Source organism: Glycine max, chromosome 15, assembly GCF_000004515.6.
Source record: "Glycine max cultivar Williams 82 chromosome 15, Glycine_max_v4.0, whole genome shotgun sequence".
Lineage (NCBI taxonomy): Eukaryota > Viridiplantae > Streptophyta > Magnoliopsida > Fabales > Fabaceae > Glycine > Glycine max.
The window spans coordinates 8,097,085-8,153,967 of record NC_038251.2 but is presented as its reverse complement, the minus strand read 5'-3'; the positions used below and the strand labels follow the sequence as shown (position 1 = coordinate 8,153,967).

Genomic DNA, 56,883 nt, shown 5'->3' with positions numbered 1-56,883 from the left:
TTTGGATTTTTTTATTTGATTTCTTGTATTTTTTTAACTGATAAAAAAGTACTATTTTTTTTAAAAAAAAAGTTATTTTCTCAAATTAAATAATTCACTTCTTAGCTCGGGTCACATGTTAAGGACGATGAGAGCTGCAATATTGAAAATACGAACACAATAATGATGGATTAGGTTTTTATCGTCTTTATAATTGAGAGTTAGGACACGAATAGGAATTGGAAGAAATATCCCATAAAACAAAACACAAACTAGTAAGTGTATAAAGAAAAAAATGAAGAAAATTGGATCGTGTGAGTAGATTAGGTGACTCGAATTAAAAATTTATTAAATTACTCAACCCAATACCTAAACCACTAATGTGAAGAAAAAAAAAACATTAATCAAAAGTCAAATTCATGTAGATTTCATTAGAAAGAAACTTTATCACGGAGTAACCTGATTATTGGAATCAAAAGTTGGTTTTTTTTTATCAAATCGGTGTAATTTTTTTTACTCATTTTTTATATGAAAATTGATTTTAAATTATTATCGAAAATGAGATAAATTATAAGAGGTATTATTATTTTTAAATTAGAAATCGTAACATCTATTACAACTTATCTCATTTTTTATAATAATTCAAAATCGACCTTTTTTCATGTGAAAAATTTACATCCATTTAATAAAAAAACCAACTTTTGCTCTGTTCTCAAAATTCAAGAATAACCCCTAAATCAGTGACAATTTTACCTAAATTAATAAAACGAATATTTTAATAATAAAGGCTTTGACAATTGTCATTCTGTGGCACTGTCATGTTTGATTACTTAGTATCTTTGGTTTGCAATTTGTAAGTAAATGTGATTTTTTTTTCTGAAGAATATAAAAATGTAATTATATCATATGTTACAAATTTGAATTCAAGATTACTTATTAAATATAATCATTTTGTATCAATTGAACCATACAAATAATAATAAATGTGAAAAATTAAAATTAAAAAGATAAAAATTATATATAAATAAAAATATAATTAAACTAATATTAAAAAGAGAACAATCTTAATTTAAAATCATCTTTCATTTATAATATTTTGAGGGCTTATATGACTTTTTGTTTCCTATAAAACAAAAAAGTTTTTTTTTTCTTGTAAATGTTTTAATTTTTAAAGTTTTTTGGTGTAACAACACAATAGTTATCAATGTCGTTTTTAAGTTATCATCAATTAACTTATTAATTGATAATATTGACTAAAAATTAGAAAAAAAAACTTTAATAAACTAGAGTAAAAAAAATACCTATTTTATAAGGATAAGAAGTTATTCAAGCATTTTACAGTGTGGTGCATGTTTTTTATTGTTAGAAATATTATCACACACGATTCAATTCAAATCCTAATATGTTAATAAAAATATGTTTACTTCAAACATTATTTTACATCTGATTGGCTGATTCTCAAATATGTTGGTAACGGTAGAAGTTCGTCCCTTGAATACATGGTAGTTTCAGATAAGAAGGGTCCAAGTGAAACTCTTGGGGTTTCTGTCAGGTCAATACCAAGGACCCACTAAAAGCAAGAAAAAGCACAACAGCATCACTGCACAAAACATGAACACTGCTGTGTCTTCAATGATTAACTTGATTGTCTCTCACGTACATCCACATACACCTACACTCTTTTGCCTTTTACCCTCAATTTGATGCCTAATTTTGGCTTCGATGCAGCATACCAAAAAGCTACAGGTTCAAACCAAATATTTTTGCAAGTTAAGATGAAGAAAAAAAACTGCTTCTAAAGTCGACAAACGTTTTTCTTGACTTTTCCTATACATGTTATTTATTACTAAGTGGGAAAAGTATATTTTTATTAAAAAATTAAATATTCATAATTACTGTATACGTTTTAAATTTGGTTCTTTTAATGTGAATGAATAAATAAAATACTAATTAGAGTATATTTATTTTAATTTAAAGATAATTATAATTATAAATATTTTAATTTAAGTCAACAATATATAGGCTCTTACTTTTGTATTTTATTTACTTTTTTACTCCAAAAGAAATAATTTAGTGTGTTTTACATTTCTTCTATTTAGTCCTCTATAATAATTAAAATATTCAACTTAGAGAGTGAACTCAATCACTCTAACAATTAAACACTCTCGAAACTTTCTCTTCTCCTTTTAGGAAATACATTGCACATGCTACTCCTTCAATTAATACAAAAACAAAAGTTATCTCAAACTAATGTCGGTCTATCTTTAATTATTAATATTTAAAAAATAATTCGTACCATAAATTAAATTATTTATTATATTTCTAAAATATAATTTATATATTTAAAACTATTTAATTATTATAAATTCTAATTATATAAAAATGATATTTATCAGGTATAACAGACACTGCAATACTTATACACTAACATTACTTTATTTAAGTATTGTGGATGCAAAATAATATAATTAAAAGACTCATCAAAAGTAACTAGTTAAATTTTTCAACAAATATTACTATTAAAAAAATCAATAAAATATAATTAAAATGAAAGAATCATCAAAACTAATTAGTCAAATCTTCTGATAAATATTATTAACAACAAATATAATAGATATTTTACATTTACAACATAAAAAAAATTAAAATGCGTTACTCACCTAAAACAATCAAAACAACATTGAAAGTACACAATGTATGTAGTTGAAGTCCACACAAAATTTCGGCATAATATAATAAGAAAAATTGACATATTTAAAGAAAAAATATTGCTTAAGATATCTTTTATATATAATATGTATCTTTTATTGAAGACAGTTCTTTTCGAGTCATTATTATAGATAATAAAATTATCCCTTTAAATATTTAACATAATTATATATTTAAAACTTGAAGTCAATCTTACTTAAAATATTGGTTATTAATAAATTAATAAATAAAACATATTAAAAAGTTATAATTAAAAATATTACCAATACTTTTTAATATCTTTCAAATTAACGTTTAGCTTTAGCTTTATGTTAAGGGAAAATATTTTCCTAGAGTGATTTTTATGAGTGAGAAAGAGAAAATTCGTTGTTGGGTTTATGTATCTTTAGGCCTCTTGCCTTGTATGCTTCCAAACATTGTCCTGCTGCACCTCTTTATATAAACAAAAAATCTCTATATACTCAGAAATTAGTGGTGTTATTACTACTAACTAAAAATTATTTAATATTTTATTTTTCTTACAAAATTGTTAATGATTTAATCTTGTAAATAATGTTATGGGTCAACTTATAATGACAGTCCCAATATTATACCAATAATGAGTATCAGGATTCAGTAAGAAAAAAAAGTTGTATATACATCAATTTTAAAAAAAATATATAATTACAAACATTAGGTCCTGGTAACAAACTTTTGAATTGGCATAGTGAAGAATTATTCTGGGTGTGTAAGGAATAATGAGATCAGATTGGCAACGGGCTTCCACAGTCAATCCATGTGAATATCTATATATTCTTACCTTAGTGCCCCATTTGCACCGTGGTTATCGAGAGGATTCAATTAGCTGCAAAAAACATTGGTTTGTGGATGCTGTAACTAAATAAATTTAATTAAACTGGATGGAGCACGTAATACAGTGTGATCAGTATTTTTTTAAATAAATAAATTCATTACCCCTGACACAGGAATTTGGGGTTATAGTGTGACGGTGATGATGTATGGTGCCCCACCCACACCCTTATCACAAAAAGCCTATGTAAACCCACTGTTTTTTGTTGATGCTGGGTCCATCCCTCAAAATGCCAACTGCAGTGTGCACCCCACCACGCAAACATTCATGATTAGGGACAGTGTCAAATATTATAAGGGTCGAAAAGGAACACAAAGCATTCTTTAATGGACATGATGTTACTGTGCGTGCCAGAACTAAATGATAAAGAATGGCAAAAGATTGATTGTCAAGAAAAATTTAAGACTCCGGAGGAAAAAAGAGTGAGATAGGCGCTTTTTTTTTGTTCACCCCATTCTCTTTGTTTTTTCATTTTTGCTTCTGAAAATTTATTTCTGTTTGCAACATATAAACACATATAAACATCTCACATGGAGGAAGCCCACCACCATAACCACATCCCCCCGATACATGATCTCATATAGTTCCCAAGATCATAAATATTATAAAAATCTATAAAATTACTCCCCTATGGTGACCTGAAGCTCTAGTTTAACTTAGGGAGAAAAAAAAAAGAGACAAAGAAAAATTGAAGAAAACCAAACTAAAATTAAAAACTCATTTCCATTGTATAATATTGCATCATCAGATTAGAAAAGGCTTGCAACCACCATCACCACCCATTACTCTTCACATAACACTGCAGCTGGAAGTATTCTCATCACTGAAATAGTTGGAATATGGTTCATGAGGAGGAGGAGGGTAGCTATAAGGAGGAGGGTACATGTAATTGACAGCCATAGGAGGCCTAGCATACATCATTGGCTGGAATCTATCATTCCCCATTGCCCTTTGCTGGTTCATCATTGCAGCCATGTATTGTTGTTGTTGGTAAGAGTTGCCGCCAGGCATCATATCTGGACCACCACCACCACCTTGGAAGTATCCACCGCCGGCGGCACCACCGTTCATCGCGGCAGCAGCTGGTAGGCCTTGAACTGCTGGGATGTTGCCCATTTGGGTCATGGGCATGTTGCCCATAGGGATGCTCATGTTATTCATGGGGCCCATATTAGCCCCAACCATACTAGGATTATGACCACCCATGTTTGGGAACATGTTCATAGCTTGAACACCTTCACCCATTCCATTATTACCCTTTTTACCTCCATTCCCATTGTTATTTGGAATTCCACCACCACCATTATTTTTGCTGTTTCCATTCTTACCCTCTGGCATCCCACCTCCATTTTTGCCACCGTTGTTTTTGTTACCTCCACCCTGATTCTGATTATTTCCGCCGCCACCTTTCTTTCCTCCATTTCCATTTTTACCCTCATTTCCACCACCCATGTTATGCACTTGAACAGGCACAGGTCCTCCACCACCACCACCTCCTCCTTTCTTCCCATTACCACCACCACCATTGCCACCTTTCTGAGCATTCATCATACTATTCAACATCATCGAAGCCCCATTACCCATAGGGACATTACCCACAGGAGGCTTACCACCCATAGGGGGCTTCATCATCATCATCTTATTCAGAGGATGCTGAGGATCATCCATTTCATCGTCATCGAACTCGTCGTCGAACTCATCATCAAACTCGTCTAATTCATCATCAGACAAATCATCCTCCTCAGGCAAACTGAATTTAACCGCTTTCGGGTTCGGGTTCGGGTTCGGGTTGGGCAGTTTCATGTCCTTGAATTGAGGCAGCTTCAGATCTTGGAACCCTTTCATATGCTGAAGCTGTTGCAGATGCTGCTGAAGCTGCTGTTGGGGGTTCTGCCCTTGTTGATTATTACCCTTTGGCTGGTTATTCCCACCACCACCCTTTTGACCCTTGTTGTTTCCCCCACCTTTGCCATTATTGTCAATCTGCATGTTCTTAAACTGGTTCGCCATGTTGTTCTGGATGTTGTTGTTTCCTTTGGGGGCACCCCAGAGTTCAGCATGTTTCCCTGATTTCGCAAGCTTCTTGATGAGAACGTTGGGGTCCACATTCCCTGAAACCGTCACCTTCCCTTGTTCTGCATCTATCTCGGTGGTAAACACCCCTGTGAAAATGAAAAAATGGACTCAAATAAATAACCAAACACACTATTTATCTCAAAGATATGGCTATAGAGATATGAGATTTTGTTTTTTTCTTCAAGGAACAAAAAAAATAATAATAAAGCTTTCAAGAGTGAAATGAGATATAACATGAGATTTTTCTGATAGATGCTTAACATACCATCAATCTTCTGCAAGATTTTCTTAACTTTGTTCTTGCACCCGTCACAGTGTATGTTCACTTTGAGAACACATTTCTGCATGTACAAGCAATCCCAAGAGGCAACACAGAATAAAGAGAAATTTCGTTGTAAATAAGAGGAATTATTGAAATGGGGGGATAAAAGTAAAACAAAACATGAAACTTTATCAGAAATGACACACACGCAAGACAAAAAAAAAAAAAAAAAGGAAAACCAAACTCAGGAGCAAGTAAAAGCATGAAAATGAGAAAAAGATGGGAGTTTTAGGAAAGAGATGAAAGAGCATACCTGTATCTTCAAAAACTCTTCTTTACTCATGGTCTTACAACGCAATGGACCAAAAGATTGAAACAAAAACGGGAATGCAGAAAGGGGTGGTAGTAGATCTGAGCAACTGGGACAGGGAAAAAAAACAGAGAATAGGCTAGAGAGGGTCTTTCAATCTTTGGCTTATCGTGTAGAGCTTTTGGAAGCAAACACAGAGAGCCAATGACAGAAAAGATAAGTGTCTCAGTCTCTGAGTGAGCAGAGAAAGCGAGTCTGAAGAACGAGGCTCAGACTCGGAGAGAGAGAAAGAGAGAGGTTCAAAAATGGAGGGTAGTCATTAAAACCTCTGAATCCTGTTTTTCAGGGTGAATGAGAGAGAGAAAGTGGGTGAGGCACAAGCGAAAGGAAAAAGAAGCTCTAGCTGAGAGAGAATAATGGAGGAAAAAAAATACTAGTATTTTAAAGAGTGTAATAAAAGAATTTTGTATTTTTTTTATTGTATTTATTACAAGTATATTTTAGCAGTCATAGATGGTGTTCGGTAATTTCTAGTTTCTATGCTGTTGTAAGTTGTACTGTAAATTGTAACTCCCAACAATTTTAACCGTGGCCATGTGGAGCGTTTTGCTTGGCTAAGATTCTACTTTTAACTCTCTTCTCTTTGGCTTGGCTTAAAGAAATGTGAGATTCGATCACACACATTGTCAAGTACTACTGTGTACTAGAGAGTAGAGACATCAGTGATGTTATTGTTTAATTAAAATTAATGTTTTATTTTTAATAACATTCACAATAACAATAAATGTTAATTATTCAAATGAGGAAAAGTATGAAAAATTAAAATTATAATTAGAGAAAAATAAGAAGAGAAAATTTCAAATTTTTAAGCTCAACTTTTATCTCTTTAATTGAATAAGAAAAATGTTTAAATATTTTATCTCTATCCAAACATAAAGTAAAAATAAATGCAAATTTTAATTAAGAAATAATACGCCAAGTATTTGTAATGCAGAAACTAAGTTTTTCCAAAATCTTATTATTTTATTGAAAACATCTTTATTTTATTTATTTAGGTTAGAAAAATAAAATATTAATGTTTTTATATTATTATTTTTAAAAACTAATTTACTCATAATATTTATATATCAAATAAAGTGAAAAATTCTAATCTTACATACAATAATAGTAATTCTTAAGAGAGTCTTATTAAAACGTAACGTAAGGGTACTATTTAAGAAACATTAAATATTTTGTTTGACTAAGAAAGGGTGAGTATTAAATTAATTTTGCCTTTATGATATAATATCTATTTTTTTTTTTACTGTCCATCCTTATTTCCTTAACTCACGTACAATAGTATATGTATTTTTTTTATATACAGTAGTAACTTTTAATAGAGTTAAAGTAACTTAAGGATACTAATTAAGAAACACTGAATATATCTCATTATATATTTTTGTTTGACTAAAAAAAAGTAGAGTATTATATGAATTTTGCATTTGTGATGTAATATGTATTTTTTTGGTTAAAAAAGTCCAAGCTTTTTCCTTAACTTACGTAAAATATTATAAGTCCATTTTTAATACGGGAATTATAAAAGATAAATTTTCAATTTTAATTAATCAATAAACTAAAAACATTTACAATATTACACATAAACAAGCTATAGGAAATTTACTGGCAAACTGAATTTATAATTCTGAATCATTGACATTTTAATCCATTATATCAAATAAAGAATAGTTAACAAGACAATGTTGTAATATTTCTTTTCATTGTAAATCAACATGCTAAACAAAAATTCAGCAAGGAGATTGTGTGAGAGAAAGAAGAAGCTTTTTCTTTCGTTTTTTATTTTTTTATTTTTTAAATTACGTTAAATCGTAGTGTTAGTCTTGATGTTGAGGGCTTCATGTAAGTATTTAATTAAATACTTGTTATTAAAGTGTCTTAATTATTAAAACTAATATATGAAATATCTTTATTTTGATTAGTAATTTGTTTTTTTATGAAATTACATCAGTATAATTTTGATAATTATTATATTATTCTATAATTTTTAATTAAATAATATTTTTTAAATTGGATTGAAAGTTTTTTTCATATATATCAAATATAGGAGTGTTCGTGGACTAATTTAGACCAGTTTGAGTCAAATTTAAGACCTAATCCAATCAAACTTCAATGTTTTGGTTCGATTTGATTTTTATAATTTTTTTTGAAACTCAACCTATTTATTAACAGTTTATTTCGATCCGAGTCAACGGATTATCCATTTAAATTTGATATTTTTTCTTCTTTTTAGAATTGCTATTTTATATCATAATTCATCCATATATCCATTATAACTAACACAATACTATCAAATGTCTAAAGTAGTAAAATTGATTCATTTAATATCATCAACATAATATTCTAAAATAAACTAATACAAATTAAGACAAAATATTCTTCAATAAAATTTACTATAATAATCTGAATCACAACTGTTTTCTACAAATTAATTTCTTGTAATAAGCTTTATTGTAGCAAGATTTGCTACAACCATATTTGTTACAACTAGATTTGCTGAAATAAATAAACAAAATATGATCCGTTGACAACAAAAATAAATATGAAAAAATGAGGTGAAACAAATAACAATGTATTTGAAAACAATAGCTTAAGAAATTTCAACACTATTAGTCCAAGAGTCTCAATATTAATAGTATTTAAAGTCAAATCAAATAATTTTAAAACTTTTAATCAATTCAGTTCGATTTTGATCGAATTTATATATCTAAACTCATGATCAAACTCGTATTTGAACGGTTTGAATCAATTCGATTTAATTTTAATTCAAATACGTAAATAACTCAACCCAAACAATTTGAATCGATTTGGGTTATTCGAGTTTGTGAGTGATTCTAATCAAATATGCAAAATTTGATATTAATATAAAATTATTTGTTACTTCATCCATGTAAATTAAAATCAATTTAATGCAAATATTTTATAATATATTAAAATATAAATCATTTGTTTATTTTCTTATTCTTACTTAATTTAGATAAAATTTGATATAAATAATCTTAATCATATAGACATAATTTAATAGTTAAATAAGTAAAATCATATTCTGTATTAAATTATAAAAAAAATAATAATTATAAAGTTACAGTGTTATAATTTCATCGTTCTCTATTTCTTGTTAATCTTTTGATAATAAGCATCAGCAGATGTGAATGAACTCTGTCAGATTTTATCTTCCAAAATTGGGTGATACAATTTAATACTGCCATTTATTATAGCCAATGGCTAAGTTGTAAATTTCCCTTTTAGAACTGATTTTTGGTACATTTGCACCCGTGCCTCTCAAGTGGGCTTCCACTCGAAAATCACACTCCTGATCCACACACCTCCATGATCACAACAATAAATTTTAGCCGATTCCTGCAATCTTAGACTTACACGTAAAAACAGGTCATTCTATGTTATTTATTTTCCTGGGACCAAACTCATCATATCGAAATTCAACTAAATAATTAAAACAATTGTAACTTCTTCAATGCAAAAGCAATATATATAGAGAGAGAGACTGAGATTCACAGCAGTTGTTTTGCAAATTGCATGAATCTTAGTCCTTGAAATATTAAATTTGTTTTTAAAAAATAATCATAAATAATTATGCGGTATTAACAGAGGTCATTACATCAAAATAAATATGTATACTAATATAGGTATCGGAAGTACGAAGAAAAAACAAATAAAAGTCTTGGTTATGAAGCATATTAACCAGCATAGAGGTTAAAATATAGTGAATAACCAAGGATGAGGAAAACAATATATATCCCTCACAAAGATCCCACCAACCATACAAAATAGAGCTCTTAAATGCCTCGCCCTGCACCCTGGTCAATTGTTATCAGGCCCTCGTATAAGCATTGAAGGCCACCATTCCCAACCTCAAGCTAGCCTCGACCCAACGTAAATATAACATTACACATACATGAATTGTAGTTTTGTAGCAATCCACAACATGCTTTGCATGATCGGATATCACCACCACCTTTGCCCATGTTACCTCAACAATTTTAAGCAACACAATGGATTCTCCACTTAGCTGAAATCCAAGACCAAGCTTTGAACTTGATGATCTCAACCACAACATTGAAATCGAAAACACTCCCATCAAAAACCATTTTGTTTCGAGAACACCAAAGGGACCAACCACACCACCTTCCAAGCCTTGGACAATCCTCTACACAACCAGAAGCAATTATGGTGTAGCAAGCTTTACTTTTAAGTGGATCATTGTGCATCACCCAATCCACTCCAAGCCACCTATAGCAATTATATCAGACATCTGAGGCAACTTTGCATGAAAACAGCAAATGCACCAAATCCTCATCCATACCATGACAAAAAGAGCATAGATAATCCAAGCCAGGGAGTGAAACATGTTTGTTTCTCAAGTTGATCCTGGATGGAAGCCTATCCATAAATAAGCGCCACAGAAAAATGCCAATAGTATTTGGGATTTTGATATCCCAAATGCATTTCAGTGGGGAATCTTCACTTTCCATCTCTCGTGATAACACATGGTCGGCATCTTTTACTAAGTTATTACTAGAGGCCGTTCCTCTCCAAAGAATTTTATCCTCTTCTTTTGGATGCAAAGAGGCTAGATTAATAGCAAACATAAACTCGTCCAACAGAGGGATCTCCCACAGCAACCACGATCTCCTCCACACAAAACTCCAATACCACACCCCATCCTCCCAAAAACCCACTTCACCAACAACAAACTCTTTTTTGGATTGAACTAGAGTAAATTCTAGGAAACTTTGTCGCTAGATTTTCACCCCCCAACCACATATCATGCCATAATTTGATCGATCGCCCATTTCTCATCTTCCATGATAGATTATTATCAAATCAAGAGTATTCATTCCCTTCCCCACACACTACCACCAAGTCCCTCCACTAAAAAGAATCGTTATTAGATGATCTTTTCACCCAAAACGAATGTTATGCCCCGTATCTAGACTTCAATACCTTGTACCAAAGACACTCTTGGTTCGGAATCAGTCTCCATCTCCATTTACCCAGTAATGCATAATTAAACTTCACTATATTCTTTATACCAAGACCTCCCATATATTTTGCTTTACAAACCTCCTCCCACCTTACCCACGCGATCTTCTCCTTATCCTCCAAGCATCCCCATAAGAAATTTCTTTGAATACGAATAATATTATGTAATTTTGGATTGGAGGGGATCCACTAGAGTGAAGAGGAATCAAATTATATTATGTAATTTATATTAATTATGACACTTGAGTGGAGACCTTAGGCTTATGGATCTTGATAATAGTTTCTACTTAGTCAAGATCAACATTCCAGAAGACAATGAAAAAACTATCTCTAAAGGTCTATGGATGATATTGCGATCACTATCTTGCAGTCATTGAGTAGCACTTGAATTTTTCTTTACAATGAACCATATTTCTTTATAATGTGATTTGACATTTGAAGGTAGATCAATTTAAAACTGGATAAGCTCTTATTATTAGTACTGTTAAAAAGAAGAATATTATCTTAGTTTTATAAGTACTGTTTTGACCATATTTGTAATCAATGCTTAACATTCCGCTTGAAGAAAAATTAATTACATCTGATCGATGGCTAATATTTTCTTAACACAAAATTTGAAACCCGCCGCCTGCGGAATTCACTTGGAGTGGCAGAAGTTACCGGGTCTTCTTGTTTAAGTGTTTGGTGCCAAACTTGTGTGAAATGAAAACTGACTTGTCTCTGGTCGCATTTTTATGTTCCTTAAAAAGGTAAGTATATATCAAGATAAGTCGTGTTTGAAACCAATAATAGAACTCTGATTCAATAATGCATACCCTACTTTAACTGCAATTAGGTGAAAAGGAGAAAAAGCAACCAGAAAACTGGGAATGGATAGTTTTCACATGATCATATCATCTGAAAATTGTGTCTATTTTTCTCTTCTTAAATGTACGCAAATTTTAATATAGACTCACCAGTTTAATTTTCACAATATATGGTCATGTGAAAATTCAACACAAGAAAATTCATTCCCTAGAAGACTAGCTAACCCTTTGCATACACCACGTTCCAGGTTTCTTGTTTTCTCTTCAATTGCTGCACTTTTTTTTCTCAAGCAAATTACTGTTAATATTTCCTTTTCAAAAGCCTAAACTGTGATCTTACCCTTCTGGCTCTGTACCTCTCTGGTTTTACCCTTTATCTCTTTTAACATGCCACTTTACCTATTTGTAAGGTTGACACAAGCCATAACAACTTAATCTTTGAGACAATAAATAGGCTATAATTGTAATGTAAGTCAATTGAGTATAGTTCAGTAAGTCAGTAGTATTTAATATTATTAGGCTAAAATTGACACCAAGCTAGATGAAAGTGAACCAAGCATACATGTGTATTGTCTATCTACTTGTCCTGTGCTCCGAAGCCCAATTTGTACACACACACACAAAAAAAAGATGCATACCCCTCTGCGTGACGGGAATTGGTGGATCCCAGACTAAAAAAATACCACCAAAATCTACAAATAATAATAATTAATACTACTCACATGATGGTGACAGGCACAGCTATGATAGCATGGACTTAAGTGGAATGAGTGGTGGGTAATTCTTATTTTAGATTAATAGGTCCATCTATATTTGGGGATATGATTTTACAGATTTTGTCACTAAGGTTCCATTGGGGAATGACCTGGGCAACCATTCAAGGCCATTGCTATTTGCGTTGAAGACTTGGCATAAGCAACCACATGGTCTTAATTTGGACAGTGATTGAAGACTGAGAATAAGATTTTGCACATTGAGAGATCGAAGGGAGCTATTTATTGAGGCTCACCTAGAAGAGTACACTTGCAGTTGCACCTCACACATGGCCTGTTCTTTATGTCACTAGATTTTAGCATGCTATGGGAAATTAATAATGGAATGCAGGTGTAGTGAAGCTTTTACCACTAGGGAAAAGTTTTGATTCTTGTACTATTCCCAATCCTTTAATTTTGTTCTATTCTATATATACTTGGGAAATTGCAAGTGATCAACCGCATGCTTTAATTATTACCATTATTCCAAACACAATGACATTTATAAATAGGCAAATGCTAAAGCCAGTCACCAATTTAAGGACAGGTGAATTATCTGTATGCCCCCCTTTTTTCTTTAGTCAGAATATTCATGCAATTTCTGAGGCTTTGGACTTCGTTACCTTCTTTATTTGCCAAAAATTGCACAAGATACCAAAATGTATCAAGTAACTGGCGTGAAAATAGTAGAGAGTTGAGATGAACTTGGGATAGTTTGGTACCTTACCCTGATTCTTGGTTTTGAACTTTTTCTCTTTTGCAAGACTAAAAGACAATCACGTCAAGTTTTTATATGTTGGCAAATGGAACACCGGCTTTGGCTCCAATAAGATCTAATAGCTTGTACTTGGTATTTCGTGTTCCGAAAGCATATGCATGTGTATATTTTCCACCGAATAGGCACTTAAAGTATGTGTGTTTTGGCACAAAAAATGGTTTATTTTGTGATGTGATCCTTGGTTGACTTGATCTGCTTCTCACGTTGTTCACATCTATCAAGAGTGTGAAGTTTGCTTAATGATGAATGCAAATATGAATAATAGCTAGAGACCATCCAGGTTTCATTATTAACCATAATTATATCATGTATGGTCTGAGCAACAATTTAATAATTAGAGGCACACTTGTAGTGACTTATAAACCAGCTTAAGGCTGAGTGGGAAATTGCTAGATAAGCCATACACTAAACAATGAAGAGAATTACGCGTGTGGAATTTGATGGCCGTAAGATAAGATGTTGGAATTTTTTATTATAATAATGGAGTTAATATTTTAAGACAATTATATTAATTATTTATTATTAGTGAGTTTTATTTTATGTTATCAAATTAAGTGAGTAGACTAGATGATATGTACTTAAATAAATAAATGTCATTATTGACCTATTAGGAGATAATGAGAATCTTATTAGGTTAATACGTTACAAGAAACATATGGTTTCCAATATACTAAGCTATGACACATATTTTCTCTTCTCCCATATGAGTAGTTACGAATGTCCTATTGAGGAATAAAGAAGTTTCGATTGAGGAAGAACCATGACACCAATGCTGTTAGTCAATTATCCGTTGTCTCTGCAACATTCCCTAACAGATCCTAAAAAGAGCATATAGATTAAAAATCACCTACTAATTTAGATTCTGTTACGTTTATTTGATCAATCATTATAGATCTAAGTATTCTTAAAACTCTTTTTATATATGTTCCCGTCGATTATTAGTATTTTATAAGGATTTTTTAAAATTTCATCATGTAAGAACCCCTTACTTTACTTGAGGCCTTGGCTGTTACCATTTCCCAAACCGAGTGTTACATGGTTACATGCGTGGGGATTTTGAAAACCAAATACATTTCATTAGAAACTTTCTTTCCAGCCCATTCTGATCAGCATCATCTTTTGTTGGTCCTATACTTGCGTGGATGAATAAATTTTATAGTAAATATACGTATCAATAGTGTAAGAGATTTCTACAGTATTATTTAACCATAATTTAATTACTAATAATAGTTTTAAAAATTATGTAAAAAATATTTTTTATTGGACAATGGAGTAAATTTTTTTACATTAAACTCGTGTTTAAGCATGTGATTCTTTTGGTAAGAATTAAGAGTCCAATTTCCTTGTAAGAGATTTTCTTTTTCCATCTAGTGACTTGTATTGAAAAGACCCGAAGCTAAAGTCGAAGGCAATACAAATTGGGTAAAAATCCCAATAAGGAGCAATACCGAGGGGTTTCTATTGGCCCCAATCTCGTTGCTAATGACTCCTATCTATATGGGTTATTTTTTTTCAAAAATGTTTTTCCCATGGGATCATAGTTATGTTGTAGTATACAAGGGTGTGAATAATATATAAAATGAAAACATGTTTCTATATTAGATTTTGCACGAGAAAACATGTTTTTATGGTATATTTTGTATGCACTCCCTATATTACAAAAAAAGACGTTTTTGTTGTAGATTTTATACAAAACTCTCATTAAAACAAAATTATATTTATGTTGTATACAAACTGCATACAAAATACACAATAAAATCACGATCTACATGCAAAATCTAAAACATGATTCCATTTTAAATTTTGTACACAGAATTGTGATTCTGTTAAATATTTTTTAGCTTAAAAAAGCAAAATGGAATCCCGATTTTGTGTGTTTCCAACACAATATGCCATTACAACCGAAAGCTGGGGAGGTACAGGGAAAATTAGAGAGAGGTAAAAATGTCTTTTCATACCATTTTCAAGAAGTGGTAGGAATCATTAGCAATTGGTTAGGGACCAATATCAATTTCCCAATACGAAGCGTGACAAAAGACTAGTTACCGGCCCCATAAAAAGCTGAAAATGCATAGCCGGGCCCAGTTCATCTTAAGTCTGTGGTTAAACTTAACAGTTTGAATGTACTCATATTTATACTTTTGCTATTTACACCATCCACTTTGATATTAATACCATATGTTTTTCATCAATCTAATGCTGTGCATATTCCATCAACCCTATACATGATATCATACATTGCAAGATACTGTGCGATACATTTTCGTTAATAAGTCACTGATGCAATTACTTTATCTAAAGGTAGGCCACGACGTTACTTTTGTTTGTCAAATACCTATTATGTTACTCTTCCTTTAACTTTTCTTCGATGGTACTTATTTTCTTTCTTTTTTTCCAACAAGTTATTCGTTTCTCTTTCTTTGATCATTTATGTTTTAAAAGATGAACAACACTAAAAACACACTTTTTAATAGACTCTTTTTTATTGGATTAAATTTATTGAAAATTATAAAAATGAAAGAAGGATTCATTGTAAGACGTAAAACCCACAAAGTTTTATAATTATCAATAAATTTTAATTAATAATAACTTATGCTCAAAATCTAGATAAACTTTTTAAAGTTGAACATTTAAAAAACAATAATTGTGTTCCAGAATAGGTTTTCAAGTTTACCGGAAGTGTGATAAAAAAAAATGTTTTTCTAACATTTCTCATAGAAGTTAGTTTTCCAAGTCTATTTTTTTTTTAAATGTTTTGAAAACTAGATTCCAAAACATGAAACTTTATTCTGGAACTGGAACACAATTATTTCTTTTTAAGTGTTGTTTATAATTTAGTTTTCAAAACACATACATGATTCCAGAATTTAGTTTCTAGAACTATGATTTTATGTTCAAGAAACAAAAATTCGAAACAGTAATTATAACGCATCAACAATGCTGAAGTGTGGATTCATACAGGATTCAATAAAATCATTGTTGTAGTGCTGCAGTCATAGTGTAGTGTACGACTCTTGCAGAGTTCAATATGAAGTGTTGGAGTCACAAACTCACAACAATGTGTGAAACCCTGAAAATTAAGATGCTTTAGTTTGAAGTGTTGCAATCACGGTGTACTATCCTTGAAGGGGGCAATTTGAAAATGAACCAATTTAACTAGGCAGATGGCAGTGTGACAGTGTTACAATGCAAGACAATTTGATGAAAGTCTACTGCGTCGGAACGCTCAAACGACTGAACCAGTTTTGCCGTGTTCTGATAACAATGCTTCAATGCCAAGCTTCCAGTCATATCTTTATGATAAAAGAGACTATAGTATTTAACTCCTATAAATATATGGAGTCATTTTCTTATATTAAATATTAACAAAAACAAATAATCCATTCATCCGAAAAGCTTTTCCCATATCAAGCACTAATCTCTTTTTAACGTACAACTAGATGGGAGTAATCATTTAAATAAAAGACAAATGAAAGCTCATTGTTTTTTTTTTCCTATTATAATTGGAGCCACCAAGCTCCATCCCTTTTTTAATAAAACCCAACTGAATTTTTTTAATAAATTAACATAAAATTATAGGATACATTTTATTCGTTAAAATTATGACATTCAACAGAACAAGAAGAACAAAACATGACAAAAATGCAAGTTACAGAAAAAAAATTTATCCTGACATCGTTTGATGAATAATAAATAATATAAGTAAAATAATATAAAATTTATTAAAATACCTAATATTAATTATCAAATTTGATGAGTTTAAAGAGAGATATAAATAAAATATATATCTTTTTAATACTTTATAGCTAAAACAAAGAATTGTTCTATAAAAAAATATATAAATTTTGTCATATCATTATATGTTTGATTTGTGTTGCTCCTTAATCCGTTTCAAATCAAACATGAAATATAAATATTTGTTATCATAATTTTTAACGAATCAAACAGATCCATAATATGCTTGATAAGATAAATAGAGAAAATGATTTAATAAAAGATAAGGTAGAAATGAGAATGAAATTTGAAAAGTAGGACTATCAAGATTATTTTGTATAGTGTTCAAAAAGAAGGTTTTTTTATTTTTTTTATTTTATAGAATGGTATTTTGAACATTAAAAAAAATACAACAAAAAAAAATGGAAGGAGAGTATAGTTAACGATTGCCATCAAATTTCACTCATTTACTTTTTACGCTCTTGTTATCAATTTTCTCTTTCGACAAGTCGTTCAAAAGTTTTATTTTTTACACAGAAAAAGTACTACTCCATTATCCACTCATTACCCCTTATAAAATTCATTTACAAAGACATGAAGTGTGCTCCGAAAGATTAGACATGAAACGTTCTTCTGAAATTCAAATTCAAGCGAAAATTAGTTATATTGAGACCTCCGAGTGGATCTCAAAAAACAAAAGACCTGCAAAGGAGAACGAGACGAAAAAAATACATTTAGATGGATTCTTTTTTCTTCCATTCGTACCTCCTTCGTCCTTCCAACCAAACAGTACCTTGTAACAGATAATAGCTCACAAAAATACCACTATGGCTTACTGTGTTTGGGTTATCATTCGGTTGAACGTAACCACTATCAGTGTTTTTTTCTTCAGCAGCTTTGTTGCTTCTCCGCTGGGTGCCTGGGAAAGCTTGAAATGCCATTTGGAGCCTTTGAAATGGGAAATCAAACACACTATATCGTGGTTTATGTTTGGGAAAATAATGAGAAATGGGATGGGTGGAAGAACAACTCTGGATTAATTTACATCACATTAATCAATATGTTACATCACACTAATTAGAACACCCAACACCTAGAATTTGTTTCAAACATCTATTATATATGATAAAATATGAGATAACTTTCAAACACAATTCATTATGCATCAAACCATCAAGACAAAAACTATGGAAAAACGATCACCTGTACAATAGATGATACGGGAGGAAAAACATTTGATCACTAATGATCTAATTTTCCCTCAAACACATCACACAAAAACTATAAACAGATTATTGACTACAATTTACAAAAAAAAAAAAATTGCTATATAATACCTGACTGCAGACATGTATAAAGGGGGTGAATTTTCTTAGAAGGAATTTATTGGGACTGTCATGCAACTTAGCATCAGAAGAAAAAAATCTCATTGATCACCATTGTTCACCTTGATCTCTATAAGTTCCTCAATAGGCTGCCGGCATATAGGGCATTTATTGGATTGTTGTCGAAGAGCATTTGCACACTCACTGCACATACACTGGAAAAATACAACAGATGTAATATGAGAATAATCAAATTAGAAAATGAAAATAGAGTTAATTTCGATAAATTTCTTAACAAGTACCCATGGAAGAAGAGAATAAAATAATTTAAAGTGGTAAAGTGAATTAATCTTCTTGCATAAATTAAAATTAACTTGTACACCTTAACTTCTTCAAAAGTCTTAACTTTGGCTGAATTTGACATTCTTACCTTGCAACAGTAGGGTTTTACAATTGAAAAAGCTCCCATAAGTTAGAAGTTAATTCAAACTGAGCCTTTGTAAAATAATATACACAAACATTATATGACATTGCTACTACCTGTAAGGATCTTACTACCGAGCAATTAGTATATTTGTTGCTACGGGTCAGGAAGAAACAAAACCACTAGGTATTCATTTCACCCACAGAATAAATGTAAGTGCTGATATTGTGATCTATGATTTTAAAGAATGTATGTGTGATCAGATGACACACCACAAGCTCACAACCTTGAAAACAAATTAAGAGGGGAAGGCAGGAGAGGAAGAAAAGAAAAATTAAGGTAATATAAGAATCACAAAACACCCATTTTACCTTTTAGAAAACCTAACAATGAGCTCAGTTTTCCATAGGCAATCTTGTGCAAATACAAACTGATGTATCCTTATGAACCATAACTGCTATTATCCGCATGAACCAATACTTGTCCTATTATCTTAATTTCTTCCTTTAAACTGGTTATCTATTCTATATATAGGTAGATTTGAGATGAAATCTTACCATATGTCGACAAGGTAAGACAGCAGTATCCTTTGGTTCAGTCATGCATATGACACACTCCTTCCCAGGATCATTGTCATCAAAATCATCTGTGGATGAGTTTCCTATTCCATATAACTCTCTCAACTCATAACGAACACCATCAATCCACAAAATCTGCTTAACTACTTTTATTAGGAATGGACCAGCACCATTACTTTTCTCTAAGATACCTTGAGTTATTTGCATGTGAGGGGATGCATCTAGCAAGGAATCACCAGGAGTTTCATCTTCTGAGGTAGTTTTCAAACTTGTTTCAGCACATATTACAAGAGGAAAGACATCTTCTCCGGGTGAGGGCTTTGAAAGATCATCCAACTCAAAGAAGCCTAGGTCAATTCCTGTTCCAGAAGGCTGAGCAAATTTCTGGCCAACTCCTTTCTGAAAGGGGATTCTGACCGGCTGAAATGCATCAGGATATAATGGAACAAACCTACATTTTTCTTCTTCCTTGGCAAAGTATAAGATAGTAATGCTGCCAATGACAAATATAAGGGGTGGAGAATTTAGAAAAGCTAAAATATTTCATAAAATATGCAATATTCACTCAATCTTCAAATATTCTCATCTTACAACAATAATTTCATACAATTAGTCAATCAAAGTAACAAACTAATCACAAATTCAACCCATAACCTGTGGTTTCTCATTGGTATTTCATTGGCACTTGACATTGTATGCTTGCTTTTAATACTTGCACAGAACTGTTCATAATCAGAATGTAGGCAAAAATAAAGGTTCAGAACACAAACAGCTGTAATAATAAATATTGCTGTATTGGTTTTTTCTGCCATATCGCTACATGGTAGTGAATGTTGGACTTTAAAGAGATAACGAAAGAAAAAGGTGGGAGTAGCAAAAATGAGAATGTTAGATGGATGTGTGACCACACAAGAAAGGACAGGATGCAAAATACTTGGGAAAAAATGAAGTTAAATTCATTGGTGTCTTTAGAAAATTCAAATTCAAGTTGTGAACAGAATCTCAGTCATATTCATAATTGTTGACAACAGCTGATACTTGCAGGTTGCTGGATCATCATATCAGTGGAGGAGAGAAGTCCTTGCCACTAACTAAGTACTTTAATTCAAGTTGAGAGTCAAAATTGATCGGTCCCCTGTCTTAACTCTTTAAGAGTTATAAATTTCAGAGTCCAAAAGAATCTAAATGATTCTACAGATTGCTAGACATGATAAATTGGTACTACTGAGCACCTTAGACATAAATCCAATTCATTGGTGTTACTTAGACGAAAAAATGTGAGGGAGAGGCTGATGTCAGTTGTTCAAACCCTATCTGATCTCAAAGGAGAGCAAAATGACTAAAAAAAGGGAGGGAAAGGTCAAACAATAGGTGCATTTCAGGGTTTCTCACGCAGAGTGAGATAGCAGCCACTAGAACCACAAAATGGGACACCATTGGCCTTGCCCAGAATCCAGATAAACACTCCCCTACAGCTCCTCTATCACACCCAGGCACAGCAACACCGAAATAGTGCCACTACTGTCTGGTATGGATAACTATGCATAATGGGAAATCTAACAATTTTGTTTTAAAAATGTACGAGTATTAAAGAAAAAGTCATTGAATAAACCAAGAATTTGATCCTTCTAAGTATTACTCTCACCCCTAAATAGTCCCTCACTCAGGTATTGAATACATCGGTTCAGCACTTAAGAGTTAATATACTAAAATTCAGGGATCAATTTGAGGGGTTTCTCAATTGGGAGTTTATTCTATAGCTATTCAATCAGTATCCTGAGTTTGCGTGTTATCTGAATTCATGAATCGTAAATCCATCCATCAACACAACGAAGCACTAAATCAAAAGGCAATACAATTCAGAGGGAACAGAATAAACAAAAACAGTTACCTGCCATCGTAGACAGCATCGAAAACGAAGGAAAGAAGATGGTGATCGGGGTTGTGGTCGTCGACCTCGAGGCGCAGGGTGTCTTTGTGGACATTGACATAGTTCCTTATCTTCTTGGCGGTCTGGTGGTCGACGTAGGGCGGAGGAGTGGTGGAGGCGGGACGAGGGGCGGGACACGCGGAGGGATGGGGCTGGTAGTAATGCTGGTAGTGAAATCGAGGGGCGAGAGTGGGAGTGCCGTAGGAATTGGGGTTGGAGTTGTAATAGAACGAAATTGAGTGGCTTTGGGGAGGACCTGGTGGTGGAGGCAAGGGAGGGGGAGGGGCGTAGGGGGTTGTTGAAGGGAGAAAGTAGCCTTGAGACTGCGGTGGTGGTGGTGGCGGTGGCGGAGGAGGAGGGTGGGATTCAGGAGGGTAGTAGTAAGAAGGGGGTGGTGGTCGGTTTTGGAGGTAATTGTTTCTTCTTCTGCTGTTGCCACTCCACGAGATACCCATCAGAATCAGAATCAGAAAGAAAGAAGATGAAACAGAGATTGCTCCGAATCGGATGCGTGTTGTGTGGGAAATTGAGTTGAGCCAAGCCTCAACACCTTTCAACGCCTTCTCTATTCTCTTTCTTTCTTTTTTATAGCAAATTATCTATTTGTCCAAATCAAAAATCAAACCTCTCGCCTTAATTAATTAAATAACCTAAATATTTAACTTTTTCCTTACAATTTTTGGTCAATTCTATTTGTTTTGTTTTTACTTTACCACTATTCTTCATTCTCGATAATCTAACAATCCCTCAACTCATGTGGCCCTCTATACTCCTTACACTATTGTCTTCAATAGAAAATAGTATATTACATTGTTTTTGAAATTTTATTCAACTAGTAAATAACATTGTGTTTCGTGGTCAAACAAAGACAATATTTTATCAACAAATTTAATGATTATTTACCGTTAGCATAAAATTTATACACGGTCAATTAAAAAAATATTTTGATTATAATTTTAATTTCCTTAAAAAATTATATAATTTAAAATACAACATATTTATCATATATAATCATTTATATTGTTAGATCATAGTTTGAAAATAAGTGTTTATTTTCTCTGATTCCCAAAATACCATGAAAATAAAAATGGATTAAAGCTACATGCAGACGTAAAGTTATTCCACTAGACGACGCGTTTTACTTTTCTTAACCAACTAGGCTACCAGGCGTCTAGAATGTTCGAGAGAAAAGGAAATCTAAAATATATTTAAACAAGTAATAATAACATATTAAAGTTGATTATTTGGAAAATGATCAATACAACAAAATATAGATTATAACATCAACTCTAAACTGAGAATATATTATGTAATAATTTCTTAAAATACCTTTTTATAGCATTATATTTTCTATTTTATTTTATCACATCCTTTTATTTAATTTAATGATAAAGACTTATTTTCTTCTTGTAAAAAAAAAAGACTTGTTTTCTTTGTTTAGGATAGAATTTGTCAAACCGTGCCTAACATGCAATTGCTACTTGCTAACACTCATAAATCGTAATTAAAGCGTATATTACGATTTATGAGTGTAAGAAAAAAAAAAGTCTGAAAAATATGTTTGTTAAAAAAAGAAAGAGACGTATCTGGTATATATTGTTGGATTTAAATTAAACAATTAATACTATGTTAAATATTAAATGAATGTCTAATGTACGCCTATTATTATAGGACGGAAATATTGGTTTAGTATTTTTTATTTATTTATTTTACTTTTATCCTTAAGTTCTTTAGTTCTCTTCTCATGCGAGAAACAACTTTGAGAAGCGAAATCGCCCACTCTTGATCCCTTTCGACCGTCATCGGATCTTTCTGCGGCCACCGTCTATCGCACTTCGTTGCCGTCATCGGCGCCGGTAAACATATTCAACCACCACTCTTCTTCTTCCTTCCTCAATTTCCGGATCTGTTTCAACTGAATTGATTCTATCGGCGGTGGTTCCGATGGACTGTCATTTTTACAGTTTTGCATCTCTCTCTCAAGTTTTTGAAAATTCGAGTCTTATATGTATGGTAACTTAATCGTGCATGTAGGTGTATATGAATGAAGTGACAAGAGCCTAAGATCTAATGAAGCGTCATTGATAAGCATCGAATTAGAAACTTGTGATCGGGAAATTACTTAATTGAAAATTAAGAATAAGAATAAAACACTCGTTTAGTTGTAATGTTGTTCAATCAGGTTTGTGCATTGCCGAATTGAATATTGGAATTTTTCTTATGAGTTTAATTTTTATGAACGGTAAGAGAATTATTTTTTTACTATAATTGTTGCTATAATTATGAAAGTCAATAAACTTTCCTTAGGTTATAGTTTGTGATTGAATGACAATGTAAAAAATCATTACGCAATTTTTTTTATGTAACACTTGAAAATGGAAAGGGGGAATATCTGATTAGAGTCGTGCTTGTTCGAGGCATCTTACAAACTTTGCTTATGCAGGAATTCTGAATCTTAATGAAGTTGTGAAGTGATGATGAGTGGAAGAGCTATCCAATAACATGACATGAATTCCAAAATTTTCTATACTTGAAAATTAAGCCAGCTTAAACAATACAAGGATGTTTTCGTTGTTTTATGGACTATGGAAGTACTTGTTCAGCAAGATGGAGCTTCATGTACTCATTCTGGGTATTGACAAGGCTGGCAAAACGGTAATACATCTTGTAAGTGCCATATTTTAAACAAATTACTGAAGTTTGTTGTGTTGCTCTGAATTTCTGTTTAATGCGTAATTGTTAGACTTTGCTGGAGAAGATGAAGTCGGTGTACTCAAATATAGAAGGCATTCCTCCTGATCGAATTATTCCAACAGTGGGATTGAACATTGGTCGCATTGAAGTGGCAAATAGTAAACTTGTGTTCTGGGACCTAGGAGGTCAGGTATGAAAAAAGAAAATAGTCAAATATTATCTATTTAAGCCCTATAAATATGTTACTTGGATGAATTGTTAGTGTAGCTTATGAGCTGCTTGTTTAAACTCTTCCATTCTAGAAGCTCAGAAGCTAAAACAATAATCATCTACATAGTTCCTGAAATGTAATTTTCTTATGCTTATTTATATTTTTAAAATGTGATTAATGAAAGAACGAGATGCTACTTTGCTTTTTAGAATTTCCTTTGGGAAAGCTATCTCTACTAAACTAGCTGGTACCTGGTAGTGTTTGTCTAAAGTTTATGTTCACTATTTTCAGACATAACAACTACCAGTTCATTAATGGCTATATATTAGAACCGTTACTTGAACTATGCAATTTGGACCATCAATTTTACCCTCTCTCTGTTTAAAGCCTGAGTTCATTTGTTAAATTTGCAATGCTAAATGAGTATTTGTAATTGAAATTTATGCATGGACAACTGATGCAGCACTTCATTTTTAATTGTAAGCCTGTATGCTAGCAGGAATAGAATGCATCATTTCATGCGATGCACATATGTGGCCCCCTTTATACTGTTTTTTTCTGCTATTTTGCTTCTTTTTATATCATTCTTTTTGTGTGGTGTTGGAGAGGAGAGGGTATAAAATATGCAATAAGATATTAATGTAAGTTCCCCTATTGTCAGCCTGGTCTTCGCTCAATCTGGGAGAAATATTATGAAGAGGCACATGCTGTAATATTTGTTGTTGATGCTTCTTGTCCGTCACGCTTTGAAGATGCGAAGTCAGCACTGGGTTAGTGAGACTTGATTTTAGTATTTGTTGATAACTAAATAAATACTTCTTAAAGGTGTTGGCTCGCAGTTGTGATAATACTATATATGACACAAACACGGCATAATGATGATTTAATAACTGACTTGTTTTCCAGAAAAGGTGCTTCGGCATGAGGATCTACAAGGAGCCCCTCTTTTGATATTAGCTAACAAGCAGGTGATTTTAACTATTCTCCCCATTGTATATAACCTTATAGCATGACTTGTACTCTTGAAAATGTGTCAAATAAATCCAATTTAATCTAGTACTGTTTATTCTTGCTGTGCATGTTCAGTGTCTTGTTTAATATCCATATCCATGAGGCACCAGTTCTGCATATCTGAGCACTAACTAGACTAGGGTACTGTCACTACAAGATATTTTTATATATTTCCCTTTGTTTTTTCTTTGGGTGGGAGGGAGATCTGCAAATGATGCTTTGTTACCAATAGCATTTCAAAGCTCTCTGTTAACCTGGCTCTTTTTTCCGATATACTTGTCAATTTACCCTCTTAGCTTCATAGTGGAAATTCATGTGTAATATAGTATGATGGTAGTCTATCTCATCCATCTATTGAGGTTTCACCATTATTGTGTCCTCATTTGTTGTCATCCCCCTCCTTGTCCTCTGATGAGTGTGTATTTGTGATGGCTGCTTGCTTGACATTCTTGTGATTGCAGGATATTCCTGAAGCAGTATCAGCTGATGAGCTTGCTCGATATTTGGATTTAAAGAAGCTGGATGAAAGAGTTTCCATGTTTGAAGCCGTGTCAGCGTACGATGGGTAAGTAGTTGCATCAACTTTCCCAAGTTTAATCTAACTTGATCCATTATAATTTTAATAAAGATGGAGATATCTGAAGTACATGCTCTTGCACATTGTCTTTTAAGAGAAAAATAACTGTTAGGCGTATATTGAAGCATAGGCACTTAACTGAAGAAATTTTCTTTTGAAATGTTGCAGGATGGGGATTAGGGAAAGTGCAGAATGGTTGGTGGAGGTGATGGAGAGAAGCAAGAGGACTGAAATGTTAAGAGCGAGGGCAGGTGCAATGGGTCCAGGTCCCTAGAAGGGTCTTACATTAAACTGAAGTGATTTCTCGATTCCTTTATATAGCTTTGTAAATCCAAATTGGATTATACGTGATCATAAATGCAGCGAGCAGAAAAGGTAAAAGAATAACATCGTGTTGCATTAAACTGAGCCTTGAAATTTGATGCCATAGTTGTAATACAGCCGTTTCATATGAGAGGCTCAGTCTCCAGTATCTCTTAGAGCAATTTTTCTTCTTACATGCCTTGTATAAGCAATCTGTGAAATGATGGGCTGCGCCGGAGGGTTTTCTGCTTCTGCCTCGCTGCATACTTTTGTCAACTCTAAATTGTAATTGTACCGTTCATATTTGAATGAATTAATTTACTTTCCTATCTGTAACATTGTATAAGCACAGCTCTGCCATATTGATCCTGGTAGTCACTTGGTATTCGGAGGATATATGGTATAGTATGCAAGGGACACTTGGGTTGTAGCCAAAATTTTATGGGAGGAGTGTGATTGGGGTGGATCTACTTACGTTTAATTTCCATGCGAGTCATGCCAGAGGAAAATAATTTAAGTTTGGTTACCAATACTATTTTGCGGGTAAATAAGAATATGGAGGAAAAAAAGAAGAAAGAAAAGGCTAGAAACAACAAACAGAACTAAACTTTCTTGGTAGTTCAGTTATCAATACTATTTTGTGGGTAAATAGTCAACTTCATAAATTTAGTCTTGTAAAAAGTGTGATAAATTAATTCTTTAGATGATTTATTGACAAATTGATTTTTAAATTTTATATTAAGTTGGTTTTTAAAAAATACAACTTATTATCAAATTGATATATAAATATTATAATTTAATGATAAAATGGTCTTATAAATTTAGCGACAAAATTAATTTTTTGTACTTTTTACCTATTTAAAGATTAAATTTTCTATTTTTTATCTTTTACGATCAATTTGTTATTGCATCACATTTTTCAATATGAATTTGATCATTTACTGTCCAGTATTTTGTCTTCTTTCGATAAAAAAACAGTTATAAAACTGATTTATTCTCAGCTCTCCAAATTTAAACCATTATAAGTGTTTATTGCATGTTTAACTACGCCCTACTCTAACTAATATTTTGATGAGACTGCCCTACTCTAACTAATATTTTGATGAGACTAATTTTGAAATTTTGGTTAGGCTAGATCATAATTCATAACCCGACTAATAAACAAGTTGTGATAGCCCTAACTCGATTTAAAATAGTGTGAAATATAAAAATTTGTTTGGACATTATTAGATAGGTAGGGTTCAACTACCCTTCTTAAAAGGAAAAGTTATGTTAAACACATTTTTTGACGGTTTTTAGTAAGCCGTATCTAGAAGTTGTTGGATGAGTTTTACCTTGACTTTCCACAAACCAATGAATTTGTTGCTAGAAGGATGAAGAACCAAGTTGACAAATATATCATTCACGGTTCAAGAGAAGTCATGACCTGTATCTACTATTGCCTTTAACAGTCCCCCTTTTTAGTTAGTTGAAGAGTATCAATATCACGTTTGTAACACACTTTCTATTAGTTAAAATTTATGAAAAACTATAAAAAATTACGAGTGGAATTCTTTAAGTAAAAAAACTAATATACTTTTATAATTTTTAATAAATTTCAGCATATTAGAATTTACTGTTCTTATAAGTGAAAAAAAAAGTTTGGTAGCCTTGAATTCATTGCCTTGGTTAGCCTTGAATTCCATGCAGCTTGGGGTTTCAGAGAGGTAGACGAAGATCTATTTGTTTCCTTATTTTCTCTATCACTGTTTTAGCCTTCAGCAAAAACAACCAATGTCTAGAGTTAAGTCATTTCTCAAAGTTGGCACACCAAAATTAGGGCCCTGAACATAAAAATCGGAGTAAAATAAATCTGTTATTTTGAAATCAATGGAAATAAATTTGAGTCTTACATTTCCTTCGAACTCTACTTAAAACATTCTTGTCTAAGGACTCTTGTACCTTCTCTGCATAGCTTCTTGTACAGTCAAAGATGAAAAACAAAAATAGAATGTTAATTTATTTTCAGAAAGCTGAGAAGTAATTCTTGGTACTGTACAGATAAATTAACACAGTAAATCAGTTAGATTTAAAGTATGATTCATCATTCTATAACACTGACTCCAAATTGACCATGTGTTATAACAAAAACAACATACATCTAGTGTGTTAAAGAACAACACTTTCAAAATCAAAGTCTCATGAGTGGATTTTAATATATCTTCAAGGAAGTGGATACAGAAAATCTTTCACGTTTTCAGTACACTAGCTAATAATTTACCATGATCATGGACCTATATTGCATTTTGCAATAAATAACACAACAAAGCAAAGCAAGACGCAAACATGTTATTTTCCTACCCATGACAAATTAAACTAGTGAAGTAGTTAAGCAAGCATTACACTCAAATTCAGCATAAATCTAGTCTAGTTCTCTTGAGAACTGAAATGCAACCTCTCTGCTGATCCCTAAAGATCCTGATCTCAGAAGAATCCCTCAAATCCTCAAGGCTAATATACTGCTGTTTAACCATCCTCATGGAATCACCCCCTATGTCATGAATCCAAACATAAGGGTGACAAGTTTCATCATAGTAATAAAGCAAGCTCTTCAATCCCACACCATCATTTCCATTCTTACCAGGCATATATGCCTTGTATATGCGTTTACTTCTCAGCCTCTTACATGAACCTGGCTTCAAAGTGTGAACCTTCTTCAGTATTGATCCCACCCTTATCTGCAGCTCCACTGGTCGATCACTGAAGTTCCAGATCCTTGTACCTAATCCATAGGCTTGAGTGTGGTCATAGCAACCATCGAAGCAACCACCAAGAGATAGAAGGCTCAAACCTCTCACTTTCCCCATGAGAGTTTCCAACTCCCTCTTAGTCATCTTAAGCTTCCGACCAAGTACCAACACACGTTTTTATAATATAGGAGCTTCATTTATATTTATATAAATTGCACCAAAAGATACCCTTGTAATAAATTTGGGTTCATTTGCAATTTTTTGTCAATAGTGTATGGACTTAGAATGTAATATAATAGTATATATATGACTAAGAATGTAATGTAATATAATAGTATTAAGTTGGTTAACCTTTTACTAGTTTAAAAGACATTAATATAAGTTTTTTGTCAACAAGTGTAAATTTTTTTAGACTAATAATGTAGTGAAATTAAACTCATTAAGGGTAAAATGTATTTATACTAATTGTTTAAAATATTTTTATATTATCATTTAATTATAAATTTTTTCGACCTTAAATTTGTAAATATTATTAAGGTCTCTTGTATATAAGGTATTTTTTATTTAGATATCAATCGATACAATTTTATTCTTATAAAAGATACTTTAATGGATTGAGATGAGAGATTTATAAATAATATATGGTCCTTCCTCTGAAATTTTATAATTATCAAAAATATAAATTAACATGCATATTAAATTTATTAACTTTTATGATGATTATCTTTTAAAATCATACAAATAATCTATTTTGTTCGATTGACCATGTAAAAAAAATTTCGACTAATGGTGCATAAAAATTAAAACACTTTTGTCAATGTATTAAGTTATTTAATTTGAACTCTTTCTTATGGCTCACACTCACTCACACGAGCGGTTGGTAAGCGTTTTCTGCGGCTGTGATCATAAAAGAACACAAAACAGATTATGTTGAGACGTGTACTTTAGTCTTAGAACCCTCACGATGATAGAATATTGCTTATCCCCTCCATCAAGGAAATGGTAGGGTCCAATAAACCCCCAAATTCAACACAACAAGACAGTGGGAAAGTTTACTTGCACTGACAAAAATTCAAAAAAAAAATCCTAGAAAATGGATTTTCCTTTGATTCTTGGGGTAGGAAAAAGAGGCCACTGGGTATTGCCACCCATACAAGGCATTCACAGATTCATGATGAGGCAGCATATGATGTTGCCTCACCTTTTATCATAAGGGGTGTCTTTTATTTAAGTTGAGGTTCTAGATAAATGACCTTCCCTTCTATTTTTTTTGGACTACACTTCATATATAGTCAGTGGAGCGTGTGACATGGGAATGACCAAGGATGAGTTATTTGGAACAAAACATAGAGGGGTGGTTAAAATTACAATATATGATAATTATGTATATAGAGAAAGTATTTTTCTTTACTTCATTTCATAATATAAGTAAAATTAAAACAAACAAAAAATAGCAGAGGGTCTTGCACTAATTATCAATTGATCTATAACACTAATTATTAATTTGGTGTATATGGATAAAAAAAATTGATCTAGCTTATGCATTTGTTTTTCATATACGTCCCCATCATCATCTGCTACCTAGGGAGTTTTTCTAAAATATAAGAATCAAATTAAAAATACCCATCACATATAAGGATACACGTATTGTACATTTGATCCTTTCCTTATTCATGTCTTATACTTTATATATATAAATAATGTCTTATACTTTATGTTTTATAATTTGAACAGATAGTGCGTGTATTAAAATTTATTAACTGCAACCACAAATTAAAAACAACTAGACTTTCAACCCTTTTTTTTAAATTATATATATATATATATATATATATATATATATATATATATATATATATATATATATATATCATTTTATATTTATTTATTTATATAAATAAAAAATTTAAATATTTAGTATTATGTTAAACATAATTATATTATTAATGAGAAAGTTGATTAATTATATTTTTAATTGAGTTAATTTTATCTTAAAAATTAAGTATATTAAAATTTATTGTTTATTCAAATAATAATGGTGATATAATATCTTTTAAAAAATAAATGTACAAAAATAAAATTATTTATTTTAAATATTTTTAGTAGTGAAACAAATACATAAATGTTAAAATTGAAAAATAATGTTATATATTATATTTTTAATGAACATGTGTTCTTTTTAAATTTATTAAGTATTTTGAATTTCACTATATTTTAATTTTTCTCCAAATAATAATATTAATACAATACCAATATGAAACACTAAAGTTAAAGAATAATATATATATATATATATATATATATATAATACAATATTTATTTAAATTTGAGTGTACATTTATAATAAAAATTTAAGTATTTTTTAAATTTGTTGAAATAGTATGAATTCTATTAAATAGATATGATCATTAATTATTTTTAAAACTATAATTTTACTTATTTTGAATATATTAATTTGTGTAATATTTTAAAGTTTTAAAGTTTGAATTAATTAACCTCATGTAATATAGATTGAATAATCTCGATTTAATAATAATAATAATAATAATTTTTATTTATTTTTCCTTAGTTTTAGTTATATTTTCATTGTTTACTAATTTTCAAAAGTTATTTACAAAAATAATTATATGTTTCAAACTTTAAATATTATTGTTTACATATTTATTAACTTATTAAAGATTTCATTAATTGTTTCTTTGTAATAATAATTATATTGTTACATATGTTAGTTATTTCAAATTAATGATATTTAATTGATGTTTATTATCTTTTATGGTATAAATGTATAAGGATATTAAGTTATAGCTTTAAAATAACTGTTTTATTATTATTATTATTATTATTATTATTATTATTATTATTATTATTGTGTCATATTTATTGTCAATTTAATTATTTAAATTATTTATTGTAAGATTTATCATATATCTTAAAACTAAAAATATTATTATTAAATTGATTACATTAGTGATAATTATTAAATTATTTACCGTGATAACATGTATTTTAAAGAAAATAAATTAACCAAATTGATAGTTAAAAATTATCATTCATATCATTTGGCAATTGATTTGAGTAGAAAAAATTTTGACATGTATTTTAATGGAATTGTTTGAAATATGATTGATAAAAAAAAATAAAAATTGTCACAATAATAGAATCTCTTCATGTCTTGTTGAACAAATATAATGTCAAAGCAAGATTTCTAATACAATAGCTATAGAAGAAAAAAATGTAACATATAAAACCTGAACAAAAATAATAACTAAAACTTATAATAACATAATACTAAAACGAAGAAGAAGAAAAAATAAATAAATATTGATTCATGTAAGAACTTTCTAATAAAAGACAAAGAAAAAGATGATTTATGTAAGAACTTTCTAATAAGAGCGTGATCTTGATTCAAATGTTTATTGAATTTCACAAAAATTATTTGAATAAACAATTAGACATAAAATCAAAATATAATTATAAAAGGTACTAAAAATAAAAATTTAAACAAATAAATTTTTATCAATTATGAATATAAATTTGTCTTATACCTTATCGATTTAAAAGAGCTAAATTATCATATTTGACGATGATCAATAACACATTCAAATATCATTTTTCATACATAAAAATAAAAATATAGAATGAAATACATTATATTATAATAATGAAAAAAGAAGAAGAAGAAGAAGAAGATAGAAAACACACTCGAAAGAAATTGGGTGGATATTTACAATCATTTGAAATAGAGTTTATATAAAAAAATAAAACCATCAATTTGATAATGAACGGTGAAAATGATAATACAATTTTAATTATAATCAAAGACTATAAATATTATTAATTTTAAAAATAATTTCATTATTAAAAGCTTTAAATAATTGTAAATTTATAAAGAACCAAGTGAAAAAAAAGTAAGAAACAAATAATATATTATAATATTTTAATAAATAATAATAATAATGTCTACTATTTTATTATATATAATAATATATTATTTTATAGGTTAATTTAAAATTCATATTTATTTACATAAAATTAAATCTTAAAACTCATTCATGTATATATAATGATTTTCTATTAATCTTTTTTAATATGATTCAATAGTATTTTAATACATATAACAGTTAAATATTATTGGTATTCATTGTGTAACTTCAATGTGGTATTAAAATAATCTAAAATATAATTAATTTTTTTAATCATTGAACAAAATTTTATTTTAAAAAAAATAATTTAAAATTCAAAAATATTATTAACTTTATCGTATGATAAATTCTGTAACATATATTTTTACATATAGTTATTTTTATATAAAAGTGAAGCCAATAATATTTATTATTTAATTATAACATTTATAGTTTTTAAAAAGTTAGTTTATAAAATAAATTTTACAATAAAAATAATATAAAAATTCTTATATTTATGTTAACTATTAGTCTTCTATCATTAATTTACATTTATCTAATTAGTTCTAATTTAAATGATTAACATTGAATATAATTATTAATAATTTTATTTATTTATATATATATATATATCTAATTTTTATATTTTCGTAATTTTAAAATTATATTATATTATTTTATAACTTTAAAGTCATGAATTTAATTTATTATTTTTTCAGAAATATATTTTAAAGTAACTAATTATAAAAATAAATAAATTTGTGCATGGATAGTAATATTAAATTAGTGTAAAATTTTACATTTATTTTATTTTATAAATTTTCCTTTATATTAATTCAATATGTAAAATTAAATATTACAAATAATTCAAATTATTTTTAAAGTGAGAAATTATTGATTTTATTAAAATATATAAACGACTATTGATTAATGCTATTAATATAATGACATAAAATGTAGAATACTCTTCTTCCTTCAAATCACTAATTTTGAATATGTTGCAGCATGATGTTGAAAAGTTTCTCCTTCTTTCAAATCATTAATGTTGCTGACGCAGTGATGACAACGTGATATTGAGAAATTTCTTCTTTCTCCAAATCACACTAATTTTGCTCGACTGAGATCGTGATATTGAAAAACTCAATTTTTATATATTATGAAAGATAGAGAAGTTTCTTTTTCTTTCAGATCACTAATTTTGCTGGCATGAGAACATGATATTCAGAAGCTCAATTTTTATATATTATAAATAGATTTTACACATACAAAGATAGAAGAATGTGTGGAGTATAGATTAAGTTAAATGTATTTCACCATATATATTATCCTCCAAAATATATTAATTGTATCATTGCTCATATGAATCATTGATTATAGGCATAAAATAAAAAGTTGAGTGGGTCTAATTAAACAGGTGTGTGAATTATTATAAATTCTCTAATATTATTTTTAATTCCTACAAACGAAAAAAATGCATAAAGCAGGAGAAAGTACAAAAAAAAAAGAAGATATGTAGCTGATTTGCTAATATCTAAATGCAATACGCATATGATGATTATGCTATGCATGGGAAGTTGACAACCAATCAACCATCTTACCTGATTTGATACTCACGATTCTTAACCAAAATAAAATAAATTTATCCGTATGATAAAATTATCACTTATGAGAGTAGGAGACAGATCTTAGATACAGCCATCTCACGACAACCATATATAGCATTGTTGTGACCTAGAATTACCTTGTGGTCCTATTGCAACTGCAAGGACATTCTCTACACATGCATAACAAGGGATTGTTGCGTTACCGCTTACCACCTCTCTTTAGCTAAGCTAATTTTTCACACAATTTTTGCTTGAATTTGCAATGAAGATATTCTCTAACAAGATAGATCTCGTGGTCATCAAATGACACCCACAAGCCACAATCTCTCAACCTCCCTGTTATTATTCATACCATGATGTTTTATAATGATTTTTATGCATTCATTTTTCTCTTTTATCTTTCTCGGTTGTATTACTCATTTTATTTCATTTTTCTATCACTCATAATTGTAAAAAACATTGTACAATCTTGTTGTATAGATAAGAGTCATGATAACCGTATGCCCTATTTTAGGGTGTATGAAGATAGAAGGAAGAAATAAATAAAAGAAAAAATGATAGATGTGATGAGAAAGTGAAATGAATAAGTGACAAGAAGATAGAAGAAAGAATAAGTATATGATTATTATCATTATGCTATTAAAATGTTTTCCTTCTTAGAAAATTACCTAGTGGTCCAGTTGCAGAATTAATATTTTCTATACATGACAAAGGGAATCTTTTGTCTTACGCTGGACTCTTCTTTCTCTCTTTTTAGTTCTGTTATTTTATATTTTTATTATTTAACGATTGTGATGAATCATTTTTTTTTCACAGACGAGAATCATATATTCGGCTCGTGATTACTCTTTTAATTAATTTTAGTTCAGTGTTAATGAAAAATTACATCATCATTAAGTGATGTGTTCCCATCATTTTAGTTTGATATATCATATAATTAATAACAGCGCTAAACTCATTATATAAAATGCTAAAAAAATTAAATAAATTATATAGAAGTATATAGTTTTATACCTACCTGACAACATCAAAATTAAACTCAATACAAATATAATTTAATCTATTTATTAAGTTATAGTACATTCTCTTGTGACGATTTATACCTTAATTTACTATCTATTTTTTTTTATTTGACTTGATTTCTTTTGACAGTGTAAGTTTTTTATATTTCATCTAATTACAAACTATTAAATGATTTATAATTGGTTGATAGTGAAAATATCTTTTCACTGAAAATACATGCATATAAACTCTTTTCCTAACAATTACTTTTCATACACATGAATATTCAAGATAAAAAATAATATTACTGGCTTAAGGGATCTGATTCTCTTTCACTCCAAACATGCATAAATGAATTATGTACATACCTCTTATAGTTTTAAACATTTGTTCATTTTAATATAACTTTTAAAATAACTCGATAGTTTGGAGTTGGGACCACTTGAACCCGATGTAGTTATGAAAGTGATATGTTTAGCGTGTACATTTTATTTATGAGGAAAAAAAATTGCATAGACTACTGCATGTCTGAGTCTTGTGATAATCGAAGAGGTGGATTAGTTCAAGAAGAACCTGATACATGAATTCATTGCTTTAATTTGATCCAACATATAAAATCATATACTAATTAACAATTGCAGGCTTTCTTTCACGGGTGACGGGTGGAATTTCATGTACGAGTACTGATCTTGGTCTACAATGATTAATTCATATGGGAGGCGAGTAAACTTCGATCATTAGAAAATAGATTTTAATAACACTGAGTTTTTTTATGATACTAAAAAATCCAACTTGCAACTGCTAGGAATACTGTGAGTATAAAGAACTAGGAAGCACCTATATAAGCCAAACTGCAAGTACTATGATTGGTGACAAGATTGCAAATTGCATTGGGCATTTTTAACTGAGAACCAGAGAACGAGCTAACAGTTTATGTCTCTTTACCAAATAATAGTTTAAAATTTAATTCTTGTATACTTATGATCCCCAGTGAAAATTAATCACTCTTATCCAAAACTACTTCTTACACAAAAGAAAAAGATATACATACAATTTAGATTAGTTATAAAAAAAATGTTAAAATAATCATTCGATACCGACACAAGCTGTGATGCATAATTTGAGCAAATCATTCTTCATAGCACTACTTATGAAGGATAATTTTTAAGACCTGCTTGCTGGTATTACAATGAGAAATACTAACAAGTACCATTTTTTAAAGTTCATTTTTGTTTTAAAAAATTAACAAAAAGTAACTCACTAAATAACTAAATTGACTTTAAAAAGTAAAACAACAATAAAGAAATGCATTAAAGAAATTGCTGTTTTCTAGTAATAAACAAATAATAATAGTTTTAGTAAAGCTTTTTAATTAAGTCTTAGAATTCCCACGATACAAAATCCCAATTTCGATTACTCCAATGAAATGCAAATAATCGGAAGTAAAAATCTCTGCTATGTGCAATCAGAATAAAATCTAGAGCATCATCATTTAGCGTGAAAAGGATCAAATAATCAAGAGAATCAGGAATGGTTCATAGCATGAACTTTTCTGCTGTCAAAAGAAATAAAACACAAAGTCCATAATGTCATGTTGGTTGTAGGAATTAGGATTAAACACTCCTGTCACAAACTATATTTCTAATGTTGAAACTGTACAAATCGCGAATAAATAGAAGCAACCAGCTACCGCTAAAGCTTAAAATTAAAACCATAGCCTTTATAAAAGGTAGAGTGAAGAAAGAATTTACACAAAATAGAATTCACTTTTCATGACTGTCTTCAGAAGAATCTATCTTAATTATGAGAGGTTGGTTAAGATCTGCTGATGGTTCAGCAACAATAGGTAAATCTGGCGAGGAAGTAATCCCATCAATATCTTCATTTTCGGCCAAGGCTTTATCTAAAGCAGCCTTGGCAACTCTAGTAACACATATCATCAGAACAACTGCACATAACCCAAAAGAACAGAGCTTATCAGATAAAAAATTGAAATATCTTTTACTCATACACTAAAATAGTTGCAGCATGAAAAAATTTGCAACGTCCAACCACATCTCAGCAATTCAATATTCAACCTCCTCTTCCAAGATCAAGAATTTACCCATCATCATTATCTACAATTAACTGTATAGACTATAGATCCTCTGATTTAAAAACATGTCATTTGTTACTTATACTTAGTGCACCACATTGTTTAAATTCAAAATAACAAGCATGCAAAATAAAAAATAACAATAATAATTGAAGTGAAAAACTTGACTGATGACAGAACTCAGCACTCGTGAATAATTTAAATCCAAAACAATTCAGTATAAAATCATGACAATTTAAAGTCACCTAATTATATATTTTTGCAATATGAGACAGACAATTTTATTATTCCCTGATTCACCTATTAAAACTTAAGGTAATTTTTCTTCCTGCCTTTGCACAAATGCAAAAAACAGAGACCCGGGAAACAGACCATGTGTGTCTCTCAAATACCCACTTGATACCAGGCAGGCACTACACTGGTGGCAGACAAAGCTGGCCAGCCTTCCCATTCAAAGAATATACAGCAAAACAAAAGAGAAAAGAAACTTTGTAAGAAGCCATAGGCTATTGGAAATTTCTTTTTAAGAGATCAGAGGCTTCCAAAATTTTGTTGATGAAGTTTGAAATGGGAGACTTTAAAGTCTGGTCCTGATTTAAATGTTGTGCATGTTGCAGATGAAAAATGCCATACAAAATGAGGTGAATTGGTGCATCACAAGAATATGGAGGTAACATTACAGGTTCCCAGGCATGATTGAACCATCCCACATGCAACAAGTAACTTTGTATTCTATAATTATTGAAGATTTTCATAATTTATACATCTTCTGACAGACCTGCTTACTACAAACATAGAAAATCAAGTATAAATTTTCAAGATATACACTTTAGGTGTGGAAACAATCTAACTTACCCGATATCACAAGACCAAGAATGATAAACGCCTGCATCCACAAGAGAAAGAAATGTATATTATATCTTCTATTGAAGATGATATTAGATAAAGCACTCGTGCTTGATACACACAAGAAAATCAAAAGATTGCACTGTGCAAGCTATCTTAAGTGTTTATCAAGGTAAAAGACAACAAATCTAACAAGTAATACAGGATAGCATCTCTTACCCAACGAGTCTTTGAGAACTCGCCCCAACCATGTGTAACATCAGAAAGATCTTTAAGAGTTGTTCCAACATATACAAGTGCCAGTGTTATTGGCTGCAACAGCAACAGCATCAGGTATTAACATTGTAATTGGCATGTTATCTAGTGAACTATAAGAAGACATAAACAGTAATTTCTACCACCAATCCAAAAGGGGAACAGATATAATACTAAATTACTAACAGAAGCAAATTTGCAACAATAATTAATGACAGCAGGAACCCAAGGAAACTTTGTGAAAGAACCCAATTCAATAGAACTACAAAATTGTATTATAGATTTAAAAATTAAACTATTACAGAAGAGACCCCCTGTAATCCCAGAACAGAAGCTCCTCAGAAACTATTTCTCTGACCAATAACAAACAATCCAAATGTCCCTCCAACATACCCCTCATGTTTCTCTATATGTAACCTTCTTTCTGTCCTTCTCTCTCTATAACTAACTCTTCCCTTGTTCCCTATTTCCCATCTAAGGTAACTCTAAGTGGGCCCTTAACATTTAGGCCTGCAGGTACCTCATATTGAGTTTGTCCTTGTTCCAAAGAAAATCAGAAACCTATTACTTTGCTCGTAGAATTATTAAGAGAAGTAAAACTAATCACCAATGCTTCCTCTCTCTATTCAAATAACTGAAATAAATGTACTGACAAAAATACTTGCTTTAAAAGCTTATTATATATGTATTATCAGCCTAAAACATAAGACAACAGCCAACAAGTAGAACGCATTTACCGATCCCAACTTTAGCATTATTAGACCAGAAGCACAAACACAAACAATTCAATACTGTTACAAAAATCACTTTACTGGATACTGATATGCATCTTGTTTTAGTACACCTATATAAATACCAACTAGTTAGATAAATACCTATATTACTCCTGAATATAATTGATTATGGGCAGAGAACATACCATCATTCCTAACCAGGAAGCCAGCATGTATTCCCCTATTGAAACAGGAGTCACCGACAAGAGATAATTTAGCATGTTAAACGGTAGGAGTGGAACAAGCCGAAGCAGTAATACAATCTGTAAGGACAGGTCAGTAAATTCAAAAGTTAGATAAAACATAACAGAAAGGAATAAGGTTGGTTCATGTTGGGGACAAATGGTTTTATAAACACCAAGAAGAAATAAGTCTCTACATAACTAGATATGACTAAGGTTGGTTCATGTTGCTTCAAATGAATGTTATTGTTTTCCTCCAAAAGGATCCTTTTCATGGACACATTTATAGTTCCAGTAAATAATAATAATAAAAATTTAGATCCATAACTTGAGTAATGCTTATGATCTATTAAAACAAAGGAAGGGAGTACTATTTAGTGCATTGGGCTCAAAGGAAATTAGAAGGTGAGTGCACAGAAAAGCACATCATACACTGCACATGAGCTGTTGCTACTGAAGATGATCTCTGGTATGATGGACCTCATTAACATTAACCAACATACCAATATGACCTTGACCATAAATAAGAAAGTATACTTGCTCATTTTAACAGGCAATCACAGTTTTTTATAGTGTTTGTATGAATGATCCATGAAAAGCTGACCTTGCCTAGTGGGATAGGCTTGGTACTTGGTAGTTTTTTGAATTAACAATAACAGGTAATCAAACACAATACCACTTTAATACATCCAAATTATTGATATTTTAAAGTATTCATAATTTCATGACCCACTCCACAAAGAGTTGAGAGTTCAGAAATAAGAAACCTAGAAAAAAGGTAAAAACGCGGAGAGGAATATTAGAAGGTTAACAGCAAAAGAATCAAGAATCTCACACCAGTGTTAAAAATTAAGCTACAAACCTTAAAACCAGATCTTCGAATTGCAATTGCCACTGATCTGAATTGTGGATAATCCTTCAACCTAGAAACGACAAATGATCTCCCAATCTGTCCAAATTGACAAAGATATGGGTAAGTAAAGTCATAGGATAGAAATAATTATATCATGATATGGAAACACGGATCGAAGTTACGCCCAATTGAAATGCTAATGACGTTGCAAAAATCATGCACATGAAGAAAGAGCACCTTGGATTAATCAAGGAAAAACTAGCATAAATCAACTATTGAGTAGCAAATACCGGACAAAAACTTGTATAACTTTGACAAGTACTTAAAAATGTAAAACTTGAAAAACTTACTGTTCTACCAAGAAGAAATGCAGCTCCGGCACCAACAGTTGCACCTATAGAGTCAGCAACAAATCCCACCGGAAGCCCAAAAAGATAACCTCCACCAAGCTGAAAAAAGGGCATATTAGGTAAAGTGACAACAAATTTATTTTTGGATTTCCTTTTTCCAACCAATTTTTCTTCTACACCAGATATTGTAATGGAGATCTAAAATAAAACTAAAGAAATGGAGTAGAGAGGAGAAAATACAAATTGCAGACCGAAACATCATAAGCAAGAAGAAAAAACACAAAAAGGCTTATATAAAGAAATGACAAATGCAAGTCCTTGCCAGTGAAAATTATCTTTGACTGCATTTTTTTTTTTGTCATTGATGCATGCTTCATTTATCCTCAATTACCTATCATTAAGCCTTTCAAACCAAATAGAATAGGCATATCAAGCATTCACCATTAGAGTTAAAAGATATCAATAACCTTTCAAGAATTTACAAAGGTGGCATCGGGCATGGCAATTTCCCCCTACATTTAAAGATCCTTGGAGGGACTTCCATATTGGCTTTTGTCACTAATAAGATGTCCTACATTGGCTAAGAATATGGCCAGATACTCCTTGTAGGACTTGGATAATCCACCTTTAAGCAAACTTTTGGGAGTGAGTTAGGCCTAGCCCATTGTTATGGCTTTTGAGCTTAATTTTGGGCCACCCACAGATATTCATTCGTGCAATCTTCACAAACCAAATGTCTAGTGCTAAGCGTGAGAGAGTGGAATAAGCAAATCCTCTTGCCTTGAGTTAGCTTTCGGGGGTGAGTTAGTCTCAACCTGCTTCTAATAGGCACATTCTAGGATGTTTTCGTGAGAGGATGGGGTATAAATTCCCTTGAGGCAGATTTGTGGACAAGGACGTCCCCACAAATTTCCCACCACTATGAAATTACGAAATTATCCTTTACATATGTGTCATATTAGTCTTTTACTTATTAATTTAATGTTATTTATTAATAAAAAAAACTAAAAATATCCTAATTCTTAACTTGAAGTCTCACTCACATTCTAATCAACCACACAATCTTTCTCAAATAACTTCCCCAAACTTTTCTTCTGTTCTTCAAACCCTAATCCCTTCTCCCTTATATTTGTTATCTTCTTCCAGTTGCTGTGCTTCCATTGATGCTCAACCAGCATCACATATTGCTAATCGCTCTCCCTTCTCCAGAGTCCACACCACTCACGATATTGTCATACAGCACTGTCAGTCACTTCTGTCAGTCAATCCTTAAACTAGAAATAGAGATGCAATATTTGTCAATTCACAGTCTATTTATTCCTCGGTTTCCTCTCTGTTGGCATCGCATCATTATTTGAATTGAAGCTGAGATCCAGATCAACATATTGAGAATGTATATTATTCGTTCATTCATTTTTGTAACAGATACTAGTTTGAATTCAATTGATTTCTAGAAACAATCTATCTGCTTGTGAGGGTAAGGCTGTGTACATCTACCCTCCACAAAGTACTCCCCACAGCAGCCTCACACAGGTACGATCCCTAAGTAATAAAATGACGACACTAGATATTGATAAATTCAATTTAGAAATTTACAAATGCAGAAAGGTGATAGTCACAAACACCAAACAATTCTAAGCAACAATGCAGGCAAGTCTATTACAGGTCCTTGAGAATATTATTACTTTCTAAAAGCAATAAAAAAAAGTTTTGCAAGAAGTGGAGGGTAGCAACGGTTGTCTTACAGTAAGCACTGAAGCTGGAACAGCCAAGACAGTCAAAGGAATGTAAGCAACAGCCCTGAAAAATCACCAAAAAATAAAAAATTCAGAAATTACAATCATAAATATTGATCTCAACAAAACAAAGATTAAGACCAATACAATTACACCCTGACCAAGACATTATTTTTTTTTTCCTTTTTTCACAAATGGACCCTATTAATTAGAATCAAGACCACAAAAACAGAAACAAGTATCACAAGACGTACAGAACAAGTGGGCCCCAGGGGCCAAGATCGTGATCGACCCATAATAAGAAGTCCTTCATCATCTGCAGCAGAGGCGAAAAAACGAAAAAGCGAAAAAGATTAGAAATGAGAGAACTTTAAGAAGGGAACCTAGAATTGAAGGAGGGAAAGGGGGAAACCTTTTCGATGGGGAGAGTGAAGCACGCGACGATGACCGCGGCGAGGAGGAGGAGGAGGATGGTGATCCTAAGGGTGGAGGACCAGGAGAAAGACATTATTAACCTTCGACGCCAAGGCCTGCACTCCTCCTCGTCGTCCTGCAAATCAGGGGAAGCTTGCTTCGACGAAGACCGAGCCCTCAACCCCACGAGATTTGCCAGATTTGATTTTATACTCTTTCTTTCTTTTTCTCTGTCCTCTTAGCCCATCAACACAAACACGCACCTATTCAGTTTCACCTTTGTTTGTTTTGCCTGATCGATTTTTCCGTGGGATGAAAACAAACAATAATGTGTGTTTGTTCACAACAGATTTTTTTTTGGATTAGAGAGAAAGAGATGGTGAATATCGGAAAGACAGGGCCTGTTCCTGGCTAGTTTTGTAAATTCGCGCTATGCGTTTGTTCCACTTCTCCGTGTGCCGTGTGCGCTTTATAAGTAACAAAATGTCATAACCGACATCTTTAAAATATGGCCACCTTGCTTTGCGCCTTCAAACACAAAATAAGGGCAGGCAAATAATTTTGATCTTAGGCTACGATAATTGTAGGATATAACATAAAATATGGAAGGATAAGAGAAACAATCTTACTCGAGTCGACATCATGGACCATAAAATTTTCCTTTCAAATATTTATTATCAAAGAATTATAACTTTTTATATTATTTATGAAGTAAATAAGTAGTATAACATAAGAAAGAAGATGAATTATGTTATAGTAATTTGAAATTTTTTCACAAAGTTCTTTAATTTAATACGCATATATATATGAAGATAGAAAAAGTCTTTCAAAAACATGTTTTGAGTATAAGAAGCAGTGACGGATTCAGGGCTGACAAGGGGCCCTGTTTGTAACAGTACTAACGATATACATGAAAGTCCAAATATAGTCCAGCTATATTATTATTTATTGATAAATCAAGGCTCTTACTATTTACATCTTAATTATTTATTAAATACACCTCCCTTTCCTTTAAAAAAAAAAAAAAATTCCCAATCTATACTCACTTCTACAGTTCTCCTAGTATAAGCCTTCCCATTTCTTTTTCTACCACAAAGAAATTTTCGGAAACTATCTAGTGACACTCAACAAACCCCTCCTACATACACATCAATATTTTTCTTTTTTAAAAAGCCAAAATAAAAATCTTAAAGGATTAAAATGGCTCATGTTGCATTGAGACGAAATACGAACCCATGCATAAGTTTGAAGTTAAGGAATAGTTTATGTTAAGCTTGAGTTAGTTACTATTCGAAATATATAGTTTGAAAATAAAATGCGAACAAGTTCCTCAAAACGTTGTCATTCTAATTCATTTACATAACTAGATATAGATGATGATTTGGTTATCTGGTTTTAAAAATTGATTTTTCTTAAAAACTGATTTTTTAGTTTTAAACCAAGAACAGTTTTAAATCATTCAAAAAAACATCTTTAAAACTAATTTTAAATTCCAGTAAGAAAAAAAGAAGCTAATTTTTAAATTAGTTTTGGACCATTTTTAATTGAGTTTTTTGGTTCCAAAATTTTATCTACACATTTGGTTTTAAATTGAATTCAGTTGTTTTTATGTAAAAATCAAACCATGCACTCACACACACTATTTGAGTAGAGCCTAATATTATCCCATAACTTGAGAGCACAGGAAAGAAAAAACAAAACCTTGAGATACCTGGTAGCTCCAGCAACGAATTTCATGGTTTGTATACTCCAAAGTCCAAACCATAGTTCAGAGATTGGGTTTTTTTCCACATATAATATGTTTAACAATGGTTTGATCCTTCTTATTAACATGTGGTTTAATTTAAAACTCAATCTCTGATGAAGTGGTAAAAAAAGTGCTTTAATTGAAATATCTAATAATTTTGTCTAACTTTAAAATCGACCGAAGATTTACTTCCGCTTTCCTAATGTACACATTCACTTTAAAGAGTTAAATCTGTTCAACAAAATAATAGTTGAATTGTGTTTGAACATATTTGGATCCCAAATCATAGTGTGAGTAAAGGTAAAAACAAGAAATTGCGTTTTTGAAACAAGTCATGATATACAACTGTGTTTCAAACACAACCTACATTATCTCCTTTTAGAATAAAATCACTTAGAGTGTGTTTAGATAGAAAATTTTAACGGGAGAAAATAATTTATCAGAGAATTTAAATTTTTTAATCTAAAATTCATTCTTTGAATGTTTTTTTTATAAAGAATTTAAATTTCTGAAATTTTAAAACAAAATTTTAAACAAACCTTTATAGATAGCATAGAAGTCATAAAACAATTTCCTAGTAACTATACAAACCTTTATAGATGGCATAGAAGTCATAAAACAATTGCCTAGTAACTATGTTGTTGCTTACATGTACTCAAATACGTGAGATTTGCAAATCAATCATATCATATAAACTTTGATCTTTATTATCCATAGACAAATGTGTTTGGAGGGATATAAATCCCCTTTTAATCTATAAATGCAGCTCATGAATACACAACCAACTTGGTGCTTATAAATCAATGAACAAAAGAATGCTTAGTCTAATTTTATAGTGGAGGCTACCTCAATAATATTTTCTTTATCCAAGCACCTGCTATGGTATGCATTATTCCACAGGGAATGCCTACATTTCCAACCATATCCGCATTGAAGGCAAGTTTTTTCTGTTCTAGTTGTTTCTTCTCTTCCAACTGAAGCTCCAAGGTTATCTTGCACACAGTGCATTGAGCAGAACATGAGCTAACATGAGATCCACAAAATACTGATGACCAATTTCGCCATCTCGCCACTTCATCTTTGCAGGAGCCCTTCCATAGTGAACTCCATCGTTACACCGGTTATCAAAATGCCATGGAAATGTCATATCAAAGTCGTCAATCACCCCAGTGATGATGCCAGCTTTCTTCAATTTCTCTATGAGCACTCCATTGAACACCTCCATTTTGTAAGGATTAAATGCTAGTGATCTTGCATATCCCCCAGTTGCAACTGTGGAACGATAAAAGACTCTTGGCCAACCTAACCCCCTTTGCTTCACTGACATCATAACATCTCCCCAGAATGATGCTGCATAGTCTGCTCCAGCAGAAAATGCTCTTATATTGAGCCAGTGAACACCATCATGCAATCCTGAGTTCATGATCACAGTATCCGGGATTGTGTCTTCTGAGAAGTACTTCTTCAACAGATTTTGAAATCCTTCATCTCTCAGAGAATCTAATCCTAGATAGTTCTGTGTTTCATTCCAATGCCCATTGAAAATGCTTGTGATCCTAACTGTTTGGGAAGGGTCTTTTGGGTTGGAAAAGTTCATGTCAAATCTCCTAGGGACAGAACGTATTTCAGGCAAATCTAAGACAAAATTGAGCATATTACGTACTGTGTCAACATGATTTGAATCACCCCAGAAGAAAATCCACCTATTCTTCAAGCACTTCCAAGCAGACTCGGCTGAATACATCTTGAACGAGCAGTGAGTTGAATACACCCAACCATTACTCTCTATAACTCCTAATGAACCATCACACCATGGAGCTTTACAAGGAAAACTGGGTGCCAAGCATCTGTACCTACCATCATTACCTATTTGGCAGTCATCATTCCTGCCATGCCTTGTCCACCTTCCACACCACACATCCTTGCCAAAATCAGAAGCTTTACAAGTCTCAAGTTCAAGTAACTGAGCACTGCTTTTGTAGAACCTGATTGCAACATTCCAAACCACTCGATCGTAGACAAATCGCCATGGAGTGAACTTCAGACCTTCAAAGTGTCTATAAAGCAGAATTATAGTCAGATTGTAAACCCCAACAAAATCAGGATGAACTTGCAGAGAAATAGAGTAAGAACCATTACAGAAATCTTTCACCAATGGCCTAGATTTCCATGCGTCCCCTGAAAGATCAGTCTCAAAGTAATCCCCGCCTAAACAATGAGGCTTTCCTGAATCATCCAATGCCTGAAAACCAAACTCATGCACATCTCCAGCTGATAGCTCTATCAGTTTCCCACCATCCAACCCAGGAATTGATATTCCCACTGTCTTAGAATCTTTACAAGGTTCTCCCCCAGGAGCTAACCATCTTGCTAGAAGATTTGAAGTCAAGTCTGGCTCTAATTCCCTTGAAAGCCAAGTTGAATGCCCCTTAACTTCAGGCTTCACTGGGGTTTTTGTGTCGAGCTTATCAGACACACCACTACTACTATAGTTCTTAGCAGAAACAGTTTCACTGTGCTCAGACAATGTGATGTTCACAAGATTGTGGGAATCAAAAAGGGTAGTAGCATTGGTTTGGTTTTGATTCAAACTAAGTGGAATAGATGGGGAGCTATAATTACTAAAAGTGAGATTTTGATGAAGGGAAAGAGGGGAATTAGGAGAATGAGACCTTAGAGAAAACGAATCTTGTCGATACCTCCAGCTCCAAGCTTCAATAACATCCCTAACAGTGAAGCCATCAACGCTCCAAACCACAACCATGCCACCCAAAACAAGAGCAGTGAGCAACCCAAAACGCCAATTAATAGAAGAAGACCAAAGAGCCCTATGGCTCTCTACCTTTTCTGGCATCACAAACTTCCCAGATCACCACCACACGGCAGCAACAAACAAAACCAAGCCACGCTATCAAAAAACGCCAAAACCAAATTCCAACACCCAACACAACAACAAAGAACAAAGTTGTTATTTTTTATGACAACACTCCAAAAGGGTGCTCTCAAAGCACAAAAATATAACCTTTCTCCAGAAAGAAACAAAAAAAAAAATTGGGGTTACTCACAAGTTTGGTTTTAATGTCATGTGAGTAGTGAAACAAGGTTGTGAAAACACTAACTAACTACGCAGCTATGGCTAATGGCTCAGTCACAGTTCTCAGATTTTTCCAAACTTTGGCACAGCTGTGTGCGGTGCCTTTAATCCTTCATTTACTTCTGTGTCTAACTCGTTTTGTGTTTTAGCTTTTTCTTCTTCTTCTTTGGAGCTTCACCGAATATGTCAATATGGCCCAAGTCCAACTACTGTAGTAGTTATCTAGTTTGTGTGGAAGTTGGATTCATCACAAATCCATTATGGAGACATTAATTATGGGATGAGTTCTTATTACCTCTTTTTTAGGTTAACAGATTAGTAGTATCATTTTCTATCCTTTACTAAATTTCATCACTTTAAAGACCTTAAATGGTTTGTTATGCTGTCACTTGAGGCTTTTTTTTATCAGTAAGAATTAAATATTACTATTAAAAAATTTAAAATAATCCACGCATTCTAATTAACTAAATTAGACCTTGGTATTATTTTGTCATTTTAAATTATAGTAAAATAAATAATCAATATATTTAAAATGTGAAATTAGTTTTGAGATCATGAATTTATAGAAGATGTATTTTCATTTTGAAAAAAAAAACAAAATAAAAATAGTTTGCTGCCGAATCGCCGATCATAGATTTTTGCATCATACTGATATGATAATAATGATTTCTTTAGGTGTTCACCAGTAAAGAATCATCGCAACTCGCAAGGCGCTACAAATAAATAAGAATCATCATAAGGTACAAATAAATAAGGCATGCCACAAAATAATCTTAATATAATTTTATTTGATTATCACTAACCTCATAATGCACGTCCAAATTTAGAAGATGATATTCATTTGACTTGGAACACAATATTTTTAAATAAATATAAAAATATATTAAGAAAAGATTATAACTATTATGTAAATGTGGGTTTAATTCAGTTTAAACCAAATTAATTTTAAATTTAGAATTTGATATAGATTCTTGTTCAATCAATGTTTTATTTTTAATTATTTTTCATTTAATTTTTAACCGGTAGTTTAGTCTGTACATAGTATAGAATAAATATAAAATTATTAGTTTGACTACTATTTGCCCAATACGGTGCAGTAACGAGGAGAAACAGACATACTATACAGGTACTGAGAGTCTGAGATAATAGGGCGCACTGCACCGACACATGGAAATATATGATTGGAAGTTTGAGGAGGCAACAGCATTGGATTGGTCAATTGTCATTGAAATGCATCATTGGTGGTTAGATGAGGCATTGTGAATGTGTGCACATGACCTGTAACATATGTGTCGGCCAAGCCACAATTTGGTGCGACTGGATTCATCCTTACTATTCCTTACACACTCATCCTGTTACCCAATTGTAAATACTATTGAATGGAGATTTTGAATGGATGTTTTTATAACGTACTTTCAACGTAATAATTTGTTTTCGATTTTGAAACGTTAAACATAATAATAAAAAATCACATTCACTGGACAACCAAAAACATTACAAAAAATCTAATATTGTATTAATTTTGTTCAACTGACTCTTGTCTAAGATTCATCTATTACTCATTGAGACCCATTTTGGAGACTACTTAAGACCAGTCGCCCAGAATTTTTTTTTCTTCTTCCTAGTTTAAGTCATCCCTAGATGAGTTAAGACTGAATCACAAATGTCATCTTTTTCACTCACATTGGTCATAATGTTCTTCAACTCTTCCCCAGAGAGTCCTCTTCAATAAACTTCTTACAAAACAAACTTAAACAACTCAAGATCACACACTTAAAAAGTACAAAATTAAAATAGAAAATTCTAAATAAACTAAACTTTTATTTAAAACTTAACTAAAATCAACACTAACTATATCTTTTTTATGTAATTTTTAAACAATTTTATTTCTTTTTAATTTCAACGATAGAGTGCACAAAATAAAAAAAATTGTATAAAATTATTTTAATATATATATATATATATATATATATATATATATATATATATATATATATCAATAACAGATTTAATAAATTAATACACCTTGTTTTTTCTCATTGACTATTCCATTTATAGCAACTAAGATGGTTTTCCTCAAATCTACTTGCTCCATTTGGATAACTGACTGCATTTTGGGTTATTCTTTAGTTGTTTTTACATAGTAAGTCTTATTTGTTAGAGAGTTTTCCCAAAATACAAAAGAACATTGATAAAGTGTGCTCCACAAGTATTCCAAACTACACTTAAAAAAGGTGGTTTCAGGAGTAGCGTAGATAAGGACGCGGGGGATGGAAAGGATGCTTCCTTCTAGATGGAACCATGGTTTTGGGGAGTCATTTTAAACAACTTTATGATCTCAAATGTGATCTAAATGTTAAAGTGGCAAATGCACGAGTCTGGGTGGAATAGTCGTGGAATTGGAATTGGCTATGGGAAAATGAGCTATGAGGATAGGAGAAGGACTTGGTCCAAGTATTGGAAGATGAGATGAATTTTAAGGGGTTGCTAAATGAAAAATCTGATAGATGGAGATGGAAGAGGGACTCTATTGGAACATATATTGTTAGTTCAACATACAAAGTGCTCATGAATTTAAGGGATGAAGTGTTAATTGAAGGATTCCGTCGGGAAAGGTTTGGAACAAAATGGTCACGTTAAGAGAGGCTAAGTTTGCATGGAGATTACTATATGATAGAATTCCTACAAAGCAAAATCTTTGTAGAAGAGGAATACTAGTTGAAGATAATCTGTGGTGTGTTAGGTGTTAAGGTGAACCGAATTTACGAAACATTTGTTTCTTGAAGGTAAGGGGTTTTTACTAGTTTGGCAAGAATGTTTAAAATGGTTGGGGTTTGATACTGCTTTACATAACAGTGTAATCATCCATTTTCAAAAATATATTCATGGGTCTTGCATGGGATTTAGGTGTGGACGGGGAAGGGTGACAGTTACACTATGGAAGACTAAGAATAGAAGGGTCTTTGAGGATAGACAAATACATGTAAAGGACATTAATGAGTCTGTATATATTATGCCATGGAATTAAATGAAAGGGAGAAGGATGGTGTAGGAAGGTGGAGGGACTCATCATTTTCGAGTGTGTTTAGGGGTTGGAAATCATGAAACAGGAACCGTTGGTCATTGGGATCGCTGTACTGTTGAAACTTTTTTTTATAGGGAAGACATGTAATCGGTATGCAGGGGTTAGGTGACTCACAGAAAGACACATGATGAGGTAGTAGACCATAGGATAACTTATGCGTGCGGATGAAGTGCAAAGCACAAGGGTGAACAATTTGAATGAGAGTAATGATCTATAAACTCCTTCATTTAAACATTTGATCAATATTTCTCATTTGTTGCTGTCTCTCTCATATTATATCTATAATTTTTTTCTCTCTTTCTCTGTCTCTATCACACGTTTTCCTTTCGAATGATTCACCGAAAAGATTAAATGAGATAGACGGAAAGGTAAACATTTAGGGAAATTAAATTTAAAATTACATAAATGTGAGTTAGTTTAAACTTATTCACATAAATTTATTTACTTTTGTCATCCTTTTGTTTGGACTTTTTGAACCTTTTATTTCGGCATTAGAATTAGGTTTGCCATAATGAAAATGAAAGGGACATTGGTTCAAATTTTGGGCCTAACATTTAAGTCACCCCTAAGTTTGAATTTCAACATTCATATACTGCACTTCCCATTTTGTATTTTGCACCTCCCAAACTACTCTAGAAGACAAAAATATCCATGCAACCCCATTCCGGAATAATTATGCAAAAAAGAGTATCCTATTCTGTCTTGAAATAGCATATGTTTCTGGAATAATTATTCTAGAATATAATTCTTCATATTTTGGAATAGCTAATTTGGTATGTATGTTTTTGTATTCAAAAATAAATATTTCTAGCTAGCCCAACCATCACCATGGCAACAAAAACGTATATGGGATGGTAAGATAGGAAGACTTGAATACCTAAACCTTGAGTGTTAGTATTCTATAAAAAAATGAATTCTATTCTAAGTAATTTCACATGAAATATGGGTCATTCAAGATGGATGCCTTTCCTAACATAAATTTGAATAATTGTTTGTCCCTATGAGTGACTAATACCTCTGCTTTGATCATCTTTGTTAAGCAAATGAGCATTTTTTAAGCTCAAGTATTAACTCAAAATGGCTCAAAGTATCTCCTTACATTTGGACACAAAAAATCAATATTGAATAATTATTTCTCCCTTACTTACATCATATCCTTCGAGTCTTCATTCCTAATGAACCCCCAATTTGGAGAGGGAAATGGTTATAATCTAAATGTCTCCAATACATTGTTTTTTTTTTATGAAAAAACAAACCTAGAAACTTATGGGTGTTTGGTTTGACTTTTCTGTTTTCATTTTCACTAACAACAGAAAATGGTGATAAATATGTGTTTAGTTGGATTTTTGAAAATATTTTCAGTGAAAATGAAATAATGAAATCTCGTTTTTGAGTTGAAAACAGGAACCTCATCTTGGGTAAAATGAAAATGCGATGACACAATATATCATAAATCTTCAGTATTTTTATTTCCTGAAAACAAAAAACAAAAAGTCAAACCAAACATATTTTTTAAATTCTAATATTTTAAAAATGAAAATAATTTTCAAAAAATAAGAATAGAAAATGAAAATGTAAACCAAACACATCCTTATATTTTTTCAAATTGGTGGAGCCGAACAAAAATGTCAATTTTATATTTTTTTTAGGTTGAGCCTCATAAGTTTAGGTCACAATAGGTCAAAAGAGACCTATTTTTCACCGGATCTCCAGATGACTGTTTGTAACAAACACATAATAGAGGCACATGTCTTTTTGTCATCAAACATCAAAATGAATTTTTTATCATTAAATACTCCCTTCCTCGCCTCGGTGCCTGAACTTGAAAGTTATATATATATATATATATAAATTTTGGTGTAAGTTAAAAAAAAATATATTCTTGGAAGTTAAAATAAATGTTGTAGTGATTTATAAGGGTAAAAATGACGAGAAGAAAGAGGACACTAAACTGGATTATTCCATTTGTAATAGTTAGCATTTTTTAAATGTAAGCAAAATTCAACTACTTTTATAAAATTTAATGAGATTATGCTTGTTTTTATGATTGAGAAATGACATAATTTAATTAAGTTAATTAATTTTTTTCTATTAAAAGAAAACGGAGGGAGTATATGAAATAAAAAGTTGCAAATGTGGAGACATGCAATAAAATGAGAAGTACTCCGCATTTTTTCATAGTTCAATAAAATGAGAAGTATCCAAATATTAAATATATGATTTTTATTCGCCTTCACATGCCTTAATCAAAATTTTCTTTCTAAAATAATAATAATTAGATCATAAACCAAATTAGGAGACTTTTGTTTTTAGTCCAACCTTAGGAGACCCAAAAAAGAAGCTACCATTATCCATCTGAAACGGAAAGAAGTTGTGTTAGAGGAAGAAAAAAACAATGGCCAGCCACATGGTTCGGGATAATTAAGAAGGAGAATGTTGCAAACAAAACCAACAATGACACAAACCAGCACCGTGAGTTCAGGCCGAAAAGAAGTTGAAACTATCAGTATCCAAACCCAAACTCGTCTAGGTCGTTATTTTATTGTTTTTGGTCAAGTAGCCAAGAGATCAGTTTTTCCGATGCTAATCTTTCCCCACCACACTATGCCATGGTGAGCAAAAAGCCTAGCTAGCATCCCAAATTGAAGCCCACTTTCTCATAATTAATTCTTTATTTTTTAACCTAACCTTTCCCACCCACAAAACAAATTAACCTCTTTTAACCTACCCAGTTTTTTTTCCATGCACGGTGCTCCATAGATATATAAAAGGGGGAAAAATAATAACAAAAAAACTGGATTCACCTCGATCGTAGCTATCCTTCATTATCACCACATTTATACCTACCTTGTCACAGTTGAATTCAGCTATTAATCCATTTGCTCGTCATCAACAAAGTTGAGACCAGGGACTAGAGGGTGTTTCAGTTGCATACATGCGTGCCTAAATGCACGTGTAATTGTATATACTTCAATGTGCTCATTATATCATGCCAGCCAACTAACGGGGTTGAGTCTAGTATAAATGATTCGTCTTTCACAGCCTGATAAACTAATGTTCAATTTTTTTTCCTAGGAGAGGTGACAACAATATATTTAGTGTCTAATGGTCATGAGTGAAACAAAATTATCTTTTTGAAAGAGGATATTTGTGGAAAAAAAACAAAAATATATTTTTGATCTTTTTGAAATTGACAAAATTCAAATTTTGTTTTTGTATAATTTGTTGTCCATTATTTATCTTATGAAATTATAATGTGTTATATTTTATCCAGAACAAAGTTTGGCATGTTCGAACTTAATGATGTTTTTTTATATCAATTATACTTATAACTAATATAAATTTAATGTTTTTTACATTATGCATGTAACTTATATAAATGTAACATTTTTGTATATTGATTATGCTGGTAACTCATATAAAAGTTATACCCTTGACAAGCTGGGATTTTCCTTGTGTTTTGCTCGTAAAGTCATTTTCATATGAAAAAAATGTACTCGTTTGTAAAAAATGGACATTCTTGACATTTAATTTGATCAACTTTGTATACTACATCCATTAAAAAAAATTGTATACTACATTATTAATATTTTTCATGCGTCGGTTGATGATAATTTTATTTTTGGTAGTGAATAGATAGTTTGATATGAGTTTAAGTGATTCCATCAAATGTCTTTCATGTCAAATACTGAACAGTCACTTTTCCAGTTGTTACTAGCTAGTGCTTAAAATCCCGTCATGCCAAATACTGAAGAGTCACCTTTTATGGATGTACGTGACTAAAGCTTAAAGATCCACTTCAAACTTGTTCTCCTTGTATTCTATTCATGTTCATGAAAATTGATTGTTGTGCTGGCTGAAAGCAAGTTGTGTATGAGTCTTCTCGAACTAAAATGATTATGAAGTTTAGATCTACCCCACTTTAGAATAGTATATATATCTGTATACTACAATATTAACTTCCAAACACCATTAAGTCCTTGAATCAATTATCACAAGTTGTTTGAATTTATTAAGTGATTTTGAGTTCATATGTTAAATATATAATTATATTAAATATTATAAAAAAACTTTATCATCGATAATAATAATAATAATCATATTTAACTGAAAAGCAAATGTGTTTGACATAAAAAAAAATACCAGTAACCTGTACTATAGAATAGTATAACTACCAAAATCTGGCATTAAATATATACTATTTTATTGATTTGATGCGCACTTAGGATTCCCTAGCTAGTGAATGGCGATTGCTGTTGACTATTGTTGGACTCTAATTGATGGATCGTACGGTGTCTCAATAAGCGAATAAAGCAGAAGATAGCAAAATAAAAAGTCTATGGTGGTGGCGAAAAAGGTGCCTCCGCCGCGCTCCCCTAAAACTAAAAGTGATATCATGCATTTCTATTTCTCTGTAAGCCGCAGGTCAAAATATGTTAGAACCAGTTGCCAACAATTATTTCTAACGGACCTCATACTTAGTTCATGTAATTAAATAATTCTAATTCCTTGTTGTGGTCATTATTACTAATTTAAGAAATCAAAATGCACAGACACAGACCTACCCCTATGGGTGCTTAATGCCTATTATTTGATTTAATTTAGGGAAAAAAACTAAATACTTATTTTTTTTATATCATGGATAATTCTATTTGAGTTTAAAATTATCTTTTCAAGTATTTAATGTTATTATATATTCAAAACTTAAATTTAAGATTACTAATTAAATTAAAATATTTTCATGTTAATCGATTCACATGTTTAATATTAATATACCGTCTTTTAGAAAGTGCAAGAAATATTAATTCTTTTTAAAGTAGTTCGCCCCAGAGTAAAAGACATTCCCGTGGATATCATTATTGTTTAAAGCTTGATTATTATAACAGAGTCAAATATACATAAGACCATATTCAAGTCCTGGAGTATTAGTTTAGCATATAAAGATTGGATTATAAGGATATATACTTTCTTAGTAGAAACCTAACCGTGCATGAAGACTAAGGATGGTCTATAATGAGCTATGCATGTGGTGCTGTTTTTTTTTTTTTTTACAACCCCACTAGATTTATTCATATCGAACAGATTAGTCAAGAGACCCCATCCAATGTTGAGTATGTCTAAAATGTTATATATAAAAAAAGAAGTTGATTGTGGAGGAAATTATTTGCTTAGCACAATACATATATATGTTGAGAATTTAAAGGTGAGTGGAATGCAGGTACGAGTTGAAACAAGTTTTATATTGGATAGGAATAATATAAAAAAGGTACGAATCATATAAAATTAGGAATGACACTTGTCCTACAATATACTTATTTCTATTAATTATTTGCATTTAAAAAGAAAAAAATTGTCTTCGATCGGACTCATATTTAATTTCCATAGATAGTAACTTTAGCTAAGGTCTATCTTTGTGTTTGGCGGGTATAGTTAGGTATCCATATTTAGACTTGTTACCTATTATTTAATTATGCAATTTTAAAAATGTTTTGATATTTTAATTATAAAAATGAATTGTTAATAGGCGACTAAAACCAGCCATATATGCTTCTTAATCAAGAAATGTTAAATACAATCTCGCAGTAGAAGTGTGACATAATCACGACGATATAAGAAGACAAAAGTCTGTAACCACAATAGTAACGGGATTCACTTTGGAGCTTCAATGGAGAACATTCGTAACTACTTCTCTGTCTTCTTCCTATGTTAAGCGTTTGTTTTATATTATTATTGTGCCTAAATAATTATAGCATTGTTTGAATAACGTAATTGAAACTTAATTAATTGCATGCTTTTTGTGTCAATTTCATTTTACTATATTGTAGCTAACTTAAGGTTAACTCGAGAGAGATTTTGTGTTAGAGATATA

General features: G+C 31.4%; 6 protein-coding genes across 6 annotated transcripts; 1 reads left to right on the top strand and 5 right to left on the bottom strand.

Annotated features, from left to right (window-relative positions):
• Positions 1–3,997: 3,997 nt before the first annotated feature.
• LOC100786567 (heavy metal-associated isoprenylated plant protein 33) lies at positions 3,998–6,607 on the bottom strand. The gene is made up of 3 exons (XM_006597511.4): positions 6,190–6,607; positions 5,880–5,955; positions 3,998–5,700 (listed from the first exon to the last, which is right to left on the bottom strand). Exons 1-3 carry the CDS (start codon positions 6,217–6,219, stop codon positions 4,328–4,330), a joined length of 1,479 nt encoding a protein of 492 aa, XP_006597574.1. The 5' UTR covers positions 6,220–6,607; the 3' UTR covers positions 3,998–4,327.
• An 11,719-nt stretch (positions 6,608–18,326) lies between these two features.
• Positions 18,327–22,160, bottom strand: LOC100786054 (probable E3 ubiquitin-protein ligase LUL4). The gene is made up of 3 exons (XM_003546082.5): positions 21,513–22,160; positions 19,601–20,114; positions 18,327–18,834 (listed from the first exon to the last, which is right to left on the bottom strand). The coding sequence occupies exons 1-3, from the start codon at positions 22,004–22,006 to the stop codon at positions 18,721–18,723; spliced, it is 1,122 nt and encodes a 373-aa protein (XP_003546130.1). The 5' UTR covers positions 22,007–22,160; the 3' UTR covers positions 18,327–18,720.
• A 1,146-nt stretch (positions 22,161–23,306) lies between these two features.
• LOC100785527 (P-loop containing nucleoside triphosphate hydrolase superfamily protein) lies at positions 23,307–26,676 on the top strand. Its single transcript, NM_001255425.2, has 7 exons — positions 23,307–23,407; positions 23,995–24,206; positions 24,295–24,435; positions 25,118–25,226; positions 25,363–25,424; positions 25,929–26,032; positions 26,213–26,676. The coding sequence occupies exons 2-7, from the start codon at positions 24,114–24,116 to the stop codon at positions 26,316–26,318; spliced, it is 615 nt and encodes a 204-aa protein (NP_001242354.2). The 5' UTR covers positions 23,307–23,407; positions 23,995–24,113; the 3' UTR covers positions 26,319–26,676.
• Positions 26,677–28,514: 1,838 nt separating this feature from the next.
• Positions 28,515–29,245, bottom strand: LOC100527609 (uncharacterized). The gene has a single exon (NM_001251728.3). The coding sequence runs from the start codon at positions 29,218–29,220 to the stop codon at positions 28,738–28,740; it is 483 nt and encodes a 160-aa protein (NP_001238657.2). The 5' UTR covers positions 29,221–29,245; the 3' UTR covers positions 28,515–28,737.
• A 7,946-nt stretch (positions 29,246–37,191) lies between these two features.
• On the bottom strand, positions 37,192–43,657 carry LOC100784463 (TVP38/TMEM64 family membrane protein slr0305). The gene is made up of 9 exons (XM_003546079.5): positions 43,087–43,657; positions 42,929–42,990; positions 42,684–42,738; positions 40,939–41,037; positions 40,598–40,684; positions 39,700–39,816; positions 38,745–38,837; positions 38,535–38,565; positions 37,192–37,532 (listed from the first exon to the last, which is right to left on the bottom strand). The coding sequence occupies exons 1-9, from the start codon at positions 43,180–43,182 to the stop codon at positions 37,348–37,350; spliced, it is 825 nt and encodes a 274-aa protein (XP_003546127.1). The 5' UTR covers positions 43,183–43,657; the 3' UTR covers positions 37,192–37,347.
• A 1,806-nt stretch (positions 43,658–45,463) lies between these two features.
• On the bottom strand, positions 45,464–48,183 carry LOC100785350 (uncharacterized). Its single transcript, XM_003547191.5, has one exon. It carries the CDS (start codon positions 47,687–47,689, stop codon positions 45,824–45,826), a length of 1,866 nt encoding a protein of 621 aa, XP_003547239.1. The 5' UTR covers positions 47,690–48,183; the 3' UTR covers positions 45,464–45,823.
• Between the last annotated feature and the right edge of the window lie 8,700 nt (positions 48,184–56,883).

Coding starts and splice junctions, on each gene's coding strand:
- LOC100527609 (NM_001251728.3), bottom strand. CDS start 29,220: ATGACTAAGAGGGAGTTGGAAACTCTCATGGGGAAAGTGAGAGGTTTG.
- LOC100785527 (NM_001255425.2), top strand. CDS start 24,114: ATGTTTTCGTTGTTTTATGGACTATGGAAGTACTTGTTCAGCAAGATG. Junction 24,436..25,117: donor TCTGGGACCTAGGAGGTCAG/GTATGAAAAAAG, acceptor CCCTATTGTCAG/CCTGGTCTTCGCTCAATCTG. Junction 25,425..25,928: donor TGATATTAGCTAACAAGCAG/GTGATTTTAACT, acceptor TTGTGATTGCAG/GATATTCCTGAAGCAGTATC.
- LOC100785350 (XM_003547191.5), bottom strand. CDS start 47,689: ATGCCAGAAAAGGTAGAGAGCCATAGGGCTCTTTGGTCTTCTTCTATT.
- LOC100786054 (XM_003546082.5), bottom strand. CDS start 22,006: ATGGGTATCTCGTGGAGTGGCAACAGCAGAAGAAGAAACAATTACCTC. Junction 20,115..21,512: donor GATGCTGTCTACGATGGCAG/GTAACTGTTTTT, acceptor TGTCATTGGCAG/CATTACTATCTTATACTTTG. Junction 18,835..19,600: donor TCTTACCTTGTCGACATATG/GTAAGATTTCAT, acceptor GTATTTTTCCAG/TGTATGTGCAGTGAGTGTGC.
- LOC100784463 (XM_003546079.5), bottom strand. CDS start 43,182: ATGTCTTTCTCCTGGTCCTCCACCCTTAGGATCACCATCCTCCTCCTC. Junction 42,991..43,086: donor TCACTCTCCCCATCGAAAAG/GTTTCCCCCTTT, acceptor CCTCTGCTGCAG/ATGATGAAGGACTTCTTATT. Junction 38,838..39,699: donor CTTCCTGGTTAGGAATGATG/GTATGTTCTCTG, acceptor TTGCTGTTGCAG/CCAATAACACTGGCACTTGT.
- LOC100786567 (XM_006597511.4), bottom strand. CDS start 6,219: ATGAGTAAAGAAGAGTTTTTGAAGATACAG. Junction 5,956..6,189: donor AAGAGTTTTTGAAGATACAG/GTATGCTCTTTC, acceptor TTGTACATGCAG/AAATGTGTTCTCAAAGTGAA. Junction 5,701..5,879: donor AATCTTGCAGAAGATTGATG/GTATGTTAAGCA, acceptor TCATTTTCACAG/GGGTGTTTACCACCGAGATA.